This window comes from Phalacrocorax aristotelis, chromosome 3 (assembly GCF_949628215.1).
Source record: "Phalacrocorax aristotelis chromosome 3, bGulAri2.1, whole genome shotgun sequence".
Lineage (NCBI taxonomy): Eukaryota > Metazoa > Chordata > Aves > Suliformes > Phalacrocoracidae > Phalacrocorax > Phalacrocorax aristotelis.
In genome coordinates this window covers 70,573,638-70,636,904 of record NC_134278.1, presented here as the reverse complement: position 1 = coordinate 70,636,904, position 63,267 = coordinate 70,573,638, and the positions used below count along the sequence as shown (strand labels likewise).

The following is a 63,267-nucleotide window of genomic DNA, read 5'->3' as shown; positions in this document are numbered from 1 at the left end:
AGCCCCATAACGCCAACTCTCAGCACCACACTCCCTAGCTATTATTTGGCTGTGGGAATACAGTGCAGAAATGCTAAAACCGGCTTTTGCCCACATGACTTACCACTGTTCCTTCCAGCAGGATCCACTGCCCCTTTTAACATTAAGTATTTGAGATACATAAACCTGGCTTAATAAAATTTTTTCTCTCTGGCCTTTTGTTTAACCAGTGATGAAATGCGTTAACGTAAAATATATATTACTGTGCACCCTTTTATAATTCTGCCTCCACCTTGCTTTCCCATACACATAGAAATATGCAAACACAGTCTTCAATATCACAAATATCATTAAAATGATCAGTAATCTGAAACCATCTGTCTGGCAGTAGGGGAGGGCTCTCCTTTGCCACTTTTTATGTCTTTCAGTCACCTTCTACTAGACTATGTAAGACTTCGATGTCAGGGAAAAAATACAATTTCATAGTTTTGAATTTAACATTGGATCTAAAAATTTTGTACATGTTCCAGTAAATACAAAGTGTATTCACTTTCTGCACAGTGACATTATCTTCCCAGTCATGTAATGGTACATAATTAGCAATGAGGGACTGTCTTTTTGTGTTATGTCCTTAGGATTTCACACCTCCCAAAAATATTCAATGTCTGAAATCCTCATATGTTTCCTACCCATGATTCTTTCTCTGAAAAATCTGGATAAAAATTAGTAATATCTAATACACTCCTGGAAACCAAGGTCTTTCCTGAGATGACGTTACTGCAGCCATATTTCTTTTTATTCACAGCAGGCATAAGATATTGAAAGGTGTAATCTGATAGAGCCAGCGTGTGGAAGTAGGCTATTTAACCTGTAGCAGGTAAGCTAAAGAAATCTGCTGTTTGATCTTGAAGAGGATTGAAGTGAGTCATTAAAGGCAGTAAACTCATGTTGCAGTTTCTCCATCTTTTGTCACATTGTGAGCAGACTTTAAAATGGATAGTTTGATGGGAGACATGAACATTTTTCATCTCTGGTCAAAGAACAAAAATTCCTGAGTTTTTCTTTATGCATCCGGAGAGCTGTAAAACTAACCAAGGACAAATATGAGGCTGCTGAAATATGAAACAATTAAAGGAAATCCCAACTTAAATCATAATCTCCAGATGGAAAGTGTAAAAAAAAAAAAAGAAAAGCTTCACGGGATGCTCATTCTACTCTTTCATTCTTCTTTTTCAGTGAACTCTGCTTACATTTGAAATAAAGTAGATTTTGTGGGTTCACACAGGAGAATTTAGCATAAATACCTATGTTTCCTCAAAAAATGCCAGTGACAGTAAGGAACTGAAAAACTGAAAAGTAGTTTTTCAGCAAGTTGCTTTAAAATTCTGACACGGTGTTCCTTTTTTGCTTCTAGTGAGAGCATTACAAACCTTCTGTCTGCCAATGATTAATGGTAGCTAAGATCTGGGTTCAATTTGAAAGGCTTACTGATCATATTCAAACATCATCACCATGAGCCCTGGCCAGCTGATAAATTAATCTCTATGCACCCAGTAAAGTATCTTTCCACTGTAAGTATTTTGTTAAGCAGAAAACATCTAGCCCATCGGGGGTCTACTGGAAGGCAAAGAAAAAGAATCATAATGTAGCAATGGGAAAAACATAAATTCATCAGAGAAAACAGCTCTGAGCCAATTGTCAGCCAGAGCAGGCTGGCAATAGTGCCAAGACCTGCTCCTGCAGTTGCACACAGCCAAGGAAGCAGGCAACTCCTCACCTGCTGGCACTAGCTTGTGTACCTACAGTTTGGTTGCCCACAATTTTTCTAATACGTGATGATACTCATCACATATATTTCCCCTGAAAGTCTCCTCTTTCTTCAGGGTTAGGGCTTGTGCTGCTGTAGATTCAAAGCACCTCTCCTCATTTAATCAATACATCCAAAACCTTCAAGGACACAATTTGGTTCCTCTTTTCAAGAGGTAAATGACTGCTCATTTAATTGAAATAGAACTCACTTACAGAAAAATGAAAGAACTAACGGGGTTACTATGAAAAATACATTCTTGCAATACTCAGAAATAAAATGAACAGAAACAAGATCAGTCTAGTATATGAAATATCAGTCTAATATGTGAAATAATAAATTAAGACAAGGTTTCTGATGTATCAAGCTGCTTTAGCTTTTTGGTGAAGAAGATTCCATTTTCATCATGACATGTCAGGATTTTATACACTGTACCTATTTTAGATAAGTTCTGTTGCAAAAACTCGCAAGTCTTTGTTCTTGCAAGAGTAAATAGTGAAAAGAGAGTTTGAAACTTATATGCTTAGCAAGACATTGCAAGCCCACATCACCTTCATTCATTTAACACTTTATTTGCTGCAACTTTGCGATAAGCATTACAGGTGTAAGGCCGAGGTAACACTTTTGGTGGTCCAGCTTTTCTGATCTTCTGCTTCCGACAGTTTTCCATATCAGCTGAAACAGCTGAGGAAAATGAGACAACTCCCATCTTAGAATACCCTGTCCAGAGAGAAACTGTCATGCTTCTTCCCATTGCTGTTGACTTTTCACAAAGCATTAAGTTTCATATTTCATACACTTGATAATATGGAAGATTTAATTACCTATACAAGTGTCCATGTCTGAACCCAGCCACTTTTCAACTAGATTAAGGTCAGCATTTAATTCTGTTTTACATTGATCTCCTCAATAGAGGCATTCAGTAAACTAAAATCGCTAGATTTCCTCATTTTATACTTTACAATAATTCAGTTTTATTGTATTTGCATCTACTCTTAGAGCATAAAACTAACCCTAGTCATAGGATCCTTTACTTTGTGTATTTTTATCATCTCCTCTGGTATCCATGCCCCAACCAAACTAAATAACCCCAGCATTTCTTATCAAGTTCTACCTTGTTCACAGGCATCTGAAAATCAGAACTTTTTCATTCAGGTGCTTAACTCAGTATTTGGGTATGTCATTTTAAGCATCAGCTTTGAAAGCTGTCAGTGTCATTAACCATCGAAGTATCTTTGCTCAGTATTTTTTAAAACCTTTTTCATGAAATAAAGTCCAAACGAAACAGAGCAAGACAATGTTCAATGTTAAAATTATGCCAGATTGAAATCTTAAGACTGGAACATTGGAAATTTTGGGGATTGCTGATATTCATTGTTAAAAATAGGTGTAGTTGATTCTGGTTTTTTTTTTCTTTTTCTAACAACAGGCAAAACAAAACCTCACACAACTCTTCAGAAAACAGAGGTTTGACATTCACAACAGAATGTTAATGGAATCCGTTATCTGCAATATATTTAAGAGAAAAATAGTTAAAATCAAGCCCTACAAAATTTATCACATAAATAGAAAATCATATATTTTATTGATCCCCATACATTCTCCATTAATTCTGGGTCTGTGTCATTAAATATCTTGCCTATTTTCTTTTGTGAGGGTGTTATTATTGCTATTTGTATATATTTAGCAGCAGTACCTACAAATTCCAACAGGGAATGAACACTGCATTGTATTAAAACTGTCCAAACAATTAGCTCAAAGCTTGTTTTTGTTCCAGGGAACTCATATTTTAGAATCGGGTGTGGAAAGGAAAAGAATTGGCAAAGGAAATATGAAGTATCCTCATTAAAATATTAATGCCTACAGTTACACTGCCAGGCCCAGCTAATTTCTCAAACTAGCCAAGGAACAATGGCAAATACTTAACAATCCTCATACCCTAAATTAATATACTAGTGAAATTGTGTTTATTAAGAGCCTCTTCACACATTTCTTCCTTATTAAAAATTCCCAGCAAATACAAGTGCTTTTGAATGTTTAAGGAAGGTCTTCAACATGGAAAATTATTAAAGGAAAGAGAAAGCAATTTTCACCTCTCTATCTCTGGACATTTTGGGGTTCAAAAAGTTTCAGAGAAGGAGGAGATTTGGTATTGTTCTGAGTCAATTTGCACTGGCTGAGGAAATGACGAGAAGGAAACTATTTCTCCGTCTCGGGAACCATGTGGTGTTCCAAGATAAGGCGAGCACTTGCTAATTCGAGTTCACAAGCAGGAAATGTGATACATCCATTTCCTTTCAGGCAAACAACACAGTTCCCTGGCAGCACAAAAGCATTGCTTCCACTGCTAAATCTCAAACGTTCAGAAACCCATTCCTCCTCTGTGGACAGACCATTCTATCTTTGTTATTTGGATGTTATGGATAGAAACAGTACTTACTCTCCAATCACATGGCCACCAAAGTTTTGGGGTAAGGATTTTGTTCTTTTTCTAGAATATTGTTAAAGTACATGCTGAGATTCACTGGTGATTGCCTTAAAAATGCATCTAGATACTTTCAAGCGTCATGTTGGAAGCAAAAAGTAATGAATAGATTTTGTATTTCTTGCAGTGCAAAAGATTGCTTTCCAAATGTTTCTTTGACAAAGTTTTATCATGTTTTTAAACTAATCGAGACAGCAGGAACTGCCAGGGCAGAATTGATTGTTTGACAAAGTTCATTACTGAAGTCAGCTGAAAAGGTGTCTATCGACTTCAGTATGTTTCAGATCAGGTAGACATTCTCAACCGTTTAATGGATGTACCTACATGGCAGACATGATCTGTTTCATCTTCTGATGAAAAAGAGATAGCAAAAGCTAAACGTGTTGCAACCTTTGGAATAAACTGTTACTCCGCCAGAATGAAAAATTACTTGTAATTTGTTGTGTTGCCTCACGATCAGATTTTCCCTACTTTTTCCTCAATGTATATTTTGATTATTAGCGATTAAGGCTGTTTTCTTTCACCCAAACCTGGGAATGGTTCATTAACTGAGATATATAGAGTGTGAGGTGGAAGTATATTTCAGTATACTGAAATTCATTCAAGGTAATTAGATTCAGTGACTTGATCCTAAAGGTTTCTGTGCAACAGCTGTGGAGAACCTTTCCCTCCAAAAAGCTCTATTGCTTGCTATGTTTAACATTTAGGTGTATTAGCATTCAGCATTAGAATGAATAATATGATCTGGTTTTGTCTATTATATTATTGCTGTTGAGCAATGACCCCTTCAAGAATCTGTGCACTAAAATGAAAAAATAATATGCATTAGCAAAATAGGAGTTTGTTGCATAGAAGTGCCCTGGAAAAAGAGCAGAAAATAACCATACATGAAGACTTTAAAAGGTTCCTTCATTTCCTTAGCATAAGGAACAAGTATATGTCAAACGCCATCCACATGTTTCCTGCAGTGACACATATATTTTCCTACTGGGAGACCATGAGCAGCTCACTTCATTTTTGTGTCTTGGGCGAAAGAGTAGGACAATGATACTAGATGTCTTTGAGAAATGATTAGAGATTAACTGAGGAAAAAAAATACTGTTATTACTGTTTCAGAGTCTTTTGTTGCCTGGAGGTTGTCTGCTGGACTCTGAAGAATAACTCATTTTCATAGGGTGGAACTACATGTAGTTCTAAAATGGCTCTTTCAGAAGAAAAATGAAAGTGCTTTCATCAGCATGTACTTTAAGAATCCTTGTGTAAAAGATGCTGCCCCTTGTTACTGCAGATTTGCTTTGATGTTGAGGTAAATTATTGCTTCACTGCCATGGAGACATACACAAGAAACAGCAAAGTTATATGAAACTCTAAGGATTCATTAACTCTACAGCTCAGACTGCAGGCAAGGTGTTCTCTGTCTTCCTGGAGAGTCAAAAATATTACCTAAGAAGTGAATATTTAAATTCTACAGCATATTGCATGTGGCTGGCACCGCTGTTACTCTGTCATTCCATTAAGGTACCCCTGCAGGTGTGCCAAGCCCCGATCCTTCAATATCAAGAGCTGCATTTCACAACACAGAGCAGGACACATGAGCTGTCTTCCAGCTGAAAGGGCCAGCGTCTCCCTTCACCAGCATTGCCCACCTGGCTCACCAGAGACTGATACTGTCCCCCGTTTGCTTACTCTCTGACAGCAGATGAACCTCACAGCTTAGGTTTTTGTGAGGAGCTTGAATGGTCCCAGGAAGGGAAGATGCCTCTTAGGTTTTTCGTACTTTTCTGATAGATTTTAGAAGAGCTAATAGCATTTGCTCCTCTTTTCCTGTAGGTATATCATATGTGGTAGACTAGAGAGGGACACTACATAGTCTGTATCAGAAAACGATGACTGACAGAAACTTACTGTGATAGAATTGTGTTTTCTGACAACCTTGGAGATACATGACCTGAGGTAAAAATAAAACTACACTTAATAGATATAAATAAAATCAAGCTCTTTATTAAATGATAATGCAGTACCTAAAACTGTGATTTTTCAGGATATGTTTTACAGACTGTTTCACTGTTTTTCTAGGCCACCCACCACATAGTGTGGTGAATGTGTATATGTTACCAAGATGCAGATCCTTTCCTATGTATGTGTGACTTCTCAGCAGCTCCCATGGACTCAGCCAAAGTGTAAACCTCAACATGTGTGCAAAGGTTTTCTCAGAGGGACTAACTTTGTAAGAAAAAAAATGCTGTAAAACTTTTTAAATCAACTATTCATAATGATATTTAATCTCTCACAATGTTATAAACCATCTATTGTCTAACAGCTGGTTCCCTACTCTGGAAAATATACAGGCATCCTGTTTTCTAAAGCTGTCCAGTTTCCAATGGTAACGTCACACAATAACATCTTAAAAGTGACTCTAAGAATTTTAAAACAATGAACAAACTAAACTGTCCTCCACTTATTTATATGTGAGCACATATAAATCTTTTCACAACTGCTCCAGGCTAATGGGAGTGTGCATGAATAAAGCCATGTGGATAAAAACAAGCTATACACTCCTTGATATACTCATACTGTTTGAATTACATAAGTAGTCTAAATCCTGTCTATATATTTATGCAAAGGCCTTAACAAATAATAATATTTAAAAAAAGATAAAAGAGCGCACTTTTTTACAAGCTCAGTGTAGAGTCGGTGACAGCCTGGAGAGCCGGTAATGTGCTTAGCTACAGATCTTGCAGGGATTCTTCTTTTGAATTCAGTCTTCACCATCATCATTCTGCAGTATTTTTGAAATGCTAAATTATGCAGCAGAGTAAAACAGAAGCAGCAAAACAGTAGTTTCTTGGCTAAAATCAATTCTGCTAGGAAAAAAATAAAAACAAACGAAAAGGGAATATTAACCTCCTCTTCTGGTTTAAATTAATAAGTTTCATGAGAGAGCTCCTGGCCCTGTCAGAAAATGTCCTCTGTGTAATGTGTCAAGTACAAAACTGGGATTCCAGTTCTCACTTTGTTAAAGCTGTTCCCTACTACAGATGTTGCACAGAGTCTTTGTAGAAATACATGTCTGTTTCAGACAAGTTGAGCTACTGCAAGGATGCAGGGCCTCATGTCTTTCAGGTGCCAGCTTCTATGAAGCAGTGTAACCTCCGGTCACCCTACTTTGCAGTGGGAATCTATAGTATGGTATTTCGTCAGAGGTAGGAAGAGAAGCACTTAAAGCAAGCCTCTGCTGAACTTCAGAGCCGTTGGTATCACGTAGGACTGTAGACAGAGAATCTGGATTTTGTTTTTAATTGGTAGTTTCAAAAGGAGGTTTGGCAATAGCTGAGTGAGAAATTCAGGGTTTGGCACACATCCATCAACTACTAATCCCATTTTTCACTGTTTTAATATAGTCTTTATTGAGTTCATTTTGATTTGTAAGTTAACAGTGGAGTAAAGATGTTTCCATTTTAACTTGGAGTGCATTTCTTGTAATTCTTAAAAGCATTTTCAGGCGCACACAATTAAATACAATAAATAACTTTGAGACAAACCTATGTCTCCAGCACAGATAGTAGTATACTTTCAGATCAGGAAATTTAATTTAAATAGTACATTTGATCAATATGACAGCAACAGAGAGAAAAAGTGTAAGCAGATATTAATCAACATAAACTTAGATCCCTAGCCTATCCTTCAGTCTAGTTTTATCCAAGCGTCTATTTAAAAACTCAACATTTCAGTTTAATACTTTAAAAACTTTAAGGACAATTTTTCTTTTCTTGAATCAGAATCCAGTGTGTTATTTGTCCAGTGTGTGGAAACAATGCCATATATCATCTGACTTCCAGCATTTTAAGATTGCGAACTGCCTGGCACTAATATTTTAAGCATTATTACTACACTTTATAAGCTACAAATGCACTTATGGTCTTAAATATAATGTCAGATTTTGCCTTGTCTCTCCCTCAACCCAGTGGAATTCTTTCATTGAAATGTGTCTGTTTGCTTGAAAGAAGTCAGCCTATATACTCTGCTGGAGAAGACGGTCATTAGGGATGAGCATATTCTAACATCTGACACTGTGTTGTGCTATCACGTTACTGCTGTAGGAATAATGGTGGTTAAGGATTTTGCGTCATTCTCTTTATGAACTGAAATACTACTCATGAACAGCAGCACTGACTTGAACAGTAACACAGCTGTCAAACACAGGAAAGTCCAACCTAGACAGCCATGGAACCTCATTTCTCTTCTAGGAACCTTCAGGGATGGTAGCCACAGCAGAGTAGAAGCAACAGCAGCAAATCCAGTCCAGTTCTTTGCAAGTGAGAAAAGAAGCATTTGCCTACCTCTGTGGTGACCAGGTTAAGCCTGTTGGCTTCCACTCTGATGACTGTGTCAGCACATTTCCTGCATATCCACTGGGTGGTCTCTCCTCATTCCCTTTGCTCCTCTTCACACACTTCGTACCCTTCCAGTCTAACTTTAGCAGCAGCAAATAAAAACTCCAGGAGCTGCCTTAGCTGTCCTGCTGGAGATGTGGACACACAAAGGCTACAGTTTGGAGCCAGCTGTGGAGTACTTGACACCAGATGTGGCAGTGGTAGCTTCTACTAGGCTACTACTCTTCCTGGTCTGATGACTAGAAAAGACCAGCATAAGCCAGAGTACCTTTATCCTGGTAGACTGGGCATTGCTAATAGGGCAGAGGACCTCATTAAGCTGAAAATGCAATTCCTTTCCTGGCAGATAGGAAGAAGTGAATGCATGACATGGAGCCACTTATAGAAGTTTAACACCACTGGGAATTTTTTTCTACGTAGAGAAAACCTTTGGACTTGAAGCGAAATAAAGTAGGAGGAAAACACACAAAATTAGAGCCTTGGATTCAGATGCAGGATCAGCCTCAAGGATGTATTTCCCGAACTGCCATTTTTCTTCTTCCCTTCCATTCCCTTTTCTCCCTTTTCAAAACTTCACTCTATTCTTCCTGGTATTTTAATTCATGACAATCAATCAAAATAGAGAAAGGTGATTGAAGACACTGCATCAACTGGAATTTTTTCTTGCAGTTGGACTCCTTTATGTCACTTCTCTGTGTTCTGGAAAACCCCAGTGATTTGAAAAGTGCAATACTTGGCAGCATATCACACATCGTAAGGAGCTCATAACACAACGAATGTCTTCACAGGAGATATAATCTCTTTCTGCAGAGACTTTGGGTTAGGTCACTGATGCCTGCAAAAGTCTGGAAATGGAATGTGAACAAGTGAGCTTCTTTCTTCTGAAATTGCTCTGCTGGAGTCAGACAAATTCAGACTTTACAAGCTCCTTTTGTTGGAAGCAGCCCCAAACAGAGAACAGAGAGAGGGAGAGGCAAAATGCTTTCTTCCAACCTCATGATGCAGTCCTGCTCTAGTGTTTTAGGGAATATTTCCTTCCTGTGTTTATCCAAGGTAGTAAGACACTGTCCTCTTCAGAAAACAGAGACTAAAAATGAGGATAGAGCCTTTTAGTGCACAAATATGAGCATTACCAAGACCCAAACCACCACGCTGTATTTCTGATGACTAAGTAAGCAGTTCTCCATACATGGTACTGGGGACAATAAATGAAGATTGTATTCCAGTGATAACTGACTTTGTCAATTTTGAATTTCTTTAACCTCATTGCCTTTTTGCATTTAGTTAAAATTATATACAAACAATAGATAAAATCGCCCAATCAGAATAAAAATTAAAACCAAGCCAAATTCATCAATGCTTGGTGAGTGAGAGGTAAAGGAGCAGAACAATCCCGGTAGATGTTGTCAGAGGAAGGGTTGATCCATATTGATTTGGTGAAGTCAAGCATATCTGAAAGAATATATCTGAGTTCTTTGACCTGGAACCTGTACTAATACCTCTTCCATGTCACAGACGGCCATATAAATAAAATGCAGTCTTAACACTGAATCTGCATCTCCCTGTCTGGCATACACTGACTAACTACGTCTACAGTGACAACTTTCATGCCCAGACTTCCCAGAGCACTTTATCGTGCACTCCCTTAAGTCTGTTTGCTTAAGACTTGAATTTCAGAGTGTGGCTTCTGGATCATCAGGGATACTGATTCATCACTAAGGACTTGCAACTCAGGGCTTTACCTTGTGGTGTGTGATATTAAAGGACTCAAATCATTGAGCATACTTCTGTCCCCGTCGTGATGGGGTTAATATGAGAACCAACTGTGTGTGAACAAACCCTTCCTCCAGCTCCCCACCTATGTTTTCCAATCAGAAAAATGGTTCATACTTCCAGGTTTGTTATTATAGAATTTCTAGAGCCCTGCTAATTCTTTATTGCTTGCCTAACCTTCTATATTCTCCTTTACTTATTTTATTTACTTATTGACTTTATTTTCTCCTTTACTTATTCAAGCTGGGGCCTTTAAAAAAAAAGCAAAAGTTTTACACCTCCAAAGCTACCTCTCCATACCCTTGAGACATCTAACAACAAAGAGCAGCTTGTCTTTCATTCTTGTTTCACAGCCAAGTATATTTACTGATGGTAGAAAAAGAGCTTGTTTTGAAGAGCATATAATCCAAATGCTCTCGTTGATTGGTTCTAGTATATTTCAGTGACACATGAATTTGGACAACCCAATATAAAAGTAGTCTAACACATAAAATAATAAATAGGAAGGAGGGATGCATTTCCTAGTTTAGTCAGAAAGCTCTTAGAATTCACTGCATGAAATGGCTAGGAATACTGGTGGAAATCTATAGCCTTGGAGACTTCTTCCCTGTTTCTTAGCCCAGAAGATATTGATCAGATGGACAATTGAGAGCATGATTCCTCTAAACTATGTGCAAAATGTTGTCTGCACTAGAAATTTCTAGTTGAGTGAATGGTGTGACTGCATAAGATAAGGTAGAGTGCAGAAGGAAATAAAGTATGCTTATACCTCATTGTGTGAGTTTGCTATGGACAGAACACCATGTCCTTGGGGCTGCAGATTTCCCCAGTTCTATCAAATAACGCACCTGCAAGCATACCTCGCTTAGTGGCTGCGTAGCTGTGTTGAGTAAAGGCAATGATGACATAAAGCCTCCTCCCACTCCTCTTACGGGAAACCTGCCAACACCAAACAAAATTTTTATCAACTTCAAATTGTGTTCAGATTCATGAGGTAGGGATCCTAACATGGAGTAAAATACATTGATTCATCCCAAATTCACTGAGAAACTAGAATGGTTATATTTTCTTGTGGTGAACTTGAACTTAGAACAGGCTGGATCCGCCCCCCAAAGACATTTGTGGAAATAAGCATACTGGGACACAGATTTTTAGTTGGGTTTCTGGAAGCTAAGACAGATGGCTCCTCCACATTTCAGGTCCCTATTTGAAAAATAGAGAAAACTTCCCTGTGCTGCTTAGTAGGAATGTTGTCAAGAGAAAGATGATGAGGTAAAGTGTGACATAGATTCAGACAGAAAGCCAGTTCTGTTTTTGAAAATGCTTCCTGTAAACGCACTGAGGTTTTTTGAGTACATTTACCTGAGGGGCGGATGTATAACCCAGATATAAGATGTGATACATTTAAGCAACACTATGAAAGACAATGAGATCTTTACAGTAATGTTACATCCTTGAAATATTTCCCTTACTATCAATCTTAAATCTAGTGTACCTACAAGTTCACCCTCCTCCTCCTCAGCGAAATGTTCCATGATGCCACAAATTTAATAGTGAAATCATATTTCCAGATTACTTAACCAAAGCTTTCACTTGACCGAGTATCTTCATATTGATGAAGAATAATTGCAATGTACCTGCACGGTGAATTGGCAGAAATCAGGACTGTGAAAATCCTATACAGCTCAGCAGAGTTTTAGGGCAGCGACTAGTTTTGGTTTTGTCTGTTACAAATGCCACACACTGGGACCTTACACAAACCCTGAGAACGTAGCACACAGACAAAAACAAATAACGGCAACACCAGTAGAAATCACCTTCACATATATAGTAACCAACACAGACTTTTTTTTTTCACCTCTTGGAGAGGGCTGTAGGGTTGTGCATCCTCCCATGCCCAGCAGCATTAGAGTAACTTTTGCTGCATGGCTGCCAGAGCAACAGAGATTACCCCAACAAACGGCAATCTCTTTTTTTCCCCTTTGGATGAGATACTGATCCACATGAAAATTATGTGATAGAGATGTAGAAAATGTCACATAAGTAAATCACTTCTCAAGTGGTCAGAAGCTGCTTCAAGTATTCCACATAATTTTGATAATGATCATGGTAGCTAGAAGACTGCTGGGGCAAGGGAGACTCACACATACCACCTTTCTTCTGCCTGAACCTGTTAAGATCTCTACAAGGAAGAGAGTTATTTTCCTGTCTACCAGGTCAAGGTCATCAGAAGATCTTCCCATTTCCAGTTCCCCTGACCACAGTGTGAGCTGGCTTAGGATGTGTCACAAGGCAGCAGCAGAGCAGCCTGGGCCAGTGACTCAAACAGGACACAGCTTTCATATGAATAGTGCTTATAATGAAAGAAATGGCAATAAGGGTGTGGGTTTAACTGAAAGAAGGTAAAAAAATAGCATGTGATGGTGAGGCATTAGCGATGGCAGCAACTGTGTTTGAACATCAGCCCTTCAGTGGCAACATGAGAGCAGTCTCATTTCTCTGTAACACTCAGGGTCCCTGGCTCCTCCTCTGAAGTTCTCCAGAAATATTCTTACACCAAATGAAAAATAAATCTATGACTTGTGATGTAATTTAAAAGGAAGGCATTGCTCATCTTCCCCCTCTCAGCTTCAGGATATACCGTGTCTCTGTTTCCCCTCAGCTGTGTTAGAGAAGGGCCGATTTGTATGCAGCTTTTCAGTCGGCTACCTTATGCACGTGGCAGTGCTGTTTGCTGGAGCAGCTGTGTCTGTGTGTTTCATTGTCTTCCAGTATTGCTACAGAAGGCCTGAAGCAGCCAGGCAAGAGATTGGGCACTGTACCTTCTAATGCTACTTATGCCGGTGCCAAACTCCTGTAGGAAGCCAGCGCTTCCTCTGTGCTCCATCAGGGACAGGAATCAAGGTCATATGTCAAATCTAAACATACTCTGCCATGCTGATTTCTCCAGGAGACAGAACTGTGTCTTAGCCTTATGCTGTGATTTATTTTCCAGCTAGCTTTTGGAGGTACCATTTTGTATCAGCTACTAGACTACTATTGTTTTGTATAAACCCTACATAAAAATTTGTCAGAAAAATCATATACTGTCTTCTCAGGTGGCAGAATGATCAGACTGTTGCAAATTAAATATGATTATGCTTATTTTGATATCAGTTAAGTAAAAGATTTGCCAAGCACGTGAAAGTTATCACTTCCGTTACTGAAGCAAAGAAGGTTATATCAAAAGTCAGAACTTATATTTATGTAAATCAATTCCAAGATCTTACATGCAGGCCTGTCAGAGAGATAAAAGTAGATGTTAATGAGGGACCTATTTTTCTTTGCCCTTATTCTGGCAAGCCCAAAGAAAAGAGTATTACTGTAGATGGATGAAAACAACAAACCATGTCATGAAGAGAAGAGACCAGACTTATTCTCACACACTGTCTATTCAGAGCATGATTTCTTCCTTTTATATAAATTATTCTTTTAAAGTGAGTCTGTCATCCTCAGGCTGTGTTTTGCTGCATCCTAATTACTGCTTCTTTACTGCTCTCCCCAACCCCCACACAGCCATTGATTTATCAAATGCTTAACCATCTTTAGTAGGAAGAACACAGATCTGAGGTAGTAGAAGGAAGAGGCAAAGTTTCTTCAGAGTAATATTTAAATATTAATCAAACACACAGTGCATACACATTTTGGCAATTACACTTACTGTATTGACTGTGTCTGTGGTGTGGCTTATTGTCACATGAGCTGCCAGAAACATCATTCTTTTTTTATCCACCAAATACAGAGATCTCATTTTTAGGAAATGAAGTATATTTCTTCTTCCAAGCACCACACCTGTGAATGTGCTGGCATGTAAATGTGTCACATAATAAAAGGAGCTTAGTGCTGTGCTTTCTCTCCAAGGCAAACCCCCTGTAGCTGCATGCTCAACTGCTAGAGCCTGATAGGATTCATATTCAGAGGAGTTAGCGTCAGCCCATTGTGGGTGCAACAGTCCTGCCTTAGTTCTTGTAGAACCTGTTGAAGAAAAGTGCTCTATATTTATACACAACTTCCCATTTTACCACTGTAATTTCTTTAACCAGGAATCAAAAAACCTTTGAGTCAAATGAGTGTTGCCATCTCCCTTATACAGAAGACTAATATGAAGCATGGAGATGCAATGAGATCTCCACAATCACAAAAGAAGACCATAAAGTAAAATCAAGACTCAAGACTGAAGACTGACCCTTGTGTCTTTGTAAGATTATCTTCATTTCATAATCCTATCCTTTTGTATGGGGAAAAAAAAAAAAAAAAGAAAAAGACTATCAGTAACAGTACAGACAACATTTTTTCCTAATTTTCGAGGTCGAGGCTTCACTACCTATACAAACTTAATAAAAGGTACATATTAGGATTTGGAAACCTATTGTAGAGTAGTTAAGTATGCACCAAGCAATGTAAGTTATTCTCCTAACATAATTTACTCCCCTTCTATTTGAGGAGATGGAAAAGAGACTTATGTGAGTATGATTTTCATGTACTGATAATGGGACAATAGTAACTGGGAAGGGGAGGTTGTTTCACTCCTGTCCTTTGTTCTAACCTTGGATGTCTTCTGTTTTCTTAAAAGTACGTATTTTGGTATTATTTCCTCCTTAATTTTAAGAATATTAGGAAATCCTACCTAATTTTAAGATGTCACTCCAGTCACTCATGCTCTGATCATATAGGAAATTATTTTATTCTCAGGGTCTGTAAAATAATCTTATCAATTAAGTACTAACTATAATGCCATATTGCACTGTGGCAAACTGTGATTTACCGTTTGAGTTAAGTTCATGCAGAGGCCATATAGCTTAAGCCTGTGCTCTGGTTTTGGGAGGTTGGTAAGACTGCCTTGCCAGGGGATTGTTTGCTGCACATGAGGAAAAGATCAAAATTGTATTACTGGCTTTGTAATGCATTAGGAATCATAATGAAACCATGTGGTAACAAAGTTTCTATCTCTGTCTGCATAAAGGAATCTTTGCTTTGTTTTACACAGTTACACCAAAGATATTAAATTAAACATGCTGACATCTCTATCTTAGATGTTTCCTTCTGATTATTGCAATTACTTTTTATTTATCATTCCAGTAAAAATCAACTGCCAGTAATATCAAGGGAACATCATTAGCTCTGAGTTAGTTTGTGGGATATTGATATGGCATATCCCACTCTTCTGGCTTTTTATCGCAAATAATTATGGTACCAGTAAGAAAAGCAAATGTACTCTGATGCATGGAGATCATTCTGGCCATCACTACGGATGGCAAGAAATATGAATTTAAGAACAAATGTAGCCTCATGCTTTTCCATCAGCACAGATATTTGCACAAAGCCACAAAAGTGTACAGGCTTTACTTCACTAAGCTTCTGAACATTTTTTCTGTGCCTCAGCCTACCTTAGTTTCAGAGCCTCTGCAAAATGCTAGTCCTGAGTGTTTATGGCAATGTAATTCAGAGTTTTTTCTAAGTTTTGAGGTACTGTTAACGTCTCTCTAATCTTTCACTGGTGTGTTTCTTGTTAGCTTTTTCTGACACCCTATTTTATTAGAATTAAGGTGTTTTATATATTGTTTAGATTTTCAGCATAAATTTCCAGCAGAGGGCAATCTTGTTCCTAGGTAGGCTGCTCGTTTGTGACGTTAACCCTCCAGTAAACAGCCACCCTCTCTGCATTTTAAATGGAGAATTAATCCAAGGGCACAGGCTGCATTTTTTTTCCTTGTCATTTACTTAATAATTTTTCAGGTGCTTCTGGAGCCTATTTGCTTACCTGATCAAAGAAAGTCTTAGAAACTGCACAAAATAATGTCAGTACGGACCGTGAGCTGTTGTCTGTTCTACCTTCTTTTTTCAACACAGCATTAACTATATTACAACAATTCTTGGCTGATAACAGTTTTTAAAATCTTTACTCGGGGTAGGTGCACCACTTACCTGGACTATCTCTTCTAGTTCTTACCTGTCCTCACAGACAAAAACAGATTTTTTAATTTCATTTGCTCTATTTTAAATACAGTACTTATTTTATCTGCAGTGAACATTAAAACAACTGCTTAGTTATTAGGTGAAGTGGGAGAATTACTCTCTGTTGCTGCAGAAAAGAATCTTTCACTAGCACAGGCCGAATAAAACACCCCGCTAGCAAGCTGTGTCTGAACGCAGAGCACTGACATTTCTGACAGCCTAACTATCTTACTTATTTTGTTTGTTAGTTCTCAGTTCCCACAGAGTCTGCTTTTTTTTTTTCTTTCGCCTTTTTTTTTTTTCCAGATTCTGTTTCCTAGATGCCACCATCCTTGTCTGTTTTCTGGATGTCACAATTACCTGAACAACCTTGTGCTGTTGCCTGTCACTCTCACTCTTTCTACAAGTCTTGTATGACCTTTCTTAAACTTCTGCCGTGACTAAGATCACAACTGACTGATATTACACAGCAACTGATTCGCCCACCCAACTGAATCATGGACTGCCTACAAATGATTAATGAGAGGCTCTTTTGCTAATACAGTTAGTGACAAAATCAGGAAGAGAGTAATGTCAACACTTGTCAGATACAGAGAAATTGCTTTTTTGAACTCAGCATGACAACAGCAGCACAGGATTTGGCTACTGATACTTTAAACTAAGTTTTAAACTAAGTTTTCTTGGAATTGGTAGAACCGGCATGTAATTTCAAGTAGTTCAAATCACTTCAAACCTTCTATGGTGGGAAGAAGTGGTGGCTCTCTGGGCCCAGGGTATTCTTCCTTTCCAAACTTGCTGCCTGGTATATGTGAGGAGGAGTAGCTGCAGCCTGTCCAGCTTAGAGATGTACATTTGCTACAGCTGTAGGAAAATGCTATGGGTTTGTTCAAACTTTGACGGACCCTGGCTGCTTCTGTCTGGTTTTGCACAAATGAAGCTGTGCTATGAATATCTGCTGATGACTTACCTGAACCTTACTTGAAACCTGAGACACTGAGATTCCTGTAAAACAGTACCTGAACCATTCTTACGAGTCGGGCTACTAGATTTGTCGTTTGTAAATGCAATTCATGCTTTAATACACTAGCTGGTGCTCTACGCTAAACTGTGCAATGCTCTGATATGAATGGGTTTTATACCAGATTTTGCCACTGAGCTTTCATTTCAGGAAAAAATATAGGGTGAGACAGAGGGTGAGCTGGATTTCTCCATGTCTGAGACCAAAGCCCCTACCTGTTGTCAAGGCTTTTCAGCTTTGGGACAAGGCAATGTGTGTGCGCGCAAGCATGTGTGCATGTAGTGGGAGGAATGCTTACTTGGGCAAGTTTTGAGTCACTGGCATATGACATGGCATAAAGGAAAGAGAGCTCCCAAAAATGTGAAAAGAAAAGAATTTAAATGGAAATAAATTTACAATTCTAAAATTTGGATAGAAATTATGAAAATAGCTCTTTTCCACTCTACAGCGTAGTGGTATGTTCTGATACTTCTCATTGCTAACACAGCTGAAATCAATGAGCTTGTATGTTCTGCATACAAGCTTCCTGGAGCCCACATGGAATAAAGTTTGCATATCAGGTGTGCAATGCTTCATGCTAGCTTTTGGCAGGCAGAAGAAAAGAAAAGAGGGAAAATTACTCTCAGTTGCTGAAGTAAATGAACAGAATCTTGCTCTAATATAATATGAGTAAAACATCTCCATAGCTGAGTCAGAATACTGAAAAATGCCATCCTTGACTGACAAGCTACCTTACCACTTCTAATAACTTTAAGATAAAACTGCTTAATTATTTCTCTTTTAATAAAGCAATAACAAAAAATTAAGACCTCAAAAACATAAAGAAAATTGTAATATTTGAAAGTCACCCACTAGAAATCAAATGTGTTTGTATCATCTCACCCTATGGGCGTTTTCTGCCTCCTCACGCTTAGCAATAGCATGAGCAGAACAGGTGCTTAGAAAGGTAACTGGCTCTTTTTCAGCTTTATTAGCTATTTTTGGCAAGATGCAGTTCAAATTCAAGTCTTGTGTGTACAACTTGACTAAAAGATGCTACTCCATTCCTCTTTCCTTTGTATTCAGTACTTTGCCACCTCTTCCCTGGCCCCGCCCTGTTTCTTGCTCTGAGATGCTCTCATTGAAGCTGCTACTTACATGATTTTGGAAGGTACTACTCTCCCTTCATATACTTGGCCAGCTGAAAAGTTTACAAATGTATACATTTGTGAGCATGGTGCAAGGAAGACCTTGTGCCCACCTTAACTTTATGCCTTGGGGAATTTATCATAAAGGTACAGGAAAAATGCAAGTCGCAAGGATTTCCTGAATTTAGGGAGCAAAATGCTATTCCAGCCTGTCACAGCCAGAGCTGAGGACAAGAGGGAGATTCTTTAGTAAAACTCTTACATTACAGTGGAACAAAATCCAGAGTGAAATTCAAATGAATCCTCAATGCAACTGTGTTTTTAAAACAAAGGGATGTCTTATTATCTGATGTGGTCCATGCATGTGAAAGGAAAATGAAAGTCTCGCAGAAATAAGAGATTGACCTGAGTATGTCTGCAAAGATCCTGCTGGGCTCCATGATAGAGGCAGGATCCTCCATCACAAAATGCAAATCTATTTTATGAGGGGTTAGTTGATCCAGGGACTGACAAGCCTAGGTAGGGACTGTGTTGCTAATTTTTTGGTTTTTTGTGAAGTATAACCCAAAGTGATGAAGAAGAGAACATAGTCCACTTCTCAGAAGACTTACAGATTAGTATGAGCCCCCTTTGGTTGGCCTTGCTATTGGTGTCCAAGCTGGATCAGAAAAACTTGCTTCAGGACCATAACTAGGAAAAGCACCTTATCAGCCTATCATCTTTACTAATAACATATCCAAATTTCTCCTGTGTAGATTCTATAGAGTGTTAAGGACTTGCTAGGGGCTATCAACTTGGTAGGATATATACTAACACTTCACACATACAGTTCACAGAAAGTTAAAAAATCCTTAAAGAAAGCTGCAACCACCAAGAAAAAGCTTTGTATAGCAGAGGCAATAATCCCCTGTACAAAACTGTAGCACTACATTTGCTTTACACTGCATGCACAAATCAGAGGGAAGGCAGTAGAGACACTTGGGAAGGAATTGCCCGATCTGGATAGATGTCGGGCTGACAGACACGTGCTGGCTTCGTATTTAGATCTGGGGGTAAGATCCAGAAGTCATGGGTGTTACTGTGGGTTCTGAACCTCCAACCTTTTTAGCATGGACATATTGGAAGTACCATAGATAAGAAAGGTAATGTAGCTAAGGTATTCAGTTGTTTTTTTTTCCATATATCCTCTTACTTCTGGCTTTATACCTTGAAGTCTGTCCTGCATTGTTGAAAAAAACCTTGTCCTTCACCTCAGCTGGTGTTAGAGGTGAGAGTGGAGAAAATTGACTGAGACGGGGTACAAAATCTTTTCAGTTGTGGTATAATCAAATAAAGCAGGCAGTGTGAGTAGCCTGAGAAACACGCAGAACAAAACATTATTATGGGACCAGCACTTGGGGAGTTATTGTTATTGTCAGCATCCCTACTTTATCCCCCAATATTTTTTTCTTTAAAAGCAGACGACAGAATGACATGCACAGCTCTCAGGAAACCATAAGATATTATAATGACTCCTTGGAAGACACTTTGCAACAGTATTGCTCTGACTCTCCTGAAAGGCTAGTTCTGCCCTGGTACTGCCCAGATCAAGGAAGAGAAAAACAACTCTGTGAAAGCCAGCTGTTTCCCTCAAAATCCCAGGTGCAGCAAGTCCCACTCTGCCTTTGATCTTTTTCTCTGTTTGGTAGTATTTTCTCCAATGTACCTCAGGGCTGTGATGGCTGCACGTTCTAAAGAGGAAATCAATGGGCATAGATTTACAATTCTTCAGTGTAAGTTTTTAGAACTGGATTACATTTCAGTGAAATTCATCCTCTATAGGGAGTCAACAAAAAGCAAATTCAACCTATTAGTGTGAACCACAGTTCCCACTGAAGTCAGGGAGAGTCTGGGAACAGAAAGTATAAAGTGTATGTAACCAGTGGGTCTAGTGATATTTCTATAATAAGAACCATAAGGATTAAATGTAGGTCCAAACTGAAATGAGACAATTTGGGGTACTAGATGGCAACTGCAATGGTCAGTGTAAACCCAGCTGAGTTTACCCAGGGAATAATTTGACCCTCTATTTTTATATCCATATATAGAGGTAGAAAAATAAAAGAATCAAATAAGTTAAAGAAAATGAAGGCATTATCCAAAGGGATAATTGTTTGTGCTGTACCTCCAGCACAGGGGAACAGCACGTGAGAAGGACTGAAGAGCTGCACTCGATACTTTTGTCAATTCTCTCATTTGCTTTAAACAGTGTGAAATGCTGATTTGATTGTGCAGGTGGTGAAAATTATGGCTAGAGGGATACAGGACAAATCCTCACAGCAGTGCATGGCAACCCCAGAACAAGGTACACTTGTGTGGCTTGCTGTGCTTCTGCTTACTCTCGAACCCCGCAGAGATCCCCTTCTCCTCCTCCCTTCTGGAGCTGAAAGCCCAAAGAGGAGCAGTGATATCAGGTGGCAGCATAGAACCCTGTGCTTGGGGAGCCCCTTGACAGTCTCAAAATATAATAACACAACTAGCATTCCAGGCAAGGTGCAAGAGAAATCCGCCTAAGAAAGGATTGGTTCCTGCCCTGCTTTCCTATAGCCGCGCAGGGACAGCAGTAGGAGTACAGTTTGGGGTTGTCCTGTGCAGGGACAGGAGTTGGACTCGATGATCCTTGTGGGTCCCTTCCAACTCAGGACATTCTGGTTCTATGATTCTACTCAGAAAGCAGCTCTAGTGCTTGGGAAGTGCTGTCTCTAGGACACTCCCTGGGATTTACTCAACTGGAGATGGCCAAGCCCTGGCTCTCCCTTCCCACCTTTGGGAGCATTAGTAGGAACCTGTAGTAACAGAATGTATTAAATCCATTCAAATGCCATAATAGGCTATTCCTGACCAAAAGGGGCACAACAAAGCCTGCTGTATCTCTGAAGATGTTTTTTAAAGGGCAGAATTGTGATGAGGTTGTCAGAAGGCTGCTTATAGCGATGGAGCTCTGATCTGCAGCCAGGAGTTGCAGCGCAGGATGCTGCCTGTGGATTCTTGCAAAAAGCAGACCAGAAAATCACCCTTTGACTTTAGCGTGCCCAGTCAAGAGTTTCTTAAATGTAAAAATGAGGGCTTAAAGAAAAATTATATTTTGGGGTCAAGTCTAGTCCACCTCTGAACAAAAGGACAACAAAGCATTCCCAAAAGGGAGCAGTGCTCTGTAACAATATCCCATGCTTCATCCTCTCTAGTCTTTGCTTTAATTTCCCATTTGAAAAGGATAACATTTATAAGCCTAACTGAAAGCCGAGGTTACAAGCAAGCAACAGTAGGATTGTATAGCCATCCAAAATATCAGTGGCTTAATTAAACGTTACATTTTCTGGGCCTCATGGAACTTCAGGTCTATCCTGGAAAATGTAAGGTGAATAAACTTAGGTGGGAGATTCATGGTCATGTCAGTAATTCATTATAAAGTTGGTCCTGTGTAGAACCACACCTGCAAAGGTATGCAGGGTAAATATACTGCCCCTCTGACAGGGTTTGATGGGCAGCAGCAAGGGCTGGGTTCAGATGTAATGCTGCTTGCAGTCCCTACCCGGAAACCTGTGAAAATTTTATGCTAAACTTTCTGGTGCTCAAGAGGTAGTTTTCCCCAACCACAAGTATGAATCACATAGCTAACAATTTTTCACTGAAGGGAGAAGAGGAAGAAGGTAGATAAGGAAAGTAATAATAACTAATTCTTAAAGTGCAATTATACCAATAAGCATTTACATCTTTTCTGCTGGAAGGAAAGCAAATATTTGCTTTCCCCCTCCTGCGGTGAACTGCCCTAAGTTTAAGCCTTGCTAGACACTGAGGACTGACTTAAGCAAAGATATCTGTTGGTGCATACTGGGGTGCCTCTGCCTGCAAGCTGGTCCCACTGGCCATGCCTGGCACCTCTCCTCTCCCTCTCCTGTGTGCCAGCTGTTCTCCATAGCCATCCCTCGGGCCACTCACTTTGCCTCTTCAGCACCTGTTTTGGCTAATTCTCATAGCTTGGACTCAGTGTCATTATTTTGGGTTCTGGAAACCACTGTTTGTGCAGCACCATAAATTCAGGGGAAATTCTTTAACAGCTGTTACCTTGCAAGAAAATTTTGAACTTAGTTTCATGATACCCTTTTTGGGCTCTAACATCAGCATCCCAGTCCTGGAGTTACTACCTTCTGTTACGGTGATCAGCCAGGCGCAGCATTAGCTGGACTGCGCTTCTGTATGCTCTAGAAGTTACCTTTCTCTATCTAATGAATACAATTTCCTTTTTAACAGAAATGCTTCACAAACATAACAGAGCACAGAGAGAATAAACATGTTTCAAGCTGTCCCGTGGCTCTTTTTCACTTATTCCCTCTTTGCTCCAGCAGTAGTCAACATAGTGTTGCTACTTTTTTTGAGATTCAAGCCTTTCTTGAATTTTGAGGGGACCTATAAAGGTTTTGCATTCATTTCATGCCTTATCCAGGATTACAAATGTACCTCTGAACTTTTTAAAACAGCAATAAAGTTGGTGTTCAGTTGCCAAAGTAAGTGAAGTTTCCTGAAGCAACTGTCCTGTTCTTAGAAATATACGAGGAAAAAAATTTTATTCCTCTATGTTGTGAAAAAGTGTGTGGAAGAAAACAATCCTAGCCATGCTCTTTTTTTTTTGTTTTCAGATCTCTTAATTCTTGAAATAATTTATAAGAGAGCTAGAATTTTACTTTTCTTAATGGTAGATTAATGCATCTTTAAGTTGGGCATTGGGGGTAGGAAATATTCAAGAGGCTTAATATTAGTAATGGCAATATTCAAGAGACTTAATATTAGTAATGGCTACCTCTGACCATAATAATTTAGGATATAGTAATTTTCATTAATTACTATGAAGATTTAAAGTATCTGTTACTTAGCAGTAAAAGGCTGGGAAGTGTTCTCATGTAATAAATACAAGGCTTACTCCATTAAGAAGCTACATCCCTGTTGCAGTAGGTGAATTTGCAAACACGTACACATAGAACGTAAACGTCTATAAACAGAACAACAGGTCTGTATAAATCCACACCTCATATTGCCCACAGAAGCAAATACTTGGCAGTTTTATAACACACCTTGGGGCTGGTGGGTGGCTGATTCTGGGAGAGACTGAAGACTTTTCCCTTGCATTGGTACAGAAACTGATATTAAATGCAAGCTACTTTCTGGATGTTGTTAAATAATCCAAATTAAATTAAAAACACCATATAGTGAGAGCAATCTGAACTGCTGTGTTTGTGTTGGAATGTTTATGTATTACATACAAAGATCTTAGGGTTTGTTCATCTTTTAAGGAGGCTGCCATTTTCAATTCATTTTCCAGCAGGAAAATCCTTTAGATTAATGAAGTAACTTTTTTTGTGTATTTTTGCTGTATTTCAGAGCAGATAACAATAGCCTTCACAGTGTCCATGGTGGTTGGACTGGTGATTGGAGGGATCATCTGGGCGTTGTTCACTTGCTTGTCCCGCCGCAGAGCTAGCGCCCACATTTCCCAAGGGAGCTCCTCAGCCTTCAGCCGTCGGTCCAGACCCTCATCCCACAGCCAAACTACTGGCAGGACTGGATTTTACCGCAACAGCAGCTGCGAACGTCGGAGCAACCTCAGCTTGGCCAGCCTCACCTTCCAACGGCAAGCCTCCTTGGAGCAAGCCAACTCTTTCCCCAGGAAGTCAAGCTTCCGCGCGTCTACCTTCCACCCTTTCCTGCAGTGTCCTCCCCTCCCTGTGGAGACGAACAGTCAGCTGATCACCCTCACTCCCACAAATACCACAACAACCCTTGTGGGAAGCACCACCAACAGCTTAAGTCGACCTGAGTTCCACTGGTCTAACAACAGCCTCCGCATCTGCCACTCCACACAAACCCCCCCTCCTGCCTATGAAACGATCATAAAAGCTTTCCCAGACTCCTGAGCTAGGCCCTTGCTGCAAGCATGTACGTGCATTTTATGAGGAACCTCAGTCATCTCAACAATTTTCTGTGCATGATGAGTATCTCTGAGAAGCCTCTGGCTGCCATGGAGGAGGGGACATACTTTGTCAAGAGGCGGGTAGTGGCAACTTCTTAGGGCACAATATCCTGCTGTCCAAGGGGTCACTTCTCTTTGCACTGCTGGCTTTAATTTACTGCTCTGCCATATGCTTGAGTATTTATAGTGTTGTATTTTTAATTGTAACCATTGTATTTTTACTTTAGAGGAAAGAAAATACTGCCACATAAAAACCAGATCATTTCTTGAAGAAACAGATCATATTAAGGATTACCAATGTACAAATTTCTGCAAATTTCACTATCCTGTTTCTTTTTTTTTTTAAAGAAAAAAAAAAGGAACTTCTGGTTATACATATTTTGCCAAGGATGCTAAATTTTCAGAGAACACCTCCCATTACCCGCCTTCTTCCTATAACCACAGAACAGCTGCTGTATGAGGAACCTTAGATGTGGACCTTGTAGAGGATTTAATGTCACAGTTCCTGGCTGTGGTCATAGGCATCCTGTTCTGCTGATTGTAGAGGACCTTAAAAGACTCCATATTAGAGTTGCTAGTATAAAATTCTCACAGCATGAGAAAAAAGTTGAAGTATATGCAGCTCCACAAAGAGAGAAGTTTTGAACAACATACTAAATGCATGGTAACAATTATAAAGAATTTTCTGTCTGCAGCCAGCAGTGCAGGTAGTCACATTTTAATACTGCGTAAGGCTGTATGGGAGCAGAACTCCTCATGTTTCAGTTTTCTAGTTCTGGTTATCAAGATAAGCAGCATGAATGACAACTATTTTTGTAATTAAGTTTCCTGCTTTGCTATGGGATTACTCATTTCCTTATTTTAGATTGGTTTTTCTCAAATCGTACCAATGTTTAATTCTGTCTGGCAAGTTATTCACTGAAATCTTGTCTTTCACTAAAGCAAGATTTTATACATCTATGGCTGAATACTGGGATTGTACAATTAGTTGGAATATGAAGATAAAGATGGAATATTTAGTTGAGGTTAACATATATTATTGACTCTTATACATGTATCATGTCAAGCTAACCCCTGGCTTAGAGAGACTAATTGCACTGATGTGAGAGAAATCCAGGATTTGGAAACAGCACAGACAAATGGGGCCTGATTTAAGTCTTATTGTATCCATTTCCTGTTAAATATTTCATATTCAAGTAAAGGGTAGAGAATTTCCACATGTAGAGGAGCAGTCTTACTCCTCACTTACAGATAAGCCTGTTGCTCCTGGACGGGATGGGCAACTACTAGCCACAGGACTCCTGACCCTGAGGGGACTGGTCCTGTGCTTCTGTAGAGACAAGTACTCCTCATTGTCTTCTGGAAGGAACAAAGATTCAGCAGCTTTTGAGAATGGGCAAAATGTTTAACATCTTACTTCTCAGGCTTTTGGAGACTGGTAGCATGCATCCCTTTGCCAAGCGCAGCATCCCTCACAGAACACTGGTATTGACCTCTGAACTGCAGTATTCCAGCCCAATATCATCCCATTTGCAAATATTACTACAAATATTGAGCTTACAAGCATTACTTACTTTAAACCATAAGTATTCCTTATTGTAAAGGCAAATTATTTCTCATGTAGTTACTGACTGGCTTTCATTGTTTTAATTTTAGTGTACAACATTTTCCCTTCTGGAGAGATATATCTCACTGCTAGAAGAACAAATATTTACAGAGTTTACAGAGAATTTCATTGCAGACACTATGGGTTCTAGTACACTGAGGACTTGCTGATGAGACTGCAAAACAGCATTTGGCTGGTTGCAGGCTATGGACTTAAAACAATAGTCTTCTGGAGAAAGTTGTGTTATTTCATTCATTAATAATATTTTTTTTCATTTAGAGTCTTACTGAGTCTGGTGAACTTCATTGCATGCAAAAGTGCATTCACAGTGTCTTAGCTCTAGAAAAGGTGATGCCACCTATTCTAACGTGCCTACGAAAAGCGGAATTCAAGCCTACTAACTTTTCTTATTGAGTTTGGCAGATGTTTGAAGAGACAACTTGGCCTACACTATGTACCCAGCTGGCCAAAACTGCTTGTTCCTTGAGAGTGAAATCATTTTAGATGAGTAAATTTTTACTCCTGGATTGTAAATGCACATTACATTACAGTAGAACTTTCCACAGCATCTTGTTACTTGTATTTCACTATATTTAGTAAAACATGTAGAAAGAGAAGCTTAAATGTACTGTATTTTTTTCCTCCTGAAATCTGTACTGGATAACAAAACATTTTTTATGTCCCCTGGATTAGGGAGATTCAAAACATGAAAAAACAGATTGTTTGGTGCATAACCAGTATGGCTGGCAGACACTTAACCACTACTTAAAACAATGTCTGAAATTATTGTTTTGCAAGCACTCTGGAAGCTTCAGAATGTGAAATAAAGTTAGATGTTATAATCTCAAGCTCATGTTTTTCCTTAAAGATAAGTGTGGTGGCTTGCATAAAAGATCTTTTAAAGGGAAGGGTATCATATTTAATTATGCAACCTAATACAGTTGGAAGTGTGAATGAGGACTAAGTCCTTCCTCTGCTTCTGTGCGGAGACACCCCAAAGCTGAAGATGTTATATGAGGTCAGAGTTAGAATTTGCGGTATCAAAAGACCTTCCAAGGATTAAAAGCGAGAATGTCTCTCAGAAATAATGGTCATACAGATTTTAAATCCACTGGTTTCTAGGTACTTAGACTTCAATCCACAAAGTGTTTGCGCAAATGCTTGCTTTAAGCAGATGGTCATTCACTATAAGGTTCGTGCTTAAATGAACTCATGCACATTTTTTTGCATTAGGACCAAAGCGCATTTCACAGGATCAACCCCCAGATCGATCTGCAGGATTCAGGAATCATCGAGTGCTTGATATGCAAAAGATTATACTTGCTCATTATAATGGTCTTTTCTAGCCCTTTGTTTCAATTTAAAATACTGGAAAGAAGAGCTGAGTTTAAAAAAATATATTACTACAGATTTCAAGATTTCAAAGAATTCACAAGTAATGAATTAAGCTTCACAATAATTTTGCCTGTAATACATCTGCACAGCGAGAGGCAGTGATTAAAAGGGTGCTCCCAGAATCACATAGGGAGTGATAGGCAGAGCTCTGATCAGCCTCCAGATAACCTGACACCTTGTCCTGAAGTGAGCAGAGCTACTTCTCTTCATAAAGAGAAACACTATTCTATTATTGTCCGTGTGCTCAAAAACAATTGCCCCAGTTCTCGTCTCACATATAAGACAAAGCTTGACAGCTCTCTGAGAATAGTTATGTTCCAGACTATTTACAAAAGTCGCTTGTGCTATATTCCTTGAATTTTTGCTGCTGAAGACCTGCTGATCACCTCTTCAGACAGCTACTGATTATCATACTGTAACACGCCGAACATGCACTATCTTTGCCAAATCAAATTTTTAAAGTTCACTTGCAATTTACCATGAAGTTTTTGAGTCATCTCAACATCCATTTCTAAGTATAAACTGAAAACTACATTTACTGGAAATATCCTCTCAGAGGTGAAATGACACATGCCAGATCCCTGACCTATAGGCACTTGATAAAATTAGGTGATGTCTATGATGCAGTACAGCTTCTGGAAAAAAAAAAAAAGAAAGAAAACACTAATTGGAAATTTACCTACGCAAAGTCCAGAGCAGATTAAGAAAAACAGCATTGGTATAACTTCACAAAGCAGAGAACAGAATTCTAGAGATCAGCCTTACAAAGTATCTTAAAGCTCAGGTAAAATAACTATATCTTCATTTGGGTGTCTTAATAAAAGTGAGTTTTCAAAGGGGTTGAGTGTTTGGAGTTTCTGTATGACTTTGTGAGGAATTATTTATTTACCTTTTTGAATGTTGAAAAGGATGACGTGATCCTAATCTCTTTTTACGTGGAATATAAATAGTGATATAATTGACTCAGTATTTTTCATCCAGCTGGGCTAGAGAGTTTTGAGAAAAATTCTACAGCAGTCAACAGGTGAGCTGCTGCTGCAGGCAGCTCTTCACGAAGCACACAGGGGAAGAAAGGAGACAATCTTCCAGCTTGATTTTCTGCCTCCCACTATAGCACCAGCACCAGTGACTCCACTGAGGATCTCTGGCCTTGCTGTGCTACATGGGGACTGTGCGTTAGCCCATGCGTTTGCCCCCAAACAATTTGCATCCTGAGGAAGCAACTTGAGAGAGAAGCCTGGTTTGCTTGTCCTGTTTCTCCTTTCAACTTCTACTGAAGCTTTTGGCTCCCATCAGGTTTCTGATGATGTTACTGCATGAGGGTGGCAGGGTCTGATGGGCGTGGACTGCATCACAGAGCTATTTCTGTAAACATGTTTCCTGTCTGCGTTCCTGGTGACATTCAGCATCAGAGACATGTTTTCATCTATTTAGCTGCAGAATCAAGTGATTGTGTGGCGAGGGCTGTGAAAGAGCAGTTGCACTTTTTTAGAGCAAGGAGTCCTTTTAAACAAGAGTAGCTTAATCATGAAAGGGATTATGCAGTGATGGGACTGAGATAGCAGGAAATTGGATTTGCTGATTTAGGACATAACTGTCTGGTATGCCTATGCCAAGGGACAGTCTGGAAAGGCAGTGGAATGCAAAATTATTCATATCTACTTCAGGGCAGATCCGCATCAATATCAATCCATTTTATTTTATGGCAGCACATTGATGACTACACAGGAAAGGTGATGCCGCTCTCTTGTTCCGACTTGACAAGAGCACAAATCACATCTGGCAGCAATTTAGATTTCTTTGGACACATATGGAGAAGTTCCTGATGATTGGCTGTGCAGGATGAGCCTTCAGCCTCTAGACTGACCAGTCTAGGCCTTGAGTTGAAGCACACTGGAGAGGCAAGGAGGAGACCTATGCTCTGTTCCTGTGATGTATAACCTGGTGATCTTTTAAAGTTATTTTTGTAGGAGGGAAGAATTCCCTTTAAACCTTTTCTAGAAGGACTGTAGATTTCTTTTTTTCATTTAGTGCTTTTCTGGTTAGTTCCACAGTAAGTTCCATCTCTCTCTGTGGATAAGTATGATGATAAAAGTACACAGATCTTCACTCTATCCCATTCTTTGTTGTTCTGCCAAGTAACAGAGAAGATGACTTTGTTATCCAGAGAATCACTTTGAGGAATTGATTGGGTTGCATGTGATAAGCTCTCCAGCACTAGTTTTTCAGCATCAAAGCACTGATTTTTTTCTTTTTTTTTTTTTCTAATATCCCTTGGGCAGATGTCATGGAGAGATACAGACATATTTTTGTGAGTACTAAATGACAGACATCATTTAGTAAAACTTTGAATTGCCTTGCAAAATTTTTATAACTCTACAGTGCACTAATTCATGATGCAGATATTTCTGGACATTTTGTGTAACATAAAACTTATTCCTGTAAAAATTCCTGCACGCTCAAAAAACATATTTTTGGGTGCTTGTATATACAAAAGAATAAAATCTTTCAAAGCTTCTAAATGCTTCTAGGCATTGCATGACTTCTGAAAAGGAAATTGAATATTAAATATGTTTCCATATCATTTAACCATGTTTGAAATCTGTTAGCTTTAAAAAAATTTAAACTTTCTCTAAGTCACCAAAGCTAAGCATTTGCAGTTTTCCATCTCTTCCACCAACCCAGGGAACGTGCTTTAGGCCAGACATATCCCCAGTAAAACCAAAAATATCGAGGAGAGAAACAGGGACTGAGAAAGCTCAGTGTAGGTTAAGACAGGCTTCAGCTAATCCAAATAAGTTAGGGCATGGCAGATTTACCATGACTTTGTGAAGTGAAATTGCGACTGTTTAATGCCCTGATAGTGTTCCTGAAAGATGCCTGAGAGGGTCTCTCCTGATTCTGTCACCCCTAACCCACAACAAAGCACATGTATCTGTACACCTTCTCACCGATATTTTATGGGTAGTGAAGGCTAGATATCCTCCTGTACATTTAAATGCATTTACTTGCTTCACAGAGGTATAAATAGGCATTCCTGCTTCTTTCAAGGCACCTGTAAGACACCGAATGGCTAGGTGATTTAAAAGCTGCTTCCAGTGTTGGGCATAACAAAGATTTAAAAACAGTCCAAGAATGTTTCAGGCAATCTTATTGAGCTTGACGTTGTACTCAAAGTCTGAGTCACTAGCGATCAAAAACTTCCAAGGCTAACTGTTCATTTATCTGTACAACAGAGGAGTGAATCAAAAGAAAGTAAGAAATATCCTGTATTACATATTGCTGCTCTTTAGGGGTAGATTTGCAAATGGGGTGCGCTAGACACACACTAAGGGCCTTGCTACATGAGACCAATCCAGCAAAACAGATTGTTCACACTTAACCCTTAATCCTTCAAATGTTCTGGCTGACCACTAATGATTTACTCTATATTGGTCCATTATTGACAGCAGTGAGATTAATCTGCTGAATCAGAATATAATTCCATAAACCACATCATTCTAGTGCCTAATTTAAGAACAAAATTTGTATCTGCCAAGCAATTTCTGTTCATTGAAAGTTTCCTCTCTGTGAAAACAGATGATTACTCTGCTCATTTCACCTGCCCAGTCACATCTTAAGCATGTAAAATGTTTAGTGAGGATGTAAGGGTGATCCTTACATGCTTATGCAGACACATGAGAGGCTGACAATGGAAGCCATGGTGAATCAGTGCTTGGCTCTTCCTTTCTACTATTTGATCTGCGAGCAGGGTTAAGAACCCCTGAATCACAGCTTTCTTTGAATCTCAGCATTTCTGTTGTTTGACAGAGGTGTTTTTTGCATCATCTCATCTCTCTGGATGACGTGTCTATGAAATAGGATGACAGCAAGAAAGACTAAAGAGAAGTTTTACTAAAGTCTTACTCTGCTAAAGATGATTTCTGGGCACCTTATGGGGAGACATTTTAGAGGTGGGGTTGGAAAGCAAAGCTGAGCAAAGATAGTCCTAGCACTAGATAGCCAGTCTCTCCTTTGGCTCTTGAGGCCAACATGATCCTGGTTGTAATCAAGACTGTGTGAAGACAAACTGTCCCCAGCAGGACAATCTCTTACAAACTTATAAAAAGATTTTCTCTAACCTCTGCTGCCTCTAGACAGCAGGAGGAACTGACAAAATGCGTTATGTTCTGACAGATCTTGAGAGATTTTGTTTTGGGTTCAGCTTCGCCTGGAACTGTCTGGAGGACAAGGCAGAAAGGAGTCTGAAATTGTTATAGTGACTCCTGCTTATGGCTTATTTTTGCATTTTTGAGTTCGTACATGACATGCACTGCTGAGTGACCTTGTAACTTTTTCACTATTAGGACACTTTTATTTGGGTAGCTTTTACTGTTTGCACTAACTCCGACAGCAAAGTTGTACGCATCCTTATGAGTACGCACAGTTATTTACTGCATAGTGTACATGGTAGGTAGCTAAGAGCAAAACATGACTACACTGAACATTAATAAGCTCTTCAGCTTCCAAACTGGCAATCAGTAAGTTTTTCCTAGTTGTCAGTCAAGTTGGGAGGTGCAGCCCTTGTTGCTTCGTGGGAGAGGCTGACCCTTGACCTTGCTCAATCACAGGCACCTGGGCCACAAGTTGTGCTGAGGATGAGCTTTCTGAGCCATTAAATTCTGGGTGGAGCATTGTGCATAAGGGAACAGAGGACAAGACAGGGCTATGGATTCAGCTTCAGTTTATGCTACTCACTCGCTCACAAAGCATAGCTATACTATTCAACATATTTGTTCCAAGATCTGAGAGACAGGTAAACCTCCTTGAGCTAACTGTTCTCTTACCCTTCACTCCAAAGGCCTTTGAACCCAGTGTTCAAAATGGCAACACTCATTGAGTAATATGAGTAGACAAGTACTCTTTGGATATGAACTTCTAATCATTCTGGAAAAGTCCATATGGAAATTCTCCCACCTGAGCTGATGCTGCTAGAAGAAATCAGAGAGCATGTCTTGAAACAAGAGCAAGGAAGAATACCTGTGACGGATGAACTTTGCTGCCCTTTCCACACCTGGTGTTGTGTGACATAATCTTCTATTGTGACATTGTGTGATTCTACATCTATGGAATATTTCTCTATTAAACCAGAAAATGTGTCTGGTAAGACAAAATATTATCTGTGACTTGGAGAGATGGAATTGTACTTAAAGCTTGTACAAAATAATTGTCTACTACTATGAAATAATAATAAAAATTCCTCTAGTTGCATGCTGGAAATGAGTTATACAGTTATTTTTACTGTGCAGCTATCACCATAACTGCATGACTGACACAGAGTCACCAGGAACAAGATTCAAATATAAATCAATAATTTATAAATTCAAGCTTCGTTACAATTTGGACACAGAGTTCAGCAAATTTCCAAGTGCTAAGGTTTATTGCTTAGGTTCAACAGTTAGCAACATTTTAATATTAACATTCAATAGAAATGACAAAACTGCATTAGTTGTTAAAGCACCAGTGCTAAATATTACTTTTGTTTCTGCAGAAGGCCCTTTCACACATCTGTCAAATTCAAAAGCCCAAATAAATTGCAGAATATAGTTACACACATACAAGATGACAACACATATAATGGCTATCAAAGCTGTTGCTGTGCCTATTAATCCCTTTATCTTTGTGACAAACTTTGCCTCCTCAAATCCCTCAGAATCCTACTAGTATCAGATCTATTTATGTGTACTTAATAAAGTGGAATATATTGACTTCAGCGCTATGTTCACTGGAACGTTCTTAATGTTCATGTAGGACAAAAAGGATAATGAGCCATTGATGTATTGGCCAAGAAGCCAATTAAACAAGACGTAGGAGTTTATTGTTTGTTCTGGTGACCTGTGGAGTCGAACTAAATGATAAACTAGGTTGGAACTGCATCTCCCTTGTCCATGAACACTGCAAAAATTCTTCTATAATTAATATCGAAAACAGTTAGATCCAAATTATATAATTTATTAGGGATGGTAAACTAACAGGTTGATACTTTCTTCTATATGGCTTCTTCATGGAAGCTGGATGTGAATATAGATTTTCACAGCCATAATAATGTACATTAGGCTTAAAGTAGTGCTAAGAGACAGCACGTTACACTATGCCCTTTATACACATGGACAGTTTTAGAAAACCTTTCTCAGCTCTTTTTCCATGAAGACAATAGTGGTAATTGCTTGAGACTGAAGCATTTTTAGCTTGTTTCTGCCTTAGCTTTTAGATGGTTGCTTTTTTCAGCTTGGTAAATAAAGAACTTGTGATGATTAGGTCAGTTCTAGGGATAAAGTTATCCTGGCATAATTAGCATCTTAAGATGAGCCTTCCAGCCTGACTGACGTGGGTTCTTCTATATCCTGAGATGATATGTCTGCTCTCACAAGCTTCCAGACAGTGCAACAGTAGCACTGTTCACTGGGGAACACAAGAAGAATTTGGCCACACAGTCTAAAACCAGGATCTTGTACTATATACAGGGAAAAGGATCTATGCAAAATTGGATAAGTATCCCAGTCCTTTCAGCACAGATGTTATGGTATACACCCCATGAAAGAGTCCAATCGTACAGTTACAAGTGTATAAATGGACTAAGTTCCCTGATACTTCACCGGATTTTTACAGTCAGTATAGGAAGTAGGTAGGAAGGCAAAGGGTCTTTTAACAGCTCAGCTGCATGTGGAGATGCGCTCCTAGCCATTAGCATCATTAGTTTCTTGGATTCCCCAAGCTGCTGATGAACTTGCAGCCAAACTCCATGAGGTGAGTGCCAACAGTGAATAAGATAGGTGCCCCAGACATGCTTGCTTTCAGGCTCTCCTTCTAACTTGAGCTCCACTGTGGTGGTGTATGGGTTTTACTTTTAACAGGGAGTCTGAAGGGATGCTGGAGGTTATTTCCATTTTGCATTCCTTTTGTACACCTAGAGGCAAAAGGACATTCATAAGGTATCATGTAGTACAGGTGACAGGGTCGAAAGCATGGCAAAAATGTAGGGACACAGGTTTGAAAGGTACTTCTTAGTATCTGTTTAGATAATTAGATACTAACTTAGAGAAACTTACATATGTCAAAATATAATGAAAAAGAAAGTGTTTCTTCAAAGGTTCAGCATAGAAAATCCAGTTTGTATAGACAAGTCTATTTATGTAGAAAACCTTGAAACTCTGTGGAACAAAGTGTCAGCTGAAAATGGGTGGGAAGCTGAGTGCTGTGGCATCTTAAAGACATACATTCTTGACATATACAGAGGTTATTTTAGATTTGCAGAGAAGAGGAATGAGCTGGGGCAGCTGCAGGAGTAGGAACACATTTCTGGTGATGAAAGTATCATCTGATCCTTTGCTGAAGGTTGAAGATTATAACAGTGCTGGTCGGAACGGGACATATTTCAGACAGCTTGTTAAAAACAAAGAATACCCAAACTGGAAACTACTCTGCCTCCTGATAAGCTTTGTATTACCGTGTAATTTTCTGGGGTTTAAGGTGAATGAAATAATTTAAACAAGTTAGGCGAAGCATTAAAAGGAGACTGCTTTGAAAGAAAATCAGAAATATTAAAGCTGCTGTTGAAGCTTGCATAGTCACGGATCTTCTTGGGGATGAGTGCAGAATACATGTGTCTGATATTGAGAAGGGAATGGCAAAAACATCACATCCACACGAAAGAATGAGAAGGAATTTGGACTAACACTTCTAGGACAGGTGCATACCATGAACCAAATGAAGCAGTAGTTCAGGCACATACCAAATAGCATAAACACCAGGAGGAAAAAATGTCTATCCCAGATTGTTTTGGAGTCTTTGAGAGAAGCTGAGATTGCACTTTGGGGTGAGGGAGCTGGGGGTATGAAAACATAGAACTAAATTACAAGCAATAAGAGTTTTCCTAGATAGTATGATAGATAAGGGGAAAAGACCGTTGGGAGTACCACTGGAGTCAGCAGCTTTCCTGCATGCCTTTTGCTCATCATCATATCCACTGGGAAGTTTTAGTCAAGCATGTCTCTGTAATGACCTGTCAGGGCATACTGATGCAAGAGATGGAAGAGTGGTTGGGAGTCATGGGCATAATCCAAACGTTCCAGTGATTTTGAAAACTGATTCTAAAAATTTTTAACCCACACAGAGTCACAATGCAAAGGTAGCACCTGGAACAGAGTTGTACATATTAGGCTTATTTGTTAATATAGTTTACTCATTGCAGGAGTTTAGTCTATGACTCTGCTCTGAGGATCCACAGTTGTGGCCTGAAAGCAGGGCTCAAGAAGGGTGAGAGAGGAAATGAAGGCTCCCCTCTTCCACCTGCGTGACCCCCTCATAGCCTAGGAGACAAGCACTCTTCTGCTGAATATTTCTGCTGCAGGAGGGAAGTAATGAGTTTTCAATTGCAGAATATTTGTCTGTGTTTTGTTCTGTTTACCATCACATTTCTGAGTCTGCAGAACTGACTCAAGCTAAAGGTATGATGGAATGGGGACTGCGCTTTTGAAATGAAATTTACCTAAAAGAATGAACAGATGGTTTTCTCCGTATTCCTCCTGAGAAGCATTCAGGGGTAGCTGCAAAGACAGTGAAGCTGGGACAAGCTTCAGCAAGTGACGCCATCCATTTTCTCCAACCAGGTGATACTGAGGAATATGAATGTTTATGGGAGAGTTGAACCAAGCAAGGCAACAAGGCGCTGAGAACATAAATTAGAGGTTATGTTAATCATGCCATTAAAGGATTAGAGAAGGGAAGGTTATTTTATCACTCATTATTTGTAATTTTTACTCTTCATATACAGTTTCTTGACATTTCTTCTGTTATCTCTTTTGTGGAAGTCAGAAAAGCTGTTCTGCCAGCTACTGAATGGTAGTGCTCCATCAATCTGCTCTATAAGCTCTAAAAACTCGTGGATCAATGTGTTACAGCTATGGGATCAAAGGCAGAGTTTCTGAACTCATCTACAGGAACATGAGCTGTAATGCACAAGGGACATTCTGCAGACCCAATGATTCGTGAGGCAGAACTCATGAGTCAGTAGAAGTTTCCTTTTCCAATGTACTACGCAAGCCCTAAAACAACTCTTATTTTTCTAGGTTTTTTTCAAAGTAAAACTAGATTTTTATTGCTAATGTAATTTATCTCTTTAAAATACAGTTACGTATCTGTTTTAATGCTAAGCAGGTCCTCCATGGAACTAAGCAGATTTCTCTCATCTGAGGATTTGCCTTTCAGAGATTTCTTAGCCCATCAATTTCAGCACAGATTTACATGCAAAAAATAGTAATCAAATCTAACTAGCAGACCTAAAAAATCCCAGATTTCTTTCCCCCAGATGATGTAGCTATTTTAGGTAATACTTAATTTACATATACATCACACAAGTTTGTATACAAATGGTGAGATAAACTTTCAGACAAGCTTCTGCTCTTCGCTCAATCTTGTCTAGCTGGTTTTCTGTCATTCCCAGATATTGCTATTTTATGACTATAACCATTTTTTTCTAAAGTGGAACGTTAAAGAAAATAAAGCAAGAGTGAAGAGTAACCAAGATCAAGTAAAAAAGATATCTGATGACATACAGACTAAAGATAGAAAGCTCAGCAAATGTGGATCTGCTATGCACCAGGATTCCTGCAACAGCCACTGCAAAACACGACTCTGACTTTGATTAGTTCCCTGTGTCTAATTATTATCCTGGCGAAACTCCCAAGCACTATTTTTTTCCAGGTGATGCTTTCCTGAAAGAGCAGAGTTTCTGTCACTAGAAGGCAGTGAGAGTTACCACCTAAAAAGGGTCCATCTGCCTAGATCTTCTAGGACTCACTCAGGACTCCCACAGAAAAGGGATTTTTCTCCATCTGTTTATAAAAATTTATTTTCATTTTAATGATTTGCTTTTATCAAAACATCTGGAAATGTTGTGGAAATAACACTGTGTGTAAGATTAATGAAAAGAAAAAAAGGTTGGAGAAGACTAGAATTTGCCACCCCAAACCCTTCTCAGTTGTGCCAAAACAACCTCCCTCAATGAAAATCCTCTTGAGAAACGAGAGGAAGGACTAAGGAGAAAGGGAGAGGTAGCGTCTCTTCTTCAGTTTGTCTTGATTCAAGAGGAGGAGATGGTGGGTGCAGCAGGGTGTTGGAGGGAAATGCAGACAATTGTTAGTGCAACTGAAAAGTGTTTGGGACATCTGGGGTCAATTCAAATCTCTACTGCAGAGTTCCTGGGTAAACAAGTGGAATCCACTTGATCTCCCTGTGATCCAGTTTCTTGTCTATAGAAAAGGGAAAATAGATGGTATTATAAGACTAGATGCACTAAAGATTGCTCAGATCATTAAAGGGGCTATTACATGGGTTTCTTCCATAATATAGCCGCCCCTAGAGAGGTTCTGAGGCCATTTTAGCCCGCCCTCAGTATGTTACTCCCTTATTCAATCTAGTGTACTACCTGTGGAAAAGGCAACACAGTTACAACAAACCAGATTGATCATGATTGGTAAATAGGTGGGTGTGGTGTGGCATGGTGTGGCATGGTAAAAATGTACTAATTTACCAGTGACTCTCAAATTTTTTTTTGGCAGTGCAATCGGTATACATTTCCTCACAGCATGCAGCCGCCCATATAGCACATACGCAGCAACTGGCATCAGACTTGTTTTTCACGTAGCCCTTAGATTTAGCCGGCGGCTCCCCTCCTCCCTCCCCGGGACCGCAGCCCGCAGGACTCCTGCGAGTCCCGTCCCCCCCCCCGCAGGCTGCGCCAGCCCAGGCATGCTGAAAGGAAACTTTTCCTTTCTTCTCCGGTTCTTGCTGCCGGCTGCGTTTGGGCTTTTCCCGCTGAGGCGCTGAGGCGGGAGCGGGGCAGGGGAGCGGGGCAGGGGAGCGGGGGCGCGGGCATCAGCGGCGGCCCGACCCCCCCGAGCGCGGAGCAGCGCTGGCCGCGGGGTCCCCGCACCCTCCGGCCCCGAAAGCCGCCTTTCCCCCGCCGCTCGCCGCTCCAGGCCCGGGGGCTGGGCATCCGCGCCCCGCGGCGCGCCCGTACGCCGCCGGGGAGGTGGGTTTCTCCTCCTCTCTCTTCTTTTAAGCACATGGTTGAAGTCCACTGAATTTTCCCGGTCGTGACTATACGCCCTAGCTGGACTGCTTCTGCGGGGTGAGGGGAATACGGTGCTATTGATGCTCATTTCGCCATTCCAGAGCAGAATTGCTTCTTCTAGTTATGTGGTAACGAGGGGAAAATTTCCTGAAATTAGACTACCGCAGGAACTCTGGTTTAAGTCACGGCTGTCATCCGATAAACAGATTTCCAGGCATTTTTAATCTAATTCACTTAATTTTTATGTAACTGAATTAGAAAATGTGATTAAGCAACGCAGAATCTTCGGCACTGAGCCTGCCTAACCTTTAGTGAAACACGAAACAGAGAAACTTATTAGAAGAAGAAATGGTGGAACCGTCTGTATGGATTTGGTATAATCGTTACTTACTGAGTAGGAGCATTAGAGGCACAAAAGCTCAAGGAAAAAAAAAAAGAAAAAAAGAGAAAAAAAGCGGATAATAACTTTTTCAGCTGAAATTCTTGTCGCGATTGCTTGGCAGGTATTTCAGGGCAGGCACTGAAAAGAGACTGTGCGACAGGGAAGAGGTGCTTTGCAGGACCAGCCCTGCCCTGCCCGCGGTCCCCACGCCCACTTTCCCCGTGTTTCTTTCCCTGCTGCCCACAGATCTCTCTGAGCAGGGAAAATTCGAAGGAGAAAATCGAAGGCTTGAAACGATCTGGTTCTCCCCTGCTGTGGCAGCGTCTCCAGCCCCGAGGTTTGGGCTTGAGTCACGTTAGGAGGAAGAGCTGCCCCCCTTCCCGCTCACGGGGGTTCACCGCGCCCTCCAGCCGCGCTCCCCGCGCTCCAGCGCCGCGGGTGCCGGCGCGGGGATCAGCGGAACCGACGGTGCTTGGCTGCACCGAGCGGAGCCTGCAGGTGGGGCCGATCCGTTTCCCACGAATGCACACAGTGTAAACGAAAAAGCAAAGACTGGTAAACACCCCGCCGGCTGCTAAAAACAAGCTGAAGCCCGTAGAAAGGTTTTGGTTGTAAGACCAACTCCCCGCAGCGCAGCCCCTGCGCTCTCGGGCGCTGCGGCTTGTGCGAGCGGCGGCCCCGGGGTGGAGGGGGCGCCCCGGGCGGGAGCCCCCGGCGGGGAGCGGCCTCTGCCGGGGACAGAGAGGGACCGGCTCGGCCTGGACACACCAGCGAAGAGCTAAGGAAAGGAGCGACCCCGGGGCCGAGGAGGGGGCTCTGCGGGAAGCACTCGGGGCGGGAGCGAAGGGCCCCGGGGGGTGCAGCCGCCTCCCCTCCCGGCTGCCGCGGGTGCGGGCCGGGGTGGGCGGTGCGGGAGCCCCTGCCAGCCCCCGCCAGCTTCTTGCTCTCCTGCTTTGCGAGGCGGAATCACGCTGCCGACCGGGTCCTGCTCCCTGCAAAACTAACTCATTAATATAAATCAAATAATGGCGCGGGGGGGTGGGGGAGTGGGGGGAGGTAGGATGCGCGGCTGCTCATGAGTTAAATATAAGTCTCTGACTGTCCTGAACAAAGCGACCGGCCCCTTGGGAAGGGTGACGTCTCCCCAGTAACGTGATTGCTTCTTCCGAAGCAGAAACGTGTAAACGCTATAAAACGCGGCGGCGCGGCGGGCAGCTCAGAGCGTGCGGCGAGACGGAGCTCTTCTCTTCTTCTTTCTCCTCCTCCTCCTCCTCCTCCTCTGCCGCCACCGCCACCGCCCCGGCAGCCGCGCAGCGGGGCAGGGCGCAGCTCCGCAGCTCCGCTCCGCTCCGCGCCCGCCCAGCCAGCCCCACCGACGGACTCGCGGCTCCGTGAGTAACTTTCCCTCCGCCGCAGCGGCAACTTCCCAGCGGATGAGAAGGGTGTCCCCGTCCCCCCCGCCCCTCCCCTTCTCCCCTCCCGGACCGGCAGGGAAGGCGCCCCGGCCGTCGGGTGGCGGAGAGGGGGTCTGACCGCCCAGGGCAGCCGGGGAGGGACCCTTTCCTTTTTGCCGCTTAAGCTGTCGCTAAGCTCCGGGCGCCGCTGTCCCCCGCCCTGGGCCGGGGGTCGCCTTCGGGGGTGCCAGCTCCCCCTGCCCGCCGGCAGCCCCCCCTCCACGGCGGCGCCTCTGGGGGCCGCGTCCGGGTCCGGGTCCGGGTCGGTCTCTCCGCGGGCCGAGGCGAAGCCCCGGTGCCGCAGCGCGGGGCCGGTGGGTACGGGGGGTTTCGGTGGGTGACGGCTGCGCTCTTCCCTCCGCAGGTGGCGGCCATGGAGCACCGCGGCGCCTCCCCGCTCCTCCTCGCCCTCGCCCTTCTCAGCGCCCTTTGCTGGCGGGGGCGGGCGCTGCCCCCCCGGGGGGCCGCCTTCCCCCCCGTCCCGCGGTAAGGGCCGCGCTCCGCTCCGCGCCGCTCCACGCCCCGCTCCGCGCCCCGCTCTGGTCCCGGCCCGCCCGCGCTTGCCCTCCGCGGGGAGGTCGGGGGGTTGGGGGGCGGACTGCCGGGAGCATCGATGCATCGTGCTCCTCCGACGAGCAGGCGGTGCGGCGCTCGGTCCCTGGCGGAACCGGCGTCGGGCAAGAGTGCCCGGCCAAGCCCAGCCGGTGCCCGCCGAACCTGCCCCCCCGCCCCCCGAGACAGGGGTGCCCCTTCCGAGGCACCTGCAGCACGAGCCGATAGCCGTCACCGCCGTATCTGTAGATGGCGTAGAGGAGGATGTGTGTTAAAATGTGCTCTGGGACATGATGCCTGTCCGTCAAAACAGCCTGGGCTTTTCTTGTGGGAAAGCTCCTTTATCTCCAAATTTCAGCCAGCTGGATGCATCTTTTAGAAAGCAGAGACATACTAATCAATGCAAAATCGAACATATTAAAAATTCCTAAATTGTGAATGAGGGGAAGTGGTCCGTACGGACTGATGTGTAGTTTTTGTACTGCTGCATGCTCTGAACTGTTGAAGTTGTTATTAGTTGTTTTTATTAATCGTTATTAGTTCGTTAGATAAATTAAATCGGATGGCAGAAAGGTACATTTTACATTTAGGTAAGAGGAACATAAAGCGTAAAAGGACTGATGAAAAACGGTATAGCAAAAAAGCATAGTGACTGATTTTCAAGGGGTGTGACTTGAGTTGGTTTATCTTACACAACAGCTTTACTTGTTTAGCCAGACAGAAGCCTTCCATGTCTCAGATATATAAGTAGCACTAATAATGACTGTAAAATTACAAGGACAATAGCCTATCCTAGTTTTAGTATGTGATTTTTGCACATCATCACATGCAGGGGTTTACTATAGCGATGGGAGCCTGTTGTCTGCCACAGAACATAAGAGCAGCTAGAAGAAATGACAGATGCCAAACTACTGCTATGCAGCCAGATGCCCTTGAGAAAATGTGACACATCACAGGAAAGAGCAGTTTACGAAAACGTGAAGTAACCGTAAATCAGTTTATACAGGGCAAGTGCCATGATACATTTTAAAAGATTAAATGTGAACCTTTTTTAACTTGCAACTAAACAATTAATTTAAACATGAGATAACAGAACACACAGAGATACCTGACTGCACTTCATATTAAGTTTGAGGTTCTTGAGGGTGTATTTACTTCCTTTAGAGAAGGCCTAAGAATTGTTTCATACTGCATTTCAGTGCACATTTTAAGTCTTAATTGGAAGGTAAGTACTTCACAGGAACTGTTTCACTTTGCATGGGTGGAAGCCTGTAATTCCATCCATCATTTATCTAAAATATAGTTGTTATGAAAAGCTTCATGGTTGTCACTTGAGCTGTAATTGCCATACATTATGCGCTGTTCCCTGGAATAAACTGTGTGCAATGGCAACATGTATCTAGAAAATATGCATTAGAGAGAAGGATCTGTTATTCGATTACTCTATCATGGAGCATGGACTATACCTGAAAGTAGTTTTTGTTTTATCCAGACTACTTTAAAATGCCTTACAGATTGAAGTAGGTAGGTGTGCATTTTGACATAAACCAGAATATACGATGCGGTGAAGTGTTGCGTGTCCTCAGCTAACTGTACTTCACATGGTTTCCTTCTCCAACAGATTGGGAAACAGAATGCCATTTGATGGAGCCAGTGAACCTGACCATGCCCACGGGTCATTAAAGTCTGAGTCAGACATTTTGCAGAACACACTACCCGAAAATGAGAAATTCTATTTTGATCTGTCCAGAATTATTGACAGGTGAGTTCCTTCATTATCATAAACAGAAATGATGATGCACTACTTGAATTATGCCAAAAGATCAATCATGTTTTCAAAGTACGAAATAGGAAAGGAAGGATCAATTACAGAAAAAAACCTCACATGGCTTCTGGTTGAATACTGGTAGCAGTAGGAATGTCTGCAGAAATGCTGATTGCATTGCCACTCTGGCATGATGAATTCACTCACTTCCCAGGAAGGGCTAAAATGTATGTTGTGAAAATCTGGAAGTTGTTTTATGAAATTAGCTTAATTTAATATGTACAAGAGATAACTTAAGGAAAGCAGTATGTTTGCAAAATGAACATTATCAAAATGGTATGAACCCAGGTTGTATTGTAGAGTTTATTTATTGTCCATTTCAGAAATGCAAGGCATGCTGATGGAATTTTCACCAGTGTCTACAGCCATCTTTTGGCTAAACTTGCTGTGAAGAGATATCTGCATTCGCTTATTAGAAAACGAGTTAGGTGAGGTGACACTTACATTAGGTAGCATTTTTTCCTAGCTGGCTTCATTGGCAATTTTTTACCCTTCTGTACCCAAGTTCTCATTTTTCCGATTTAGAGATAATGGAAGAGATACTGCTGTAATGATGGGGGAGCTGAATATCCTATATAACAACTTAGCGGTATTTGTTACTAAGTGAAAACGTTACTATTTATTCCTGATACAGGTGTGAGGGGTACAACAGACACTGCACGTAGCACTGACAATAAATACTGGCGATATTATAATGATCATCACACCAATTTGCTAATTTTTTTTTCTCTGGTAGTGTTTTTGTTAGCTTGGCTGATGAATGGCAAAAGTAAATACAAAATGATTGATTACTAGAACTTAAATAACAACAGGGTAATGCTCAGTGAAATTAAGAAATGATTGATTTACAGTGAAAATCAAAAGGAATGATTTTTTTTTTTTCTATTGTAGAGCATATTGCCAGATGTTTGGGAGGTCTGTATTATAGAAAAATAATGAGGCAAAAACCCATAGACAAGGAATGTGGATGCAACTTCCAGACCAGGACATTCATAAACTAATGGTCACAGGATGCTGGGAAGGATCACTGTATACTTCCCTTGTTTTCATATCCCTAAGCAGCAGCTACTGGCCACTCTTGGGAACGGAATAGCAGAAATCTTTGGTCTGAACCAATACGACAGTTCCTTTGAGTCCTTGCTTCATATCCTCAAAAGCTGAGCGAACATTAGATCCTGCGTTTATGTCAATGCTGCCTTTGTTCCAGAACATATAGTGCCAGTTTCTCATACACTATAAACTAACATAGACCTTCTTTAAACTCACTGAGGCTTCCCAAGATCATGCATGAAAAATAGGCCTCCAAGTCTGGATTTCACAAGGTGCATTTTGTCCTCTAATACCTCCTTAAAGCAAGCATTTGTAGCTGTTTGTAGCTGTAGTATGATGGTACACTCGTACTTTCCTCAGAGGCAGTCTCCATCCTCACTGAGCTCAGTATGAGCAGTGACCGGGTCCTTTAAGAGCTTACTGTGACTTAAACCAGTCTGCACCTTGGCATTGTACTAAAATATATCTATGCATATGATAGAAATCAGAATAAAGTCAGTTTATTAAAAGGAGTAACCTGGGCTGTAAGAATGGAGGGAGTCGTGAAATCCACACTCAGCCATTTGATCCTGCAGAGCTCCTGGGACAGGGACTCTAGAAATCATTGAGTATGGATCCTAATTGCATGGGCCATGGCAAAGTTGAGCAGAAGAAAGAAATCAGTGGAAGGTGTGCCCAAAAAGGCTGAATACTGATCTTTAACATTTGATCCTTGTTACTAAAATACATAGTAAGCAATAGAAGCAGTGGCTTCTTTTCAACAGAAGAAAAATCCAAAGTCATAGTTGGAAATGAAAACTGAAAGGAAAATTTGATTTTATTTAGCTAATCAACATTGTAAAGTTTGCTTCACTCATTTAATGGCAGCTTCTTTTAAGCTGTTATTGTCTATTAATTTTTTCTCTGTAATTGTTGCATTGCCAGCTCCCAGGACAGTCCTGTCAAACGCCACTCTGACGCTGTCTTCACTGACAATTACAGCCGCTTTCGGAAGCAAATGGCTGTGAAGAAATACTTAAACTCAGTTTTAACTGGGAAGAGAAGGTACTACAAGAAAGCACATATGTATTGTTTCCATACTCATATGGTATTAAGAGAGAACACGATTATACCCATGTGTGTATACAGAGAGGACAAACAAAAGACAATAAACAGTAATGACTTTATAAAGTAGTTTATAACATGGTTTTCAAATACAGACAGCATTTTCTTCCAGACTGGAACAGACACTACAATCAAATTAGAATAAAAGAATAAAGAGGAGACAGTGTCTGGGAATTTTAAAAAGCTTCTGACAGATTCTTAAAATGGCTTTATTTATAGGAAAGCCTCCTAAGGAAAAATCCAACAAGCTATGGAGCATGTACACCAATTTCATAAAGAAAATGTAGTATTTGTTGAAAATTTACATTTAAGTAAACACATAAAATGAAATTTAGAAGTCCCAGAAAGACATATGCCCTAATCAGTATAGGTGAGAAGTGCCACCATATGTTTTTGTAGAGCCTGTATTCCGCTTGTATATTCACTCGTTTACACAACTGCTTTTAAATATTATGTCTCTTCCCCCATTAAACACGTATTTCATGCGATTTATAACTCTTTGGTATAAGTGTAGTGAAACATGCAATAGCTGGCATTAGAAGAAGGCTTTGCTTGCTTGTTTGCTTTATCTTCTGAGAGCAATAAAACTTGTTTCTGTTCCACAACAGCCAGGAAGAGCTAAACCCCGCTAAACTTCGAGATGAAGCAGATGTTCTTGAACCTTCCTTTTCAGAAAACTATGATTCTGTAGATGAGCTGCTGAGCCACCTCCCACTGGTATGCCCAGATTTTGTTTCCTCTTGCTGTTACTTGACTTGACCCATAAAATAAGAGTAATCATACATGAAGTGTGGCCTATCAGAAAAGCAGAATCATCTAGGAAAGAGCCATGTTCTATGAAATGCTGCCTGTTCCTACAGGGATTGTGTCTGAATACAATCATCATCTTAATAACAATAATTAAGTTATCCCATGGTTGCTGTTATTGAAAATTCCTCATTAAATGGCACCGTTAATAATGCACCTAACTCACTTGGGTGTTTCAACTTGTGTGCACTGCAGCATAAAACCTGAATTGACTCATTTTTTAATCACAAAGTTTATTATTTCTTCAGAGAACAAACTCAAGGATATTTCTTTTAATTTTTTTTTAAAAAGCTGCACATTTTCTTTTACATCTATTTCCTTAGAAGGTAGTTGCCCCTAAAACTAAGGATCAGCAGCATGAAACCTAAGCATTAAGAAAGCACTTGACTCCTATGCAAGGTGTGCTGCAGAGGGATCATCTGACGTGCAAATATTGCAGTTACTGCTTTCCATTTAGCTACTACTATTTTTCTAAAATCGTTCACAAATATGTTTCTTTGGTGTCCTAAAACGTAAACCCTTCTATATCACAGCACTTGCAGGGACATAAAACTGAAAGGGTAACGTAGGAGTGAATCGGGTTTGGTATTCTTGAAAGTATATTATGAAATTGATGACAGGACGGTTTTTGGCATTCAGCTTTGTCTCAGCTATAATTAAGAAAAAAGGCTACTCTTGAGGATAATTTTTGGGGGGGGCAGAGAGGCAGGGATAAAAGACATTTCTCTGAACTGTTGTTTCCTTCAGAGACTGAAAGAAAATGTTCCTTTCCTTTCCACAAATATGGCAGTGTATGTAAAGTCCTCAAAGATTAGAAAGGACGTACACTGCTTATGCCTCAAGGAACAAAACAATCTGGAAGTGATGGAATTCAGGAAAGAAATGTTCTTTCTAGGCAAGATTATTGCAAAAATATCTGCTCCTGAGTTTTGCACCTTCTAAAACTTCTGGCACTGACCAAGTGCGAGAGAGCAGCGGTGCACCGGGTCGCGGGTGTCTTCGTGGAAATATTTTCAGTCCTTACCTTTTTTATGGACTGTACCAATGAACCAGATCTCCCTATAGGTGAATCGCTTACTTGGTGTTGACTGTTACTGGTCTTTTTATCGCAGTGCCGAGTTGCTGATGTAGTGTGTGTCAAGGAACCTGAATACATGTATCCTTTTCAAGGACATAGCTGTTTTCCAAGTGAGCTGTTCTGCGCTGCAGGCCAATGTGCAGTAACATTTTTGCCTAATCCTTCAACCTTTCTTCCTCACCCTACAGCCTTTCTGCTGGCCGTAATGCCCACCAAACTCCTATGAATAGCTCCATCTCATGCTTGTCAGTCTTAAGTGCAGGATTTGTTCTATATCAAATGTTACCTGTTGTCCTCTGGCTGCTTTTATACACTTCATGAAGTAACTGCTTATGAAAATGACTTTTAAAACTTATTTCTCCTTTGCTTTTCAGGACCTCTGAAGGACACCTGGTTAAAGTCTATGACAAGAACAAGCTATTTTTGAGTTCCACATAGTATTTCAAAGAGATGACGTCAGTCATCAAACCAGAACAAATATGTTGTGAAGTGAAAGTTGTGATATATTTGTTTCTTATGTAATAAAAGTTGATATTTACATTGTAAATACTACTCTAGAGTTCTCTACTGAAAGCTGTACATATGGATGCCAGTTTAACTCATGAAAAGTCTGTGAGTCCATATGCTGTAAATCCTTTACTTCAATAAATTCATTTGAAAACGAGTATGCAGCTGAAAAGAGACCATCATTACTAATTAATTGGCTTATTTTAAGTGTGGTACAACTTCAGATAAGCCTGTATGATAATAGGGATATATTTCCAAATAACTTCATAAACAGGTGTAAAAACATGAGGAAAAGCATGTGCAAAGTGTGTAAAACTGCATTACTAAGATCTCTGAAGGTTACTGCCAAGCAGAAGGGAATGCTTTTCTACCACCTTACCAAGCACCTAGGGAAAATGAAAAAGCATTAAAAATTATTTGGCCTCCAGCAGCATCTTTCTTTCCTGCTCACATGTTTAATATTTCACAATATACAAGGTGTATTAAGACCAGAAATGTACCCTTTATTTTCAGTTGTGTTTTGGATGCTCTGGAGCTGACAAAGCATGCAGAGAATATTATCCCTTGATTCGTTTGATGCCTATAGTCACTGGTTATTCTACATTTAATTGCCTGTAGCTTTGATGATTAAACTATTCCTTATATATAAAATAGATCTGAAGACACTTTACTATTTTTTCAGAATGAACGTGATTTACAGAATACGCAGACAATAAATCATTTTATTATCTCGGCAAACTATTACTGGTTTGAATCAGTGCTGCAGGTACCTGGAACAGTAGAGGTCCCAGTACGAGCTGTCTCTGCTATAGTAACAGAAGAAGATATTATTTTTTAAATGAGATATACTATGTTATATTAGAAAGACAAGTAAATATGCCTCCAGTCCCCGTTTCTTTAGCTTTGTATCACTGTAGCTTAGTATGGAACTGGGAATTTGCAGCTGATTCACTGCTGCTGTGAATCAGAATCTGGTTGTATTTTATTACAATCGTAGATTTAACGAAATGGATAATTTTCTAAAGAATTATTTACTGTTGTAAGGACCAATAGCTCCATTTCAGTAAGGAAAGTGTGTGGTACTGCGTGTACAACATATGAAATGCATATTCATGCATGATACCAGCCATAACGCTCCCATGACTCCCCTCCCACCTCCTAGAAAGGGATGAAATTTGAAGTAGAAAAACTTATCAGACCTACTTACAAGTTCAATTTGGAATTTCAAGTATATTTATATATCATACATATGCACACATAGTGATAAAACTGATTTACAAGTTTCACTTACAAGTTTACTGTTCTCGTTTAGAAGGAAGCTTCAAACATGATAAAATCTGAGATTTATGGAGACTAGTTCTCATAAATATGTAGCCTTCTGATCTGCAATTTTCTTTTTAAATTTTGGCAACTGCATGTCAAAAGAAAACCAGCTTGCACAGATCAGATGCTATTATTGCTGTCATTGCTATTTCTATCTAGCCTTGATAGACTTTATTTTAGCTTAAGCCAATGAATGGTTCACAAAAGTCAGATACAATTTTGAAGTCTTCTCTTGAAAAGTGGTTTTGTAATGGTGGTCCACTCTCAGTTCCTGTCTTATGAAAATTTGAGTGCAAAAGTGGCTTTGGAAATACTTGAAGGATACTCTCAGGCTGATGTTATAGTACTTAATTCGAATTTTTCTTCAGTGTAGTTTGAACTTTGTTAGGATTTCTGTGATAAGTAACCTTTTAAAAAAATAAGTGAAAAAAATTAACCAGACGCAAAGATGCATATGGTCATCATATACAGAACTTTTTGGCTAAATATTCATAATGTTCATTTGCTCAATTTAAAGTAACAAAAATTGGAGTGATGAAAATGTTTGGTCCACATTCCCAGAAATCTTTTTTTTTTCTAAATTTGCCTTTTTAAAAATTATTTCCAGTTTACCAATAAGGCATCTGACAGAAGAGTTTGTTTTCTATGTCTAATGCTTAAGCTCCCCCATATTTTTTTCTCCATAGAAAACTGCAGAACTTCAGAACATGTATTTTCTCTGTTACAATGGAGATGGAGTGGGTTACAGAAAAAAGGGATGCTTACTAGGAAATTTTATATATATATCTAAAATAAAATACAAAACCAATACCCTCATTGTAATGACTAAAATAATACTGAAATAGCTTTCTCAGGGGTTAGCAAATAGAGACAGTCTGAAAGACACACTAAATTTTATGCACATTTTAGCAAAACCTAGCACTGAAATAAGATATATTAATGTTCAGAATAATATACCTTGATTTTTGTGTTAAAGGATGGCTTTTAACTTGTTATAACAACTTTTGACATTCTATAGGAGATATAAGGCCCAATTAATACGTTGAGACTAGTTAACTGTGGAAGATATAACATTGTTCACGTGACCTCCATGGGCAAGCTGTTATGGTAAAATTAAATGATAAAACTGAAGAGAATATTGCAACATTTCACTGAATGAGACAAATTTGCAGCCTGTCAATGAGCCTTGACACGACACCAATCTCACAACCCACCTGCAAAATGTCATAAGAGTGGAATCAAAACATTGCATTAATTAGGAGAATGAAAGGGGCAGCTCCAAAGAGAGGATCAAGAGGACTGCTTGGAGGAAAACAGATAACCAGGGAGATTTAGAAGAGCATCACTGGCAGGGAGAATGCAACCACTGGCAAGGAAGGAATAAAACTGTGAAGGGTTACTGGGGTATATGTTAAAGAAACATCTCACCATGTTTCTCCAGAATTGCACTTTTAGCTCAGGGTAGGAATACCTGTGATCGTATAGGAAAGAACTCATTATTTTTTGTTTTATTGAATGGGGTTTGCTTTTTGGACCTACACCATGGAGCTCTTAAAGAAAGGGACAGAATCTCCTTTAAGCGCATCTTTAACAGCACTGGAAGAGGGTATTTTCTGGTCCTGAGTCCACAGTGAGGATTTGCATGCTTGTGTGCATCTGTACAATCATCAGCCACTCAAGAGCAACCCTCAGGATTGTGTATAAGGCCATGAGAATTACAGAAGTTGACAAAACATTTAGAATTATAGCCAGTAAAAACATACTAAAAATTAATTAAATCCTAACAGCTCCTCTGATATTTTAAATGGGTTTGAGTGGCTGTGAGTATTTGTTCCACCTGAAAGTCTGAGACAAAATTTCTGTTTAAAAATATGAAAATGAGTAACTTGGATCCAAAGCACAGGTATATGCATATGTACCTTCATGTATAGGAATATTGAATTCTTCCCAAAGACAGACCTTTCGGGAAGAGATGTATGTATACCGGAACAATTTATTTGCTTGCAAGGCATTAGGGAAAGGTAGATGGAAAAGGCTGTCCATTGCCTCTTGTGATATTACCTGTGCTTTCCACTGCCTCTTTTATTTTTCCTTATTTTCTGTCTCCCTCCTCCACTTACCACAAGCTTCCCCACTCTATGTTAATACTCCCACCTTTGGCTCGCAGAGCTAGTGCATGAATATATAACTATGTTTTTGAGAGGAACAGTTACAACAGACCTTAAATTTATGGTGCAGGAATCTAATAACTGCCAGCCTTGGTTATGGATATGAGTACTGCAGAGAGCCTGGCACAACCAGATTTGCAGGAGCAACCTGTCCTGCTCACAAGTAGCCCCTGACTTCCCACTGGAGATTTCCCATTCGGTTTGTGACTGGCACAGAAGGCTGACCTTTCTCTGGATACATCAAACGGAATGTGTGGCCTCACGGGGCTCGTGCTGGCTCGGTCAACTACAATATTTTCAGCTTCTCTCCTTTCTGCTTTGGGACAGTCACAGACAAATCACTTGTCAGGTTGGCAAGCTGGTTCAGGATTGGAGGTTGGAAACTAGACACCGGTCCTTTGCATCAATCTTTAAAACAGTCCAAAGAATAATTTGATGCATCTTCTGCTTCTGAAGTAAACAAACAGGAAGTTTTACTTCAGCTTTATACACAGATACATGCAGCTCACTTAGTAGGGAGGGGAAAAACAGCTTTGCCCTGTGAGAATAAGTATTTTCAATAACTTGATCAAAAATTGTAAATAAAAATACAACTGATTATTCAAAGATTAAGCTGAAAGTCACATAAATCAAATGGTACAGTGAAAAAGATAAATATCAACATTGTCATAGTGAGAATAATATTTTCAACAGAGCATGTTTTTGGGAAAGAATGGAGGTTGTTTCAATAATGAGAGGAAAAAAAGAGAAAAAAAATCTTGTCCTTTCCCACTGAGTGAATTATTTAATACTACATAAAATTTTGCACAGGATAATATGCTTAAAAGTGTGTATGTAAGGTTGGGGCATAAGGTCCATTTTCTGGATCTTTTCTGGAACTGCCCTGGACATTTAGAAGCCCTATTTCACATTTCAATGAGACCACAGCATCTGAGAGCCTATGTTATATCCAAACATAAGTGCTTTTAATATGTTGATCCTATTACTTAATAGTTGTAAAGTCAGAATTTGCTCTTATCCAACACATATCCTCTTTCCAGCATGGGGGGAAAGCAGGAAAGAAGCTAAGAACAGTCACTGTCAGTCACTGTCTGCTACTCTTAGATCACATGGATCAGTGAAGACCTTTCTACTTAGGAAATGTACACAGAGCAGCAAATTTTGCCAGCAGCATACGAAATAGCCAGGCTATTGACTGGTTAGGATAAAGACAGAACAATCTCTAGTTTTGCTTGTAGAATTGCCTGATACTGTTGCCACTTGGCTAAATAGTAGGAGATGTCAAGTTCTTGTACATCAGCTTTTTAATAGAGAAGAAACCATTTATATGGAGCCTGGGTGGCTCCTAGTTGTTTGCTTATTTTCTATACTATTGAACTGCTTTTTACTGGAAGTGGTCACAAGTATGTTTGATGGATGCCTTACCGCCATTTGTTGCTTTTCTAACACAGCTCTTCATCTTTGTCTTTCAGCCAATTCCTCTTCCCATAATCACAGTCAGAACATCTGCACACTGTTTTAAGCAAGCAATTTTGCCTCTTATTAGGGAGCATACAAAGCAAACTGCTGTATTCTAGGAAGACTCTTCATGGTAAAGTTAGGGATATATAATTTATGCAGAAAGACCGAATCTTGGTTAAAAAGTAAGAAGAGTTTGAAAAATTCTAGGTTTGGTGCCAATGGTTTCAGTCCTGCCTGGTGATTCCTTCCGGAGCAGTGCATTGCACTCAGTGTTACAAAGCTGGTGCCAGAGCTCTGGTCTTGAGAAGTGAAGCATGTAGTAAGAAGGAAGAAACTGGTAAATGTTGAGATAGAGCAGGTGAAGACTGTGTCTTCAAAAAAATATCTGGTGCTAAACCTAGTTTATATATGGCTTTTTGTTCCCTGTAGATTTAAGACTTACTTTCAGAAGAAAGGAGATATCTCTTGCTGTCAGAGGATGTCACATTATGCAAGTCCATATATTAACAAATTCCATCAGAAGCACATCTGGGCTGTTTGTCCTGTAATTCTGCTGCTGCATGGCATCTTCTGGATCTAGTGGCTGCACTCGGTGGGAACGTACTTTTACCTGGCAGCCTAAATGTTTAACAGATATCTTACCAACCACTTATTACTGTCCTAATGTCCTCATTGTAAGAGTACCACTACTCTTCTCATGGAGTTGTATTCCCAGATGTATTTATAGGCTACATTTCCCTCCCAGCCTTTGCTTTGTTAGGTTACAGAAACAGTCTGTCTTGTTTTACCTGGCTTTCCATTTCTGAGACTATGCTGGAGCTCCATGCCCAGTGGGATCATGTTCCAGAGTGAGTTTAACACTCCTAAATTACAGTTTACCAGATGCAGCTTCACCTTTGAAATTATTAAATTACCCTGAATGTCTCTTCTTTATTACAGTCATTTTGGAGAAGTGACTAGTGATTTTGAGGGCCTCTGTTTTGAGGGCCTTGGAAGAGCTGATTTTTCAGTCTGGGTGATTTTTTGATGCTTCTCAAATGTTTCCTAGTTTCCAAAAGCTGAGGAAGCAGAATCACCAAGCACTTGAAATAGGACAACTTTTGGGGGGATGGGTGGAGAGGGAGCCACTCAGTCTGGTCTAAAATGCATGTAAAGGAAAACTGGATTCTTAAACAAGCAGATGCCCAGGTTATTAGGTAGTTTCACCTAGACCTCTGAATGCACCCTTTTACATGGCTATAGCCTGTGTTTATTAATCCAATTTCCTTAATCCTGCAACTGAGGGAGATTACAAATTCACCCTCATGCTGCCCTTCCATCATGTGCAATACTGGGCAGCCGGGTGACGGCAGCAGCACTCCTGGTCCTTTGCTGGTTTTTGCCAGTTTAAGGAAGGGGAAATGGAGGTCAGTTCACAGCAAAACCCTAGCAGGTTATTGAGGAGATTAGGATACAGAGGGCTATATGTCCTCTGGCTCGCTCTGTGAGTAATGAGTGGTATAGGTTACACACTGGCCTGTCACCAGTGTTAATTCTTTAAAAGGAAGAAGGAAGAGAGCCATGCAAGCAGTCATTTGTGTATTTATGTCATGTATATTAAAATATTATGCTAAAGTGTAATGCAGCGCTGAGGGTCTCCTTTCATCCATAGCTAAAGGATTACAACAGGGATTACCTTCTGGATCATTAGTCTACTGCTGTGCAGGAATAAAGAAACCCAGCTGAGTGGGCTACTTGGGTCATCGCTCTTTGATTTATGATTCATTCTCTGTTCAGTACAGGTGAGAATACAGGTGCTTAATGTACCCTACTTTCACAGAGAAGGGGCTTGATTCTGTAAAGATCAAATTTAATTGGGCATTGCACGTTCTGTAACTTTCAGGCTCCGTTTAAATGTATTTTCCCAAAGAATGGCTAATTCAAATGTCATTTCCCTGGCCTTAGCCTAGCTGAATAGCTTTTGCACGTTTACAATATTCTGAAGAGTTCTGGAATCATATATGAGATAATTAGGTTGCTTTTTGGTGATGGAACAAACAGAACTTCACCCGGTAAAGTCAGAATGACATTTCAATGGGACATTTTCTTGGCTATTCTTTATAAATATGTTTGCAGGATCTGATTAATAAAGAAGTCCATGGTGAATAGGCAGTTTATCTATGTAATATGGACTAATCCATATAAATGTTCTATTTTATATTACTAATTACATTACCACTTAACAATTCCCTGAGAGAAATCTATCAGAAATTCTGCTTCAAAGATGTAATGTGTTTTATACTAATTTTATGTTTGCTGAATGATAAACTTCGGTGTAAAAACAGCATGTTACATAATTACAATGCATACAGATTATTAAATTATCTTCTATAGAAAAAGTGAAGGAATCAGTGAAGGGGAACCTCTCCTGCTCCAGCTTTACTCTGTAGCTACAACAGTATACCACACTGGAAAAATTATGGTTTCAAGGACTCCTACACTGGCTCTGGTAAAATTTAAAGCAGATTTTAGGCTGCTGTAATCTAGGCTGTTTGATTACACTTTGTAAGAGCTGTGCGTCAATAGAAGAGCTCTGGCAGGCTCAGGAACTAGTCTTCCAAATTCAGCCCACAACATACATATAGCTTAGAGAGCTTTCTTTTTATCTAGCTCTGCACTGGTTGAGGACTTCTTTATACTGTGGACTTCCCTGAGTACCCACTATTACTTTAGGCTTCTTTATATTACTGGACATAAACAAAGGAATTTGAAAGAGCATCTCATTGTAATTTATCTGCATAAAATCATGGTACAAGTGTGACACTACAAGAGACAACTTTGTGGAGTATTACTCATTGTGGGAGAATTTGTGGCTGAAAAAATAAAAGCAATCCAAGTCTAGTAGTTTTAAAATCAAATTTGATATTTAAGAATTGTTAAACATTTAGATATTTTTTCCAGTTTCTACGTTATCATTTTCAGAAACAGAGGCGTGGCCAGGTTTAATTTCCTGAGTTTTTCAGCTCAGATGTTGCAAAAAACTTCTGGGTTTTAATGCTTATATGCACTAGATACACACTTCAAACTTCTTGGAGTAATTACCCAGATATGACATAACTAATAGGAAAAATCAATTCATAATTTTATTTTTGCTTTTTAGGCTGTTTCTTCTGTTACAGCTTTTCAGAAATGTATTGATTAAAGAATTCCATTCTGACAATAATTTTAAGTAAATTATGAAAATATTAACTTAAAAGGACAGCTTGTGTAGCTGTGATTTTTCTTTTGTGTTCTGCACCTTAGATACAAGCTTAAACTGGAATAGACTGTTAATGTTTTGCACAAGGAAACAAAATGAAATTAAATAAAAGTAAATGGAAGAAGAACGTATGCTCTATCCGTACTTGGTGGTGGTAGAAAGTTTTAAGCTGAACATTCAAACACACGTACAAAAATTTATTTAGACTTCTTAAAGCTGGTTGCACTGTAACCCAGGCAAATTAATGTTTTTAGTCTTGCTTTCCTTTTGCCAATACTGACTGCCAAAAACCAAGAACTCCAAGAGACTGGATTTTGAAGAGTGTCTGAAATAACTTGATTTGGTTAGGAAACAATTTGTTTAATTAATGAGCCACTCATCTCCAGTCTAGAAAATATTTGGAGAATGTGTTGCAAGCAAAGTGTTTTCCAGATACACCATTATCTTTCTACTTTGATGACGGACCCAGCACGTCTATGACTTCTCTGAATTATCATGGCTTCTAGGAGTAAACACTACATTCACAGCCTGTCAAAGGCATGTGGTACTTCTCTGATGTTGAACAAAGCTGACCCCTTTTCCAGTCATACAATCGATGTACCCATATCTTGGATAGAGGACATTATTATTACTTATGCTAAAAATAATTGTGTGGAGGTACATATAATTATTAGGAAGATTATGATTTTGTGTGCTTCCTGACATTCCTGATATTCCTGGTTAAATTTCTTTTAGTTATGGATATCTTAAAAAGATTTCTCTAATCCTATAGGCATAAGTAGCTGTGCATATAACTGTATGATGTAATCAAAACCACCACTTTTGTGTCTGTTCATAGGGTTTTATATTAAGTACACAATGTATAGATATTAAAAGAAGAGTAGCTTTTTGAATTGGATTTTTCTTTTTATTTATTTTACTTTTAAATACAGCTTTAAGGAAATCTTAAATTTCATATAATTTCCTTCCATAGTTTCCATCATTTCCATAATTTCCTTCCTTTCCTTTTTATTCCATCAGGAATAAACACATAGGAGAAAGAAAGCTATTTAAACAAAAAGGGCAATGCTTGTGGGAGACAAGTTTGTGTAAATGAGCAAAGAATACATCTAATTGAGAAATGAGATGAAGTTTCTAGCTACCATAGAGCTGAAATTCTGGAAGTATGTTCCAAACTGAATTTTAAGCTGGTACTTCATAAATTTAGTACATTTACGAATTTGGTAATTTGATATGGTTTTCCCATGATAGCCAGGACTGGGTCTTGGACATCCAGGGGATATGAGTGCTATATTCCAATTCAACACATAAGAAAGTCACATATCAACAAGTAGTAAAGCTTTTAATGGTGGATGTCATTTGGTAATCTCTAACTGGCTTTCATTTTGGTTGTTTTGTTGTGTAGATTTACACATACAGAGAAACTTAGGTGGCTGCACTGATTTTACTTTTCTAAAACTATCAGTAAATGCAGAGATGTGGAGAATAATCAATGTTTCAGGTCACAAAATACTTCCAGAGAAAGTGAAGTCTCATACATATGAAAATATCACCTAAAACTAAGGAAGCCTACATTTTTAGGTAGAAAAATGGAACACATATTACCATGTTCAGTGCTGTATGATAAATCAAATACCATTGGGAAAATGTGCTTTGCTACGTGTTTATTAACCCACTCAATGTATGTAACAATACACACAAGTATATTCCCTCATGTGTTTGCGTACATAGCAGTTTTTCTAATTATTGGCAGGTTCCTGGACTTCCCAGTGGAAATGACAAGCAGATGAAAACACTGCAGTATAAAGCATAAACACAGTCTAAACTTTGTTTCCTGCTACCCTCAGGCTCATTATATCATTGAAGTGGGTCACTATACCATTGGAGTTCACCTTTCATTACTCTTTAGAAAATTCCTTATAAAGAACTTTACATTTCTTTTCTGATTTTTTGCCTTTGGATTCCATAGGGAGGAATGCAACAATCGAGGTCGGGATTCTCTTTAGACCTTGCAAAGTCACAGTTAGTTGTTGATAAACAAAGAATATATGACTGGCTCTATAGATCTACAAAACTGAAAATGTATCCTGATCACATATAGAATCATAGAATGGTTAAGGTTGGAAAAGACCCTTAAGATCATTGAGTCCAACCGCTAACCTATCAGTGCCAAGTCCACCACTAAACCATATCCTCAAGCACCACATCTACCCTTCTTTTAAATACCTCCAGGGATGGAGACTCAACCACCTCCCTGGGCAGCCTGCTCCAATGCCTGACAACCCTTTCAGTGAAGAAGTTTTTTCTAATGTCCAGCCTAAACTTCCCCTGGCTTGTTCTTGTGAACCCCAAAAAACTCTGACACTTAGGAAACGGGGATAGATACGAAGATGGAATAGACCACTGATTTTACAGGTAAGCCAAAGAAGGGTCCATATAAGGAGAAAACCTGAATGATTCCTATTGAAGACAATGAAAAATACTGTGGATCAGGATCCAAATGTGCCATTTTGATATGCTGACAGTCTTCTTTAGAGTGCTATTCATGAATCGTGTGCTAAAAATTTGTATTACATTAGTATATTAAAGGAAACAGATACCAGTTTTAGCCACACATTGTGCTTCTAATTGTATTGCCGTTTGCATACCACAATTCCATTGCAATCACACCATATATAAATAATGCATTGTGCCAAGTAACACCTTTAAACTTGAAACTTTTGTTATAATATGCCATGGTACAAGAGAAAAAATATCCAAATAGTATTTAATCATACCAATCACAGTGTTAGATTAATTGAAGTCCATTTGATAGAGCTCTCAGAGAGTTTCCATATACTTAACAGGAAAGAAAAGAATTATCAGGTGAGTCCGTCATCTCAAATTATTTCTCATTTACAGTAGTTTAGGATTTAGGACATGTTAATTAGTTCAGAATGAAAATTCCTGCCTAAGAGCTAGTTGTTACACACAGCCTCTGGCTGTACTGAAGTTCACAGTAAGTCCTTACCACAGGATAAGAAATTGTTCTGTATCTAAAATGGCCTCTTGACTTAGAGAAAGATCCCAACCAAGTGTTTCTGGGATGATTCACATGCATAATTCAGAGGTGATTAGTTGTACTGGTTTCCATACTCCTCAAGGAATAGGAAAGAAATAGAGAAATTAAGAGATGAAATGTAATTAATGAGCAATGAGGACTGTTACAAAGGTAGGTCTGATTGCAGCAAGCGCCTGGGAAATCTATTAAGATTACAATTAACTTGTTATTTCATCCAATCTGGTAGAGTTCAACTTGCTATAATGACACTGCTGGACAAGGCATGATTTTACAGATGGTTTTATTAGTTTAAATGTCAAGTTAAGCCCCCAAACTAAAGAAAAAAAAATCCAAATGCCCTTTCCTCAGGTGTTTTTCTCAAATTCAATTCCTACTAAATCTGAATCTTTTCAGAACCCTCCAATATCTGCAAGCATAAAAATGCCACTCAACCACGCGTACAGATGCCTCCTCTCCTGCTTGGCAGGGATTTTCTTAGCAGGCGGGATGAGGATAAATATCACCATGGCATTCCCTTAGGAACACTGCATTAGCGTGCATTACAAGATTTTAATGGAGACTGACTCAGATCACAAGGGCTGCTTGCCTCCTTCGAGTTCATAAGGTACAAGAGTTATACTCTTTCAAGGTACAGAAGAAATTACTACAACTCAGTCTGCACATACAACATTATCTACTCCATGATAATTCTTTGCAGAAACAGCTTTTATTGGATAAACTCATGTATTAAAATTCTGGTGCAGGAAGGTTTTTGTTAAAGTTTATCTGGAATGTGGTACATTAAAAAAATATTTTAAAAATATGGAGCAACATGCAGTAGATTCAGCTTTTGCACTTTACAACCTGCTCTGTGTTTCTTACATTTAAGATTGTGTTCAGAAAAACGTGGAAGGTTGACTTTCATTTTCTTAAGCCTCTGTTTAAGCTTTTAGCTCCATCTGAGACCTTCCCATTAGTCTCAAAGTGCGGTCAATGATTTTTACTCAGTGCAAATTTAGATTAAGGAATACATTTCAGTTCTATAGAGAATATACCTACTTTTGCTTCAGTCAGCCTGGAAAGGAGGGGAATTAACAAAGCAAACAAGACACATTTGTTTTCTCTTACAACATATAGCATATAATTTGAAGGAACTTTATAATACTCTCAGTGAAAATCTTTGTTTAAAAGGTTAAAATATATGATGACACTAAAATGCACTGATGATATTTTCCTTTGATAATTGAATGCATCAACCGTTCTTGCCCATAGTAATTTATTCAGAATTCACTGGTATTTTGTATGTAATACAAATGCGTTTTTACCTGTACCAGCATACTAGAAGGGGAAAGACAAGAAAAGTTTCAACCAAGCAAGCAACGGAAAAAAAATCCCTCCAAGCCTTCCACTTGACATCTGGCTCAGCGTTGGAAAAGAAACAAACATGTATTATAGACATTTGGCTAAATAAAGCCACAACTACAGCTGTACAAAAACTCTGTGGAAATGATGTCTTTGAAAATTGTCAAATCTCTGTGGCCAGAATCCAGGAATTTTGCATTCTCACAAAATGTGCTTACATGATCTCAAAATTTTCTTATCTATTTCTAGTTCATACTTTAAGAAAAGCTTGAGTCTGAACCCTTTTTCCATGTAAAGTGCAAGAGTTGATCTATCAAAAGGAATTGTTTCTCCATACAAACCTGGCTTCTCTTACTTCCTCAGTCTCTTTTGCTTGCAATAGCTCTGCTACCAAGATTCTGCAGATGAGTTAACCAATGTGGCATAAGAAGTCAAGATTAAATATTTTGTAAGATGCCTGTGGGCCAAACCTAAGATATGTACCTAGTTGAACTTCTGTAAAGTAGGACCAGGAACTCACAGAATGAAATACAGGGTTTAATGACCGTTCAGCTGGACAGCTATGGAAAGTCTACAGACAAGCATTTCCCTTTCAGGTATCATATAGCTGTAGTTCAAAATGTATTTTACAATAGCATCTTCACTCGGTTGTGTTCCTAGAAGGAGTATGATGATTCTGAATGCTCTTCTACTATATGAATACATTTTCAGCTCAGCAGCGTGTAAAAATGCAGGTTGTTGATGCACAGTGTTAATTGATTAGTACTGGTGAAGAATACAGAGTAAAAATAAGCTTGCATGAGCTGCCTAATAAAGCTGCATTTGCTTCTTGATGTCAGGGGATTAAATAAGCAGTTGCAGTAATGAAGGTGTCAGATGACTTAGAGAGAAATCATTACTTTTACTGTTTACAGTCTATCAAAAACAACTGTTTCCAACTGTGTCTGATTAGTTTTCTTTCCAACTGTTGCCTTGCAACATGAGGCTGCCTAGCACTCATTCTATCTTTATTTTCTTCCTTGTCTCAATATGTTACTGCAGTCAAAACTTTGGTACTAGTTTATGACCAATGATTTCACAGGAAATATACCTGTGTAAAAGTGCAGTTGTGCACCGGTGAGCTAAGCATACCATAGGCAAATTTTGAATTTATAGTATATGAACTTCATGATCGGGCGTAATGGGTTAGATCCTTGGCATAGCTTCCAGAGCTTCAGGATTTTTAATCTAAAGCATCTCTTAGAAACCTTGAAATTAGTTTTTATTAGTGTCACTTTAAAAATTACAGGTATCAAGGGGCTGATGGAAAGTTTCAAATCCTTTTCCTGGCAGTCTTATACTGTAATTTTTTTCCCCCCCCAGGGCAAGGCAGCAAATTACAGTGAAAAAAAAAAGCCCAATTTTAAAGGTTACAACACTAATATATGTACTTGAAATAATGTTCATGATGTGTGTCTTTCTGGTATCACAAATATAAAATGGAGTTGCAGACGTATAATGGTATTCAGCTTTTTAATGCATAGTCAGCTGGGGAAGGAATCATGACACTTCTACCTCTCCAACATAGTCCCATACTTTGGAATAAGTAAACTTAAGATGTAAAAACCATTATTACTGTTATTCATAACTAATTGATTTGATGCATACAGCATGCTGCTGGTGTTTACACTGTAAGTGGAAGGTATATTAAAAAGTCAAAGAACAAATAGGAGCAGCACTATTGATAGCTGAACTCTGATATTTTATTTGATATGGGAAATCTGTGTCAGTTTCAATTGGGAAAAAGGAATATATTTTAATACATTAAAATAGATTTCTTCTCTCTTGGTTTCATAAGAACTGAGATGAAGTTAGGTATATAAATCCCTCCTGGAATTTATATTTGATATAGGATTTTGTGTATATGTTTTGGGTGGGTGGAGTTCTTGTGTTTTAATATAAAGATGTTTATTTCCTCAGTATAAAAACAACCTTCCATTCATAGAATCATAGAATTATAGGATGGTTAGGGTTGAAAGGGACCTTTAAAGATCATCTGGTTCAAACCCCCTACCTGTTTATTCCTAGAATAAAATGTCTGTTATGCTTATTTATAAAATGAAAAATGGTTTGAATATGGTTGGTGTCAGCGGAACCCTGAAGAGGTGTTACTGTATGATCTTACATAAATTGTAAGATATGCAAAAATATTTTTCTCTGAGTCACGGTCAGTTGTAACAAAAAACAAAAATAGCCCGTTGTAATCCTATTTCACATCATTAGACCTCCATTTTATAGCTGTAAATCCTCTAGTATCTTCTTTGTCACGAACAGTGCTTGCACAGAAAAGCTAGAACTATTTGCATAGAAATAAGATTCCCCTCTAAGCAAGTGTTACCCGCTAGTCATTAACAGTATGGAAGTGAATCTTATTAAACTTCACGCAAGAGGTATTGCTGATTCCAGTTGCCAGAAAACAAGCTATCACCTCAAAGCATGAGAGATTTTTCTTGAAAAAAATCTGTTTATCAGAAAGTTGGCTAAGAACATCATATATATAGACATACAAACAAGGAAACGAATTATGATGTGTAATGTATCTTAATCACAAACCAGTGAGCCTTATTCCATGGAAGACAAAACTGCAATTTGATTCCTTCAGAAGGGAAGAAATCTTAATCAAACACTATTGTTTGTGGTGACTGGTGACACTTACTACAAAAGATTAGTGAGTTTGATGTAAACTGGTTCTTAGACGGATCACATGTTGCAAGGAGACACGCTCATTGCCAAGGCAGGGGCAGTGGTGGGGATAAGGCATCTTTTACGGACCCTGCCAGGGCTGAGTGTCTATAGCATTACTAACGTCCCAGCCTCAGCAGTACAGGATGTCAACAACCTGTAACCCTGGTGAGTGTGTTTGGCATGGTGTGCTTTTACTATTTTCCGCAGATATTTACATATGCTTTTGAAAAACAGAGAACTATGGTACAGTGACAAAATCAAGACACAAAGGCAGTCTGGGTTAGCCATACAATAAGCCCACGTTTCCTAGGTTCTTCTCTTGTACTTCTGTGATAGATACTCCTCACCATTAATTGTAAAACCTGAAAAAATGACAGATCATAATAGTAATAATAATAATTGAGTTGACTTTGTAATGTTTAGTTACACTAGCTGATAACAATGACAGATAATAATACTGCTAGGGTCTCAATAAAGTTCTATTAAAAAGACTGACA

General features: G+C 39.7%; 2 protein-coding genes across 4 annotated transcripts; both read left to right on the top strand.

Annotated features, from left to right (window-relative positions):
* The first annotated feature begins 4,007 nt into the window (after nt 1–4,007).
* Nucleotides 4,008–24,922, top strand: MYCT1 (MYC target 1). Its single transcript, XM_075087911.1, has 2 exons — nt 4,008–4,257; nt 23,993–24,922. The coding sequence occupies exons 1-2, from the start codon at nt 4,008–4,010 to the stop codon at nt 24,523–24,525; spliced, it is 783 nt and encodes a 260-aa protein (XP_074944012.1). The 3' UTR covers nt 24,526–24,922.
* VIP (vasoactive intestinal peptide) lies at nt 4,152–48,189 on the top strand. Of its 3 annotated transcripts, XM_075087912.1 has the most exons (7): nt 40,221–40,468; nt 40,896–41,017; nt 42,705–42,845; nt 43,232–43,336; nt 44,883–45,002; nt 45,671–45,779; nt 47,322–48,183. In XM_075087912.1, the coding sequence occupies exons 2-7, from the start codon at nt 40,905–40,907 to the stop codon at nt 47,328–47,330; spliced, it is 597 nt and encodes a 198-aa protein (XP_074944013.1). In that variant the 5' UTR covers nt 40,221–40,468; nt 40,896–40,904; the 3' UTR covers nt 47,331–48,183. The 3 variants fall into 3 exon arrangements, with proteins under 3 accessions (XP_074944014.1, XP_074944016.1, XP_074944013.1); XM_075087913.1 differs by lacking the exons at nt 40,221–40,468; nt 40,896–41,017 and adding an exon at nt 4,152–4,257; XM_075087915.1 differs by lacking the exon at nt 43,232–43,336 and having other exon boundaries at nt 40,192–40,468; nt 47,322–48,189.
* Nucleotides 48,190–63,267: the final 15,078 nt, after the last annotated feature.

What these genes read in the sequence shown, in the direction of transcription:
- MYCT1 (XM_075087911.1), top strand. Translation starts at nt 4,008, where the DNA reads ATGTGGTGTTCCAAGATAAGGCGAGCACTTGCTAATTCGAGTTCACAA. An exon ending in ATGGCCACCAAAGTTTTGGG is followed by an intron (nt 4,258 to 23,992) that starts GTAAGGATTTTG and finishes GCTGTATTTCAG; the next exon opens with AGCAGATAACAATAGCCTTC.
- VIP (XM_075087912.1), top strand. Translation starts at nt 40,905, where the DNA reads ATGGAGCACCGCGGCGCCTCCCCGCTCCTCCTCGCCCTCGCCCTTCTC. An exon ending in CTGTCCAGAATTATTGACAG is followed by an intron (nt 42,846 to 43,231) that starts GTGAGTTCCTTC and finishes TGTCCATTTCAG; the next exon opens with AAATGCAAGGCATGCTGATG. An exon ending in GTTTTAACTGGGAAGAGAAG is followed by an intron (nt 45,003 to 45,670) that starts GTACTACAAGAA and finishes GTTCCACAACAG; the next exon opens with CCAGGAAGAGCTAAACCCCG.